The following is a 72089-nucleotide window of genomic DNA, read 5'->3' on the forward strand; positions in this document are numbered from 1 at the left end:
TGCAGGTGGGTGACAGGAAAGGAGGGGGCACAATAGCAATACAAAATTGGAATGAAGTAAAGCCTGTGCCGACGATGGAGATTCTGAAAGAGATTAAATAAAAAGAGGAAGCCTACTGAAAATATAAAGCCAAAAGGATGTGGATAGAAAGGTAGATGTACAGACAATTATGTAAAAAGGAGCTGATCGTGAATAACGCAGCATTAAATGAAGTAAAAGAAAGCCCCATAACAAATAAAGATTGAAATCTTTAAATGCACGCAGCAAGAAATTAATTGAATGGACAGATATGTTCATAAAATTTCAAATTAATTTACTGCCTGAATACTTATGAAACAAGTTTAATTAAAGCAGTTTAGACAGGCACTATGTGCACAGCTTTTCTCCTGCCTAGTTTATAATCAGTTTTAAAGAGCTGAATAATTTTATGACTCATATTAATGTTTGCAGTTCGGCAAGCTACGTGGATGAAGACCTACAGAGAACAGGAAGTAATCTCTCCCAAATATGTATAACTGATTAGTTAACAAGGTGCATTATGGGAGATTTTTACTTTCCTCTTCAAGCGTTAAGGGTTGATTAAATACAGACAGGGAAAGGATAACCAAGTAAAGGGAATTACTTAATTCCTTATCTGCATCCTTATAAGATCTCAGCCCAGATGGCTCAAAACAAAAATGAATTGGAAAAACTACAAACAAATCGTTAAAAGATAAGCAGCTCAATTTCGCTCCCATTGAAGTCAATGGCATAAATCCCATTGCTTTCAATGGACTTGATCTTGTGTCCATTAAAGCTCTCAGTGACTTTAATGGTGCAGGGTCAGTGCGGGCAGGATTGGTTCAAGTGGCAGGACTAAGTTAATCTTCTTAATCTGAATGAAACAAATCAAACCTAAAATAGACAATATCATCATTACAGGTGATTTTGTCTTAATTGTCATCCAGAGTAAATTGAAGTTTCATGCTGTGGCCTTAACTATCATGCACTTGTCAGGATGCACTATACACTTGCCCATTATCCTCATCCACATAGGTATAGTGTTTAGTGATGGTGAACACATACACTACTTGGTGTTAGACACAATGGTACTGAGGATGCCTACTAGTTGCCATTGTTAACAAGCATTTCAAATATTATTTGGATCTTTTCAAGAGCTATAAGGATAGTAACGCACTGGCACGGATTACCAAGGCAGGTGGTGGAATTACCCTCATTGGAAGTTTTTAAGAACAGGTTAGACAAACACCTGCCAGGGATGCTCTTGGTATATTTAGTCCTGCCTCAGCACAGGGGGGCTGAACTAGATGACCTCCTGAGGTCCTTTCTAGCCCTACATTTTCCTAATTCAGATTCTAATATGAATGGAATAAAACACTGACAAATTAATGGGTCTCTGCTGCTAAATCACCACTGTTAATGGGAAATGTCAAAGTGAAGCTGAACTGAAGATCTTAATTTTCAAGAAACCTGGATGCTGTGACAGCATTCTATTACAATGACTTCATTTACATTGTCCCAAGTGAGAGATGTATCAGCTGGAAAATTCATCGCAGTGAACACATGCTCCCTGCACCACTATTGATTAGCGACACCCTAAGTGGATTTTGTCTGTGTTTTAACATTTTTTAAAATAAAAAATGGTTAATTAAAAAAAAATTGACTATTATTCATCTAATAATAAATAATAATTTTACACGTAGGTCTCATTTCATTCACCAGTCTCCAAATATTTTACAATCTCTATGGACTGAACTGTCACAGCTCTTCCTCAGCTGCAGAGGGGAGTAAACTCCCTTACCCAGCCTTGTTCGGACTGCAACACCAGCAGAGGGAGGAGAACAGGGGCTGATACTCCCCCCAGATTGAGTGGGGAAGGCGATAGACAGGCATAGAGAGTGAAAGGAGCAGTGGCTGTGCCCTTCCCCCACTTGCCAGCCAAACACCCAGGGCAGAGTAAGGAGTGAAGTAACTTATTCTTCCTGGAAGCAAAGGCAGGTGAGGGAAGAAACTGTGACTGAACAGGGCAGATGCTAAAGTTAGTCTAGTCCTAAATGATATAGGGACACACAACTTGCAGAGGTGGGCTAGGGTGACCAGACGTCACGATTTTATCGGGACTGTCCCGATATTTGCTTGTTTGTCCCGCGTCCCGACCGATGTTAGGTTGGGACACTGGACAAACAAGCAAATGCTCTGGAGCCCGGAAGTGCTCGCGCCCCCCCCCCGCCCCCTCCTTCTTCCCCCATTGGCTCCCTCCCCAAATCCCCGCCTCTTCCCCCGTTGGGCGGTAGGGAGAGTAGGGGGGCAGCCCGCGGGGCCAGGCGGCGGCTGTTCTCCCCCCCGGGCAGCGGGACTCGGGAGCAGCCGCTGCTGCAACTCCCACTGCCGCGGGGGGAGGAAGCGGCCGATGGCCAAGCTCGGCGGCTGCGGCTCTGGCGCCGGGCCCGAACCCCCCGAGCCCGGCCCTGTTGCGGGGACCCAGCAGCGCGCACGCTGCGCCCAGCCCCTGGCCAGTCGCGTCTGGGCTGGCTGCCCACCTGGTGCAATCCTGCGGCGACCCCGGGGCAGAGGCATCGGCAGCTCAGCCCCGTTTGTTCCCCTGCGGGACCCGAGCGGGACAGGGGGGCTGGGGCCTGCTGCCCCCACTCCAGGTCCACCGCGGGATTGCACCAGCTGGGCAGCAGCCCAGACGCGACTGGCCAGGGGCTGGGCTCGCGCAGCGTGCACGCTGGGTCGCCACAGCAGGGGCTGGGCTCGCGCAGCGTGCACGCTGGGTCGCCACAGCAGGGGCTGGGCTCGCGCAGCGTGCACGCTGGGTTGCCACAGCAGGCCCAGGCTCGGGGGGTTCGGGCCCGGGCGCCAGAGCCGCAGCCGCCGAGTTTGGCCATCGGCCACTTCCTCCCCCTGCGGCAGTGGGAGCTGCAGCAGCGGCTGATCCCGAGTCCCGCTGCCCAGCGGGGGAGAACAGCCACCGCCTGACCCCGCGAGCCGCCCCCCTACTCTCCCTACCGCCCGACTGAGTCCTGCCTGCTCGGGGCCAGGCCGGACTCTCCCTCACGGCACCACGCTCCCCCTGCGTCTCTGGGGCCTCCCTCCAGCACTTGTGGAGGAGGGGTTGTTTTTTGTTTTGTTTTTTGCTCTGCCACCTTTTTTTTTTTGCCTCCCCCCCGCGTCCCGATATTTGACCTGGGTGATCTGGTCACCCTAAGGTGGGCAAATAATAACATCTCCATTTTACACATGAAGAAACTAAGGCATCATAGCACTAGAAGTCTGATCCTACGCAGTGGTAAAAGCCCTCAATTCCCACTAAATATTACAGAGTTACTCATGTGAGTTTGACTGGTAGTAAAGGCACAGAAGGTCCCTTAATATGGATCTTCCCTGCCTATGTGGAGATAAGGGGTCAGCCAGCTAGGTGGCTCTGTCCCCAACTTCCCTGGACCCCACTGCAGCATTCCTTCTGTCATCCTTCTGCACAAAGTCCTGGGGCAGGAGCAGTTTGGGGAAGCCCTGACAGGAGAGTTCTAATGGAGTCACGGCATCAGAGTGCAGGCAGGACAGGGGGAATGGCTGCCGAGACACAATACACACAGAAAGCATCAGCTTCTATACTGAATTCCATATAGAGCAACAGAAAGTAAAATAAGCCTAATATGATCAAATGAATTAAGTGGTAAGTGTCATTATTAGAGTAACATTCCATGGTAACCCCGATACATTATAGAGTGTTGATAGCAGACCCAGGAAGGTTCAGCCACAGGTGTGTATTACGGGATATATTACAGTATATCTAATGAATTATTATCACATGCCAAAGATAAGAAAAAATTGCTCTCCTGGGACCAGAGCCTCAGTGCTGCTTGGCCACAGCTCATGAACGGAACCCTTGTTGGGGATGCAGGTAGATAGTCTTATAATTAAAAAAAAAATAAAGTCATGTCCTAATGTTCTAGCATGTATTCAGTTTTGATCATAATTATATAATGAATCTACCAGAGCCTAGATTCTATAGAAGGTTGAAATATATTGCTGTAACTTTTCTAACAGAATAATAATTGACTAACGGGTGGATGGACCCCTGTGGTGAGGCAAAACAGCTAACAGGCCATTGTTTCCACTATTTTGATTTTTAGAAACTTGTTCTTGATATAATATTGTGATATTAAATAAGTAAAATAAACAGCATTATTGCTTTCTTCTGATATCTCACTGTTAAATCCTACTTAAAAGCCTTATTTTGTGGGCTTATGTAGGTTTTAAGCAGTATATAGGCCTTCTACTAGCCATCTACATTGGGGTAAATTTCACATTATGGCCCTGATCCTGCAGCTGGATCTGTGCAAGTGGATCATAGAATCTTAGAAGATTAGGCTTGGAAGAGACCTCAAGAGGTCATCTATTCCAACCCTCTGCTCAAAGCAGCACCAACACCAACTAAATCATCCCAGCAAGAGCTTTCTCAAGCCGGGACTTAAAAACCTCTAAGGATGGAGATTCCACCACCTCCCTAGGTAACCCATTCCAGTGCTTCACGACACTCCTAGTAAAATAGTTTTTCCTAATATCCAACCTAGACCTCCCCCACTGCAACTTGAGACCATTGCTCCTTGTTCTGTCATCTGCCACCACTTTGAACAGCCTAGCACCATCCTCTTTGGAACCTCCCTTCAGGTAGTTGAAGGCTGCTGTCAAATTCCCCTTCACGCTTCTCTTCTGCAGACTAAATAAGCCCAGTTCCCCCAGCCTCTCCTCGTAAGGAGGCACTCCGCTTGATACCAACTGCCAACTAAACATTGAGCCATTGATCACTATCCCTTGAGCCCGACAATCTAGCCAGCTTTCTATCCACCTTATAGTCAATTCATCCAGCCCATACTTCTTTAACTTGCTGGCAAGAATACTGTGGGAGACCTTATCAAAAGCTTTGCTAAAGTCAAGGTATATCACATCCACGGCTTTCCCCATATCTACAGAGCCAGTTATCTCATCATAGAAGGCAGTCAGGTTGGTCAGGCATGACTTGTCCTTGGTGAATCCATGTTGATTGTTCCTGATCACCTTCCTCTCCACCAAGTGCTTCAAAATGGATTCCTTGAGGACCTGCTCCATGATTTTTCTGGGGACTGAGGTGAGGCTGACTGGTCTGTAGTTCCCCAAATTCTCCTTAAAAATAACAGGAGTACTTGTGGCACCTTAGAGACTAACAAATTTATTAGAGCATAAGCTTTCGTGGGCTACAACCCACTTCTTCGGATGCATCCGAAGAAGTGGGTTGTAGCCCACGAAAGCTTATGCTCTAATAAATTTGTTAGTCTCTAAGGTGCCACAAGTACTCCTGTTATTTTTGCGGATACAGACTAACACGGCTGCTACTCTGAAACCTGTCAAATTCTCCTTATTCACTTTTTAAAAGATGGGTACTACATTTGCCTTTCTCCAATCGTTTGGGACCTCCCCCGATCACTACAAGTTTTCAAAGATAATGGCCAATGACTTTGCAATCACATCAGCCAACTCCCTCAGCACCCTCTGATGCATTGCATCCGGCCCCATGGATTTGTGCATGTCCAGCTTTTCTAAATAGTCCTTAACCTGTTCTTTCACCACTCAGGGCTGCTCAACTCCTCCACATACTGTGTTGCCCAGGCCAGCAGTGTGGGAGCTCACCTTGTCTGTGAAGACTGAAGCAAAAAAAGCATTGAGTACTTCACCTTTTTCCACGTCATCTGTCACTAGGTTACCTCCCCCATTCATAAAGGGTCCAACACTTTCCCTGATCTTTTTCTTGTTGCTAACATACCTGTAGAAACCCTTCTTGTTACCCTTCACATCCCTTGCTAGTTGCAACTCCAGTTGTGATTTGGCCTTCCTGATTACACCCCTGCATGCCCGAGCAATATTTTTATACTCCTCCCTAGTCATCTGTCCAAGTTTCCACTTCTTGTAAGCTTCCTTTTTGTGTTTAAGCTCACCGAAGATTTCTCTGTTAAGCCAAGCTGGTTGCCCACCATATTTGCTATTCTTTCTTCACATTGGGATGGTTTGTTCCTGCGCTCTCAATAAGGCTTCTTTAAACTACAGCCAGCTCTTCTGGACTCCTTTCCCCCTTATATTCACCTCCCAGGGGATCCTGCCCATCAGTTCCCTGAGGGAGTCAAAGTCTGCTTTTCTGAAGTCCTGGGTCCGTATTCTGCTGCTCTTCTTTCTTCCTTTTGTCAGGATCCTGAACTCGACCATCTCATGGTCACTGCTGCCCAGATTGCCACCCACTTCTACATCCCCTACCAATTCTTCCCTGTTTGAGAGCAGCAGGTCAAGAGGAGCACAGCCCCTAGTTGGTTCCTCCAGACTTGCACCAGGAAGTTATCCCCAACACTCTCCAAAAACATCCCGGATTGTCTGTGCACAGCTGTATTGCTCTCCCAGCAGATGTCAGGGTAATTAAAGTCCCCCGTGAGAACTACAGCCTGTGATCTGGAAACTTCTGTTAGTTGTCCAAAGCCCCGTCTACCTCATCCTCCTGGTCTGGTGGTCTATAGCAGATGCCCTCCACTACATCACCCTTGTTCCTCTTGCCCCTAAACTTAACCCAAAGACACTCAACAGGCTTTTCTCCAGTTTCATACTGGAGCTCTGAGCAATCCTACTGCTCTCTTACATACAGTGCAACTCCTCCACCTTTTCTCTCCCGCCTGTCCTTCCTGAACAGTTTATCCATGATAGTGCTCCAGTCATGTGAGTTACCCCACCAAGTCTCTGTTATTCCAATCACATCATAGTTCCTTGACTGTGCCAGGACTTCCAATTCTTCCAGCTTGTTTCCCAGGCTTCATGTACAGGCACCTTGCGTTCGTGTACAGGCACCTAAGATAACTAGCTGATTGCCTTACTGTCTCAGTATGAATCAAGAGGCCTACCCTGTTGCACCCTCCTCATGTTTCCTCCTGGTATCCCACTTCCTCACTTACCTCAGGGCTTAGGTCTCCATCCTCCGGCGAACCTAGTATAAAGCCCTCCTCACTACGTTAGTGAGGATCCCTGCACCTGTGTGGATCCGAAGGCAGGATTGTGGCCTATGTTAGTAACATCAAAATTCTGCTAAATATCATTCTTTACATGATCAGTTCCACAAGGATATTTATATAGATATATACATGCATGCTATGATAAATCTTTACCTTGGTCTGCAACTTCCAGGCCTTTGCATGATCTCCTGCTTCTAGGAATTTCCAAAATTCGTCACTGATAATTCATCAACATTATAATGATGATAATGATTTATTTGTATTGAGGTAGCACCTACGAGCTCGTCATGGATTGGTGCCCCATTGTGCTAGGCCCCGTACAAACACATAAAAAAATTGCCCTGTCCTAATCTAAGTAAATAATGAAGATTAAATTTAAAATGTGGAACTGAACTATTATTTTAAGTGTGTCATTATTTAGGACCATAGTCTACTATCCTTAGTTACCTTGAGTAGCAACATGCTCCATACATAGCCGCCTTCATTTTAGTGCAGTTGGTTACTCACACTTTTACTCAATGGAGTAAAGGTGGCAGAATTTGGTTCTTTGACAGTTTAATTTTAGAACTCTCAAAGAAATAATAGTCTGAAGAATCATTAATTTATTACTGGGCTACACTTAAAAGTGCCCCTCAGACTGTATATTTATTTAGAACTTTTATGACATAGGACAGGCAATTAATTTGGGACTTGTATCTGATAAAACAGAAAATTCAGGTGAGTGCACAAATTTTATAATAGAGCTTTTGGCTTATATGCTGTCTCACCTAGCTTCACTCACCAATAAAGCACAGAGTTTATTTCAAGCAAAAGAGACTTACTAGTCATCTACTGTGCCAATTCAATTTTTTAACTGGTTATAAAAGCTATTAGTTTAACCAAGGCCCAAATTCTAATCTCCCAAGAATTCATTTACAATACAGTAGAGATGCAGTTCAGTAGGCATTTGTAGGCTTGCACAGAGCTCTCAGCATCAATTTTGTGAGATGGGCAAAGAGACAAACACCATGGCTGCATTTTCCATCTGACTCCTAACAACCAGCTAACAATCATTATGTTTTGTAATAGCCTTTGAAATATTACTTTGTATGAAGAGAGAAAATCAAATCTCCAATATCAAAAGATTCAGATGACGTGTCATTGTCTTGATGGCTCCAGAGCAAAAAATATATATATATCTGTGGCATACATCAGTTCAACTTTGGTCTCCTTTCAATACAGTAATTATGAGATGATCAGCAATATAGCCTATTTATTGCATTGCAAGTATGAGGTGTACAGACACATAGCAACAAATTACACTGGTCTACAATTTTTGAGAAGTCGTCTGCTTCAGAGATAAAATGTGCTATTTATTATGTATTTTGATGTGCTGAATTCAAATATGACAATTAAAACAACTGATTGGCTACTGTTTCTAAGATATTTAAGTTTTTACATTTTATGTCTATGTATATTGTGTAGATAGTAGAGTTTTAATCATAAATTGTAAACCTAGGTCTTTTCATGTGTTTATGGTTGCTTTACATGATAATATTTCACCTGTCCTGTTTATGTAACACTTTAAAAATCAGCAAAAGGGTTATATAAATAAAATTTATTATGAAACAAAAGGCAAAAAACTATTATGTACATAGTTTAGTCCTATTCAGTGTCTACTCGGCGCTTCTTGGCTTGTCTCTTGTATTCATTAAATGGAGCATCTCTTGTCACTGTCCAGTAATAGTCTGCAAGCATTGATGGGCTCCATTTGCCCTGATGACGTTTCTCCATTGTTGCAATGTCCCGGTGAAATCGCTCGCCGTGCTCGTCGCTCACTGCTCCGCAGTTCGGTGGAAAAAAAATCTAGATGAGAGTGCAAAAAATGTATCTTTAGTGACATGTTGCAACCAAGGCTTTTGTATGTCTTGAGGAGGGTTTCCACCAACAACCTGTAGTTGTCTGCCTTGTTGTTTCCGAGAAAATTTATTGCCACTAACTGGAAGGCTTTCCATGCCGTCTTTTCCTTGCCACGCAGTGCATGGTCAAATGCATCATCTCGAAGAAGTTCACGAATCTGAGGACCAACAAAGACACTTTCCTTTATCTTAGCTTCACTTAACCTTGGAAATTTTCCACAGAGGTACTTGAAAGCTGCTTGTGTTTTGTCAATGGCCTTGACAAAGTTCTTCATCAGACCCAGCTTGATGTGTAAGGGTGGTAATAAAATCTATCTTGATTCAACAAGTGGTGGATGCTGAACACTTTTCCTCCCAGGCTCCAATGACTGTCAGAGTGGCCAATCTTTCTTGATGTAGTGGGAATCTCTTGCACGACTATCCCATCGCAGAGAAAACAGCAGTACTTTGTGTATCCAGTCTGCAGACCAAGCAAGAGAGCAACAACCTTCAAATTGCCACAAAGCTGCCACTGATGTTGGTCATAGTTTATGCACCTCAAAAGTTGTTTCATGTTGTCATAGGTTTCCTTCAGATGGACTGCATGACCAACTGGAATTGATGGCAAAACATTGCCATTATGCAGTAAAACAGCTTTAAGACTCGTCTTCGATGAATCAATGAAGAGTCTCCACTCATCTGGATCGTGAACGATGTTGAGGGCTGCCATCACACCATCGATGTTGTTGCAGGCTACAAGATCAGCTTCCATGAAGAAGAATGGGACAAGATCCTTTTGACGGTCACGGAACATGGAAACCCTAACATCACCTGCCAGGAGATTCCACTGCTGTAGTCTGGAGCCCAACAGCTCTGCCTTACTCTTGGGTAGTTCCAAATCCCTGACAAGGTCATTCAGTTCACCTTGTGTTATGAGGTGTGGTTCAGAGGAGGAGGATGGGAGAAAATGTGGGTCCTGTGACATTGATGGTTCAGGACCAGAAGTTTCATCCTCTTCCTCGTCTGACTCAAGTGAGAATGATTCTGGTGCATCAGGAACCGGCAGTCCTTCTCCGTGGGGTACTGGGCATATAGCTGATGGAATGTTTGGATAATGCACAGTCCACTTTTTCTTCTTTGACACACCTTTCCCAACTGGAGGCACCATGCAGAAGTAACAATTGCTGGTATGATCTGTTGGCTCTCTCCAAACCATTGGCACTGCAAAAGACATAGATTTCCTTTTCCTGTTCAACCACTGGTGAAGATTTGTTGCACAAGTGTTGCAGCATATGTGTGGGGCCCACCTCTTGTCCTGATCTCCAGTTTTGCAGCCAAAAGAAAGGTGATAGGCTTTCTTAACCATAGTGGTTATACTGCGCTTTTGTGATGCAAAAGTCACTTCACCACAAACATAGCAGAAGTTATCTGCACTGTTCACACAAGTACGAGGCATCTCTGCTCACTTTGGCTAAACAGAAATGTGTCCCTTTGCAAAATCAAACACTGACAAATAAGAGAGCACGATACTGTGTGATTTCTAGAGCTGATATAGGGCAATTTGTTCAGCAGAGTGATGTAAGCTTCGTTATGATTGCATCATCCATGACTTCTAGGAATAACATGATGCAATTCATATCATGTATGACGCAATACCAGCTTCAGATTGCATCATTCATTGTTTTGCCTAAAAAGCAAGTACTGTCCAAACCCAGTCATAGATTGATTCATAGATCCAGTCAAAGATGTATTTTAGTCATTTCTGGTTTAAATTGAGATCCCTTCCCTTTATAACTCACTTATCCTCCGCCATTCCCAAGTCCAGGGTCGTATATACTGACCCAATAGCATATCTTGAAAACTAGGGCCAATCAACAATTTTAAGCATCATTTTCGTTCTCAGTGACCCAGAATTAGTAAAGTTTGACTACATTTATTTCAGAAGCATTTTGGCTGTAGAGCAGTGTTATCAGAATAAAAAGTTGTGGGAGTATTTTCCTTGAAAATTTAAATTTTTAAAGTAAGGAAACTGCTGTTGACAACTGTAATTAGACTTGGAGTCCCAGCTAAATGTTCAGGGAAAACAATTGCTCTTTCTTTCTTTTTCTAGAGCCATATTCACTGACAAACTTATATTGGCTGATATCTGCAACTTGTTCTAATGGCTATTCCAGAACAAAGGGTGGGTCAGTTGTTCCAATCAAGCCAGATTGTGCACCCCATGCTCATGTGAGAATCCCTACACTGGGAAGTAATCTGTTTGACTCCAATGAAGCAACTCACGTGAGGAAGCATTACATGATCAAGTGCTTATATTTTGTGCTAGATTTTTTATTTGGGCCCAGCCCCGAGCAAAAGGTACTGCACAAGCTGCATTGCCCCAAGAGAAGCCCTAGGACTACAGATACACATCTCCGACTCAAATTTCGCATCTTCTTCCTCCTAGCTCCAAGGAGGCAGTCATTTTCTGCTGGCCTTTATCATCAGCAAATCACTACCTACTCACCTGCATTGGCTCAGCTTCTCTAGCTAGTGAGTGGAGGCAAAAGGAGGCTCCCTCCATTCCCCAGCCCCCTTCTTCAGGGAGGAATAAATAGGTGCATGCCCCCACTTACTCGCATGCATGTGTACCTAAGGTCCCTGTATGCTCAATTAGGGCTATAGGGAGTGTTCTTACTCTTTTTTATTCCCCTGCACCGGGGTAGTCTAAGTCACATCTTCTAACTCTTTATTTGTACTAGGATGTTTTCAAAGATGTTGTTTGACAAGTGCTACAAAGCAACAGCATTGGATAACTCAAACCCTGTATCACTGAACATTCAAAAGGAATTCTAGTATAAAAAGTCAAATGGTTTTTAATGCAAACATTAGCCTATCATTTGAGTTATGCTGAGTGGCTACAGAAATCCTAACAAAGTTATGCTAAGGTGCCACAAGTACTCCTGTTCTTTTTGCGGATACAGACTAACACGGCTGCTACTCTGAAACTTAAGGTAATTATCACTCATGAACTTTAACTCATTGCCTCAAAATGCCTGATCCTTGCAAAAAAAAAAAAAAATCTAGTAACGTGCCCTGACATTAAATGATAAAGAGAGTAAAGCAATATAGTACAAGGACACTACAGATCAGACACCACAATAAATAATTCAATGTACAGTAAGAGGTGATAGGCCACCTGAGGTACTCCTCTCTCTCATATACACGGTCTCACAAGCAGTTATAATTTATAAATCAGGTAAGTCATAGAGGTCTGGGTAGCACATATCTAGTAAAGGCTGATGTAGAAAAACCTAGGATTGTAAAATGACTGAGATGCACAGAGGTATAAGATGAAGCACGTTCTTCACAATTATTTTTCTTTAGTTCTGACAGCCCCCATGCCTGTCCGAGTCTTCTTTAGAAAATACATGGCACTGTATCCTTCAATTAGTATTCAGCCTTTGATGCAAAATCCCATCGGGATAAATCCTGCCCTTTTCTCTGTGCGTGCAGTCAACACGGCAGGTCAGTTATCTAGATTTGGTAGATTTCAAGGTCTGCACTTCCTCCATGCCACCAAGCTTATCTCTACAGTCTCCCTGCTTGTCCATAAAAGTTTATTTTGGAGCAAGGTCTGTGGACAGGGCCGGCTCTAGGCACCAGCAAAACAAGCTGGTGCTTGGGGCGGCACATTTTTAGGGGCAGCATGGCCGGCGCCAGAATGCCGCCCCTAAAAATGTGCCCCGGCCGCCCTAGCTCACCTCCGCTGCTGCTGCCACGGCGTGCGAAACAGCTGATTCGCGCGCCGCTACTCGCCCTCCCTCTCGGGCTCTCAAGCCTGGGAGGGAGGGGGAACAGCGGCGCCCGAATCAGCTGTTTCACGGCCGCGGCCACTCGGAGTCTCCCCCTCCCTCCCAGGCTCTCAAACCTGGGAGGGAGGGGGAGATCCCGAGCGGCCGCGGGGCGCGAAACAGCTGTTTCGCGCGCCGCTGCTCCCCCTCCCTCCCAGATTTGAGAGCCTGGGAGGGAGGGAGGGGGAGAAGCGGCCACTCGGAGTCTCCCCCTCCCTCCCTCCTAGGCTTGAGAGCCTGGGGGGAGGAGGCAGGGCTGGGGATTTGGGGAAGGGGCAGAGTTGAGGCGGGGCCAGGGGTGGGGTAATTAAAGAACGGGGGGGGGCGGCCAAAATTGTTTTTGCTTTGGGCCGCAAAAATCCTAGAGCCGGCCCTGTCTGTGGATCTACTGTTGTGTGAATCTCTAAGCTACTTATCCACATGAAATGGATCCTGCTCTAAGGCTGGAGCAGTGGTTACAGAGCAACTCTGCTGTCTTTCCAAACCCAGAGCAAGAGGATTTGTCCCTTGGTCCTGCCGGGAGATCTGCAACACCCAGACCAGTTATTCTCACTTGGCATTGGGAACAGAATTTGCTCTCTAGTAATGAACAGCATTATGCAGGAGGTCTACTATTTGTACTTGTATCTTGAATGTTCATGTGTATTTGGGGTTTTTCACATTGCTTTACAGGGACCTTTTAGTCACTGAAGGTAGAAAAAGTAAATAATATACAGAGAAGAAATGCAGTAAAAGGAATGTAGCTCCTCTCTCTGATACTTGAGTGTATTGCTTGCTTGCAGATGGAAATAAATTAAAAATAATTTTAAATGACAAATTCAATTGTAAAATTTGGCAACTGCTGTCTGTTGTTAAAACTACAGCAAACAAATTGAAAGGGGGGAGCTCAAATATAGCTATACGATGAAGAAATGGCATGCAAAATAAGATCCTCTTATTATTTTGGCTTCAAACTGGACCGTGGGAGCTTCATATGCCCTGCTACACTAAACATACAAGCAGATCCAACACTAGGTGGGTAGGTAGGACAGTACTTGAATACTATAAACATAAGAAAGGCCATACTGGGTCAGACCAAAGGTCCATCTAGCCCAGTATCCTGTCTTCTGACAGTGGCCAATGCCAGATGCTTCAGAGCGAACGAACAGAACAAGTAATCAAGTGATCCATCCCCGTTGATCATTCCCAGCTTCCTGCAAATAGAACGAACATATCTGCTTCTTGCTGTTCCAGCCTCCTGGGAGTTGGTGGAAGCAGTGAATGAAATTTATTGTTTTATAGAGCACTAGTATAAAGACTATGGACAACTTAAATCCTACTTAAATCCATGAAATATAGGATATAGGGCTTGTGCTTCCCCCCCCGTCCCCCCCCCCCCACGGGGAACTCTTTGACAGAGGATTTCTGTGAAGGCCAAGACTATAACAGGGTACAAAAAAGAACTAGATAAGTTCATGGAGGATGGGTCCATCAATGGCTATTAGCCAGGATGGACAGGGATGGTGTCCCTAGCCTCTGCTTGCCAGAATCAGGGATTGGGTGACAGGGAATAGATCACTTGATGATTACCTGTTCTGTTCATTCCCTCTGAAGTATCTGGTATTGGCCACTGTCAAAAGACACGATACTGGGCTAGAAGGACCCATGGTCTGACCCAGTATGGCTGTTCTTATGGGTGAATTTCACCCAGATGGAGCATGTAACTAAAGACAGGATTGTTGAAATGTGATCGCAACAGTAACATTAGGCTGATTCAAGGATTTTGTTTCATCTTGCTCATTAAGTTGTTCACCCTACAAACTGCCATATGAAGGGCTGCAGCATCCATAATCTTCGATGGCCACTGCCAGTCTTTAGTCACACCAACAGCATTCCTCCTTTCACCCTGACTGCATCTTGTATCCTTTGTACTAGCAGAGGTTAAACACTGAAGCAGGTGTTAAAAATCTGTGTCTTTCCTCTGAGAAAACATCCAACACTGGGAGCTGTCATCACCAATTTTTACAGTGATTTTTCAGTCACAAGAGGATAACTACCCCCTCCCCCCCCAAAGTCTTTTGCTTTCCAAAGCCTGAATAAGCCTGTTGTTATGGTTCAACTCTGTGGCTTGGGAATATTAATAACAGAGGTAGAAACAGTGAAGACAGCACTTCTGGCAATAGCAAGTGAGATACTACTGACAGTAATTTTAACAGCAGATTAGAATTGCTCAATTCTCCCATAATCTACCAGTCTCTGTGCAGTTCACTCCCAAGCAAATTTCTTTGATAAGAGCTTTAGTAATGTATGTGCCCTAGGAATACATTTTCTGCATCAATTTACAAATCTAAGGACTGACCAAAGCTCTTTGACATCTTTGGTGGAGAGGTTTTCATGGATTATAACACTGGCTCTTACATGCAAATACTGACTTTTTTTTTTTTTTTTTTTTTTTGGTGACAAATCACACTTTTTACATTGAAAAATTAGTTGCCAGAATATTTGAGACCTACTCAATGCACAAACCAGCCCAAGAATTGGCTTCATGTGTCTGTTCACCAAAGGAGTGATCTAACACATACTAAAGTCAAGGAGAGTACTTCAGTAAGCTTTGGATCAGACCCTAAGGGGCAGATTTTCAAAAAGAGCTCAACACTCACAATCAGAGCCAGATTTTATGAAGAGTTCAACTTCCATAAGTAGCCAGATTCCAAAAGTGCGCACCCCTGTGGATGCTGAGCTCTATACAGAGCTCCTTTGAAAATCTCACCTCAACTATGAATGCTCATCATAACAAAATGGAAAATCACATCAGATCAGATTGCACACCCACAAAGAGTTCAACAAGTCTTTTACTACTGAAGCAAACACATCATTTGCTTTAATGGTGAGGAGAGTTATGCCCAGGTTTAAAAAAATGTACTGCAAGAATACACACATGCAATACTAAGTGATCATTCATTGTTTCAAGTTGCTGAGATCCTTTTCACAGTATTTACTCAATTTTCTTACTTACAATTTGAAATATGTCAAATCTGCTTATTGAAATAGTCAAGGTATTACTTGAGTGTATTTGAAGATTTTCAAGTGACCTTAGAATCTGATAGGCTTTAAGATGTATTGCACTTTGTACAGACAAGAAAACTTCTTGATTAGAGAAACGCCATATGTTTGTTTTTTATGCTCTGATGGCAAGTGGTTTTCAGCTATCCAGCCAAACAGTCCTGAGGACAAAAATTAGAAGCAATTAATTCTGTTCATTTTAATTATATCGTGGCAACGGATTAATAGAAATTATGCACTTTGCCCTTTAAATCAACATACCATAACATTTATTGTAATAGGGATCACTCCGATTATAATGAATTTCAGAGTATATTGATTAAAAGGTGTAAGGGCACAATTTCTAATTTATTACCACAATCTAATTAGGAAAATGATGAACGAACACAGGCTGCTTCAACTCTTTCTTTTCTCCCTCCCCTCCTTCCAGGACACTGTTTACTCTGCTAAAGGGAAACCAAAATACAAGCAGTTCAGACAGAGCTGAAAAATGCAGGAGCCTGTATGCCTCCTTCACATGTGAACACGTGGGGGGCCTCCACATGCACATTTCTTCATCTCCACTAAGAAGGGGACTCATGGGCCTGTGCATAGCATTAGCCACCATCACACCTTTCTGAGTCCCCTCTGGGTTTGTTTTCTGAATGAGATAAAGTCATACATGACAAATACTTGTTTTTATGAAGTATTATCGTTTATTGTTCAATTTTTTGTAACCTCAATAAATTAAATGTATGAGGACAGATAAAACGCAATGATGATTTGTTTGGCAAAATGCATACTATCTTGAAACTACAGTATATCATTGTGTGTCAAAACAAGACATACTGGTTTCTCCAGTGTAGGTCCATGGTTGATGTAACAATTTAACTTCAGACAATTTATAAACAAAATGCTTAATTTCTGAACATACAAACATGCAAGTGATTCCACCACTGTTTCCCAAGTAACATACAGTAGCAACAAACTAAGACGTTTTCCTCAAATAAATATGTTTGCTGATAAAGGAATGTAGTATTCAACTGATAAATCCCTATCATACAGCGCATGGGATTCCCATGATTTGTGATTTTACAACACCTTTCAGTTGAGGGCACTTTATTTAATGTTAAATCCAGTATCAGTGAAAATTTGTAAAAGCTAGTTTGACCAATGAAGCTCAAATGAAGATTTAACAAAAGTACATTTATTTTTCTTTAATTAAAAATTTTCCAGTACCTTATGATTATAGCCAAGTATTTACATTTCTTAGAAGTTCTCTACATACTTCAGTAACAAAAGAGTCTGAAGTTTTCAAGATACCCCTTCTATTTGGACTGAAAATTTTAACTGTGAGGAAAATTGTTTCTTTGAGTTTGACAATGTACATTATACATAATTCAGGGGTTAGACTAATGTTTTTTAGCTTTCAGTAGGAAAGAATTTTCTCCTAATGGTCTCCTTTTCTAAAAATCAAATACAGCTTCTCCTTCCACAAAATGAACTTCTAAATTCAGGATTCTGTTATTAATCTATCAATCACAATTGTATGTTTCTACTGACAAGGTTTGCCCTTTTGTTTTCAATAACATTTCCTAAGAGGTTCTGTTACTAAAAAGAAAGAGGTCCATCCTGCTTTCAAGAATATAGCATTACATCAGACCATCCTTCTGTTAGTAGATGAAGGGCCAGGCTAGCTTATGATTTGCTAAATGCTAACAGGGAAAGAAAATGAAAACTCTGCTTTTAATTAATTTTTAAATCCCAGGTAGTCATTGTAAGTAATTTTAAAACAGACTGATTCATTAGTTGTACTGTAGAAATCCAAATAAATATGACCATTTACTCTTTAGCATGGTGATTTCACTTATTCCAAAACCACTCAGTAGATATTAACAGCTCCCAACACGATCTCTGGGAATAATCCGTAGTTCTGAACCATGCTTTAGGAAAACATTTCCTAAACAAAAAAGAGAAAGTTGGTCACCTATAGGTTAAATACAGCTATGTGTTATCAATAAGAGCTCTTCAAGGAAATCAGTTACCAAAAAGTGTAAGTATGATCTTAGGAACAATAAGATCATCATGTTTCAGTTTTCAATTACATAGTCGAAATTTCTCTCATGCATGAGAAACTGACTGTATGCTTTGTAACATATTTTCCAGTTCCTCTCATGTATGCACAGTCTAATGAACACTTCACAATTTAAACAAAAAAGCCAGGCACAAGGTTACATATTAAGCTCATTAGTTAACAATATAAATTAATAGTTTCACCATGATTTTAAACATGACATCAACAAAAATTCAAGGAAAGAATAAAAAGCAAAGATATTGCAAATACAATATGCTTTCAAGGCCTCCCAGCATTATGTACAGCCTGCTATATGTGTTTTGTTCATCCCATATATTGTGCACGGTAGTGAGTTTTTAACAGTCTGGATCAAGTTGCATAGACTAGCTGGCTGTCAAAAAAATTAAACAAAGTGCTCAAAACCGAACACCCTTGTTCTGCCCCGCTCCAGCTCACTCCATCCCCTCCCTCCCTCCATTGCTCGCTCTCCCCCACCCTCACTCACTCATGCATTTTTCACTGGGCTGGGGCAGAGGGTTAGGGTGCGGGAGTGGAGAGGGGCTCCGTCTGGGGGTGTGGGTTCTGGGGTAGGGGCAGAAATGAGAGGTTCAAGGTGCGGGAGGGGGCACCTGGCTGGGGCAGGGAGTTGGAGTACGGGGTGTGTGTGAGGGCTCCAGGTGGGGGTTGCTATGCGGAAGGGGACTATGGGCTGGGGACTGGAGTGTGGGAGGGGGTAGGGGATCCGGGAGGGAATTTGGGTGCAGGAAGGAGTTCTGAGCTGGGGCAGGGGGGTGGGGCACGGGAGGGAGTGCGGACTCTGTGAGGGAGTTTGGGTGCGGGGGGGGAGGGGGGGAATCAGGGCTGGTGCAGGGATGCGGGATGGGGTTTGGGGTGCAAGATCAAGGAGGGGGCTCAGGGCTGGGGCAGGTTCCCAGCCAATGGGAACTGCAGAGCCGGCGCTCGGGGTGGGGGCAGCATGCGGAGCCCCCATGGCCACCCTTATGCCTAGGAGCTGGAAGGGCATGCCGACTGCTTCCTGGGAGCCACACGGAGCCGAGTAGGGAGCCCGCCAGCCCCACGCCAACCGGATTTTTAAAGGCCTGCTCAGCGGTGCAGATCGGAACCATCAGGATCCCTTTTCGACTGGGTGTTCCAGTCAAAAATTGGACACCTGGCAACCCTAACCATCACTGATACATACTCTCAACCTTAACTATCTCAACATATTTTGTGTCTTTGAATATAAATGTACTATCTTGCTTGAATAAGATTGAAGCAGGAAAAGTCAGCTCCTCACTCATTAGCTTGTGTTTTCAAGAACTTTTTTCACAGGTGTCTAATTAATTGAGTCTTCTTACTGGTTTTTAAAGTTCTCCAAGCCTAAGGTGATCTTACTATGAATTTATATACAGACACACATCTCTTGGTGGAGGTACAGGGGCACAAGGTGCCCTTAAACTCTGTACCAGCTACCCACATCATGGGAAGCAACATGGAGGGAGAAGCAGGTTCAGCAGAGTTGCTACTTCCACCCTTTCCTAGAGGTACACAGAAGGGGGGGGGAAGGCAGAGTGGGTGGAATCTTGGCTCTGCTCTTTCCCACACACCCAAATGAACCTTGGTGGTGCTGTACATCAGGGAGATTCCACAGCACTGGGTATAGACTTGATACAGTTTAGGCTAATCTGGAGCAGCCAGGAGGCTGTAAAGTAGATTTTCAACTCCTCCAGACTCCTGTTTCTTACACTGGGGAGTTTGTAATGTCAAAACATAGCCCTAAATTAACTTAAATGTTACCCATTCTGTGCTCTACAAACCTCAAATCAGCCAAACATCATTAAACTCAGATTTCCTTCAAAATTTGCTACCCGGTTGTCAACATATCTTATATATGTTACTACTGTTCACAGGTATTTGCATATCAGGGAATAAAGCCTCAAATGAATAAAGCTTTCTTGATTGGATGTTTAATCTCAAATGTGAATGTCAACCAAATTGTCTGTTAGAGACGGCGATTAAAATATACATCTAAAAACAAAAATTAAAAAGAAATAAGTCATCTTGATTTCCTGGTTCATAAATAGAGCTATGAAAAATGTTGGGGGGTGGGGGAGTGGAAAAAAGGTGGGCAAAGAGGTCAATATTGAAATGTTGCCCTTTTTCCAAATATTTTGACCAGTTCTATATTTGGTTGGTGGGGGTCGGGGGAGGAGAATGTGAAAATTTAGTCAAAACTTTTTCCATTTTTTTTATTTTAAAAAATTATGACCAGCTCAAACTGTAAATGAAACGAAGAAAGAAATCTAGTGGATCCTTAAGAAATATATATTACAGTGGTTATAAGTTTATAAGAATCATCTCTCTACATCTCTGCAGCAATACTTTTTAATCTCTTTCCTGAGCAGGACATTGAAGAGAAAACACAGTTGCGCTCCTCTACTTTTATGTATTATACTAAAAATGTATCTTCTAGCCCTGTCAGTGGTTCCTCATCTCTGCCTCTGAAAACAGAAAATTCTATACTATTTTTGCTTGTCTCTTTTCCTCCTCCTTAATTCCTTCCTTCTCCTTCTCTCTTTCAGTTGTATTGTGCGGGCAGCAAAATGAAGACCACTTTCCAATATCTTAAGATCCTGCAGACAGTACACTTCAGAGATAAGGAATTTAGTAAATTTCACTTTAATACTCACACATACACCAGGACAGGTTGGAACAAAGCATCAGGAAAACCAAAGTAGGGCAAGAGAATAAAACAGAGAGAATAATGGTTGGACAGGGAATGACACAGAACACCACCACAAGGTTGGAGGTGGAAAGGAGATGAGATAACATGAGAGAGAAAGTAAAATGAGAGTGGAGGGGGAGTAACTGATAAAGGGACATAAAGGGTGGCGGTAGTGAAGAGATGAGACCACACAGGAAATGAAAGGAAGACAGAGAACACTGAAAAACAAGGGGTGAGAGTAAGCCCATCTTTTTGGAAGCACTGTCCAATCCTTAGGTAGCTGTTCCAATCCAATGATAATACAAAAAACACAAGTACACTGAGGGCTTGTCTACACTACCTGCAGGATCGCCGGGCAGCGATTGATCCAGTGGGGGTCGATTTATCGCGTCTAGTAGACGCGATAAATCAACCACTGAGCGCTCTCCCGTCGACTCTGGTACTCCACCAGAACGAGAAGCGCAAGCGGAGTCGACGGGAGAGCGCCAGCTGTCAGCTTACCGCAGTGAAGACACAGCACTAAGTAGATCTAAGTACGTCGACTTCAGCTACGCTATTCTTAAATCAACCCCGCACGGTAGAGTAGACAAGCCCTGAGAAGTACTAGTATGACTGAGCAAACAAAACCTAGCTTCTGTATAACCTTAACCACTATTTAAATGGATCGCAGGCCTATACTGCTGGTAGTGACAGGCTTTTAAGGAAGAGAAAGCAGTTTTAAGTAAAAATATCTAATATTTAGGGAATATTTCCTGTAGAAATTTCAACTCTATCCCCCCAAAAATCTACCTACATGTGACAAATATCTAAGGCACTTATCCCTTGGTACTTATGTGTGAAAATATGCCTGTTACAAGTTCTCTCCCAGAAGCCTCAACATCACTTCTGCTAAGTACTTGCTTTTATGACAGATCAAAGTCTCTAACACTTGTCCAAGTTATCACTACAGTGGAGCAAAATTTACCATTTTCCCTTGAAGCTAAAACTAAGGGACACTTTAGGCACAGTGGCTGTGATTTAAAATATTCTATTTGTCCAGCCTAACGAGGGCTGGCAGATCCACGCACTTGGAGTGTCCTGCCACAAGCATATACTTTTAAGAGGTTTGCCAGGAGTATATATTGCTGAAGCACAAAAAAGCCGAAAGATTTTATATGGCTATTGTATTATTTTCTGCTACTCACAAAGCCAAGGAGACATGAAGATAAAGCAGATTATATACAAAACACATTAGGGCTTGAACAATGAATCTGATACCCTGAGGACTACACCTGCTAATCTGGATGAAATGTACTTGGTGCCACTATGCACCCGACAAAAAATGTACAAATGTTATTTAAACAGGCCCACATTTGCCCCCAGGCACACATCACTCACACCTGCCCCTCCCTTCCTGCCTCTACCATTAATGCAACAGTGTTTTCTTCAAAAAGGTACGGCATGCTTGCCCCCAAACCAGAGTCTTCCAAATGGAAATCTGTATGGGAGTTAATGCTGGTTGGATCGCTTTAACTCCTGCTCTGCACCTTTTACCTCCCCCTCCCAAAATGGAGGTAGCAGAGTCAATGTGTGGGATGGAGGAGAGATTATATTTTGGCAGTATAACATTACTGTTGTTGGGGTTGGGAGATAAGGGAACAGCATGGAAGGACTGTGTCTTCTCATGGAATGCCTGAGATCCACAGGGATAACATTACATTTTTTCCAATAGATCCTCACGTTCTGAGGTTTTTGTAGACTGAAACAATTGCTCTATCAAATGAGATTTTAAAGCACTAAAAGCATTTTAAATGAAAATATCAAAAACACTAGTTCTTGCATATCGGTAAATAGGTATGTACATGATTACTCCTGAGGGCATTCTGAGCCAAAACATTTAAAATCCTGCACTAAAAAATTAAAAAATTCAGTGCAAAATATTTTAAAATTCTGCAATTTTTTGTGTCAAATAAATGTAGAGGCTTGGGCATGGCACTGGGGAGCACAGGCCACGGGATGCACAGAGGTGGGAGATCACCCTGCAGCCCCCCCACCCCGGACTCAGCGGTGAGGCTGCACCCAACCGTGACACAGCACAAGGACTGGGCCTGCCCCAGAAACATACCGCCTCCGTGCAGGTGCACCAGGTGTGGGCAGGCAGGCTCAGCAACGCAGGATCCAAGTGTGGAGGGGCTTAGTGTGAGGGGTTCCAGGTATGGGTTGAGAGGGTTCTGTGTGGGGTAATCTGGGTGCGGGCGGCTTAGTGGGGGATCCAGGTGCGGGAGGAATCTGGATGTACAGGGGCTTGTTGGGGGTTCTGGGTGCAATGGTAATGGAACTCTGCAGGGTGGCTCCAGGTGAAGTGATTGGGGCTCGGGTGTGTGTGTGTGTCTGGATGTGGGGGTATAGAGCTCGGGGGGGGGTTCGGGGGGGGTCCAGATGCTGGAGGAATGTGGCTCAGTGTGGTGGGAATCCAGGTGCAGCTGATTGGGGCTCGGTGGGGTGGGGATCAGGGTGCGGGTGTCTCATTGGGGTGGTCCAGATGCAGGGAGAGTGGGGCTCATCGGGGGGGTTCTGAGTGCAGGGGAGTGAGGATCGGTAGGAGGGTCTGGGTACGAGAGGGTCTGGATGCATGGGGATTGGATGGATGGGGGAGCTGCTCCCTGTACAGGGATCCCTCCCTCTGCAGCTGAGGAGCGATGAGTGCAGGAAGCAGGAGGAGGGGGAGAGTTTGCAGAGCTTCCTGTGGTTGGGGGAGAAATCTGGGGGTGGGTCTGACCCAGTCCCAGATGCCGTGCAAAGCAAGAGGAAGTCCCGTCCTCCCGAGCCCAGCCAGGACTAATAGCTGAGTCAGGCACAGGGTAGGGAGCCGGGTCTTCCCCAGTCCTGCCTCCTGCACCACAGTGATTTATCTCCCTGCCGGCTGCCCTTGGCACCAGAAACATACTGCTGGGGAGGGTCACATAACTGCTCTTGTGGCTTCCCTTTGCTTCCCCATCAGAAAGTCATTTTTCTGTGGGGAAGCAAAGAAATCTGCGTGGGAAATACATTCTGTGCATGCACAGTGGCATAGAATTCCCCCAGGTGTAGTACATGATGCCATGTCTATTGATAACCAGCTTTGTCATAAGTCATCTAGGTTAACGTATGACCCATCACAACTGAAGCATGGGGGACTAACTATGAGTGAATGTGCCGAGCCTAGTGCTGGTGAAGAGTTTCAACAATTTCAGAAGGGCAATGTGCCAGCATTGCTTAGCAGCATCGATGCATATTTAAGAAACCATCACCTGACGCTGACAATCTGGCTTCCAATCACCCTGTGTCTAATCTTCCTTTTGCAGCTAAGAATCATGAGAAGATTATGGTGAGAACTCTCGGTACCTAAATGCCTCTGATTTATTTGACCCTTATCAATTATGTTATTGCTCTTGTAACATTGCGAGATGACTTTCTAGTGGTGATGGATGAAGTTTGAGTATCCATACTGCATTATTAGATTTATCATCTGCCTTAGATTCTGTAAGATGCTATCTTGTTCTCATAAGAACAGCCATACTGGGTCAGACCAAAGGTCCATCTAGCTCAGTATCCTGTTTTCCGACAATGGCCAATGCCAGGTGCCCCAGAGGGAATGAACAGAACAGGTAATCAACTGATCCATGCTGTCGCCCATTCCCAGCTTCTGGCAAACAGAGGCTAGGGACACTCAGAGCATAGGGCTGCATCCCTGCTCATCTCGGCTAATAGCCACTGATGGACCTATCCTCCATGAATTGATCTAGGTTTTTTTTTTTTTTAAACTCTGCTATAGTCTGGGCCTTCACAACATCCTCTGGCAAAGAGTTCCACTAGGTGACAGTGTGTTGTGTGAAGAAATGCTACCTTTTGTTTTAAACCTGCTGCCTATTAATTTCATTTGGTGTAGTAAGGAGTAAATAACATTTCCTTATTTACTTTCTCCACACCAGTCATGACTTTATAGACCTTTATCATATTCCACCTTAGTTGTTGATTTTCCAAGCTGAAAAGTCCCAGTCTTATTAATCTCTCCTCCCTCTCATTCAGTGTGTATATGAGGATGTTAGTGGATTAGACCCTGATTCAGCAAGGTGCTTAAATCTTTTGTGGGACTGGGCCTTAGTGGGAAAGAAAGAGTTGCTGTATCTCCAATGTGTTGAAAACACCCAGCTTCATTTTTCTCTCTCTTTTGATCCCAACAGAGTGGTTGTGTGTCTGCCACAATGTTTGGTGGAGAATGGGGCACAGATGAGTTAGATCTGTCTGAGGCTCAATCCAGATAAGAAGGAGATGATATTGGTAGGCTGGGGAAAGCAATCAGAAGATATGGCAAAAGTCACATACATTCCACCTACTGAAGGTGTGTGTCCACCAATTGTTGCTCATATCTGCAACATAGGAGTCTTGTTAGATTCCTAATTATCATTGGATGATCACTGTTCAGCAGTAGCTAAGACCACTTTTATCATTTGTGTCTGGCTATAAGGTTGTGACCATTTCTTTTCAAAGTGGACCTTGACAACATATTTTGTGCCTTTGTCACTTGAAGACTAGACTACTGCAATGTTCTCTTAAGGTTACACTTTAAATTTATTTGGAAGGTAAGCTAGGGCAGAATGCAACAGCCTACTTTGTAAACAGAGTCTTTCCATGAGCATACTCAATCAGGGCTCCAACATCTGCACTGGCTGCCTGTGTATTTCTGGGTGCAGTTTAAGATACTGATTTTAAGATGACTTCAAACTTTCCTATTTGAGAGACCACCTCTCTCTGTGGCACATTGCCACAGTTGAGATCAGAAGAGGTTCTTGAACTGGGTCCCCCTCGATCTGAGTGAGAGGGGACTGCTGGCAGGGCAATCTGTGAGAGATCCCTTTCCTTTGGAATGTTTCTCTCACCCAGTCCAAAGTAGCTTTAATCAGTTGACCTTCAGGGCACACTGCTAAATCTTTTTAGAAAGGCTGCAGTAGTAGTAAATATTGCTGGGTGATGTACAGAGGAAGTTAAGGTTTTTTCCCTGCATGGTTATTTAGTATTATATATTATGGGGTTGCTATTTCTTTTTCTTTATCATATTAAGTATTTATGAGAGGGCCCTGGAATATTAGCTAGGCGCTTACTGTTGTTTCACAGATCTAAATAAACAAAATATTGAGCAATAATTATGTCATCTTAATGATGTTTGACATGAGGCTTTGGATACAGTTTTCAGCCTTGTTTAGTACTTCTGGGTCCCTTGAAAAGCTGTTAAAACTTGGATAAACTAGATGAGAACATAAGTCATTCACTGTGGTGCATCGTAACTGAATAAAAAATAATTCAGTTTTTTCTTAATTGGACTTTACAAATAAGTACTTACCCGCTGTCTGTGCAGGGTTTATTCCTATTCCATCTAAGTTAAAAAAAAAAGTTATTAATGTTGGGGGCTAAAACAAAAACAGATCCAAGTATTTAGTAGTGTAAACTTACAACATTAAAATGAATGCAAAATATTCAAGGTTCTAAACAATATACTGTAATAATTATTAAACATCAATCTTTATTAATTTCCTATTGCCAAAAAGTATTGCTAGTCAGCTTTATTACTTATAGCTGATGATAAAAATTTCAGCATAGTAAACCACAAGATATGCTGTAGACTAAAACCTCTCAAATAGCAATAAAATATTCATGGCAAAACCCCATGCACCAGCATTATGTATAACAGTGAGGTATTACTTTTGATGCTCATCAGTTTGTATGCTGGTTAGATTATAGAGAAAACCTGTTTATGCTTTTCTGGAATTCAGCTTAACTGAATCAACAATATAAAAACTATTTTCTTACCATTTGTTATAATAGCACTTGTTGCTGCAGGAACTTTGAACTAAATGAAACAAAAGTATGACAAATTAATTTTAAAGACAGACAACAAAGTGGAAAATACTACAGTGAACATTTAAACTCTGTTGTAATTTCAGCTGCTTAGGCCTGTATGAAGAATAATTATGGAAAAAAAATCTCTTCAGATTTTATAGAACTATCAAAATAATTGTTTATAATCAAAGCTTATTATTCACTAAGAGGTTATATGGAACATAAAGTACACAGTGTTAAAACAGTTGATTAGATCTAATCATCTGGAAAAAATATCTGGAAATAATGTCAAAATTATGCTAATTGAAGAGTTCAGAAAAAAATAATTCTGATAATACGGTAAGGAGCAGCACCAAAAACGTTGATGAAAATGAGTAACTACTCAATTGCATACATTTCTGGAATAAATATGCAATTTTGTTTTATAATTTGCTTTCATTTAAATTGATCAAATACAGATGCCAGAACCTTCTGGAATAAAAATGGCCAAATAAAGTCTTCAAACACTTATGTACATAAACAATCTCATGGAATTTACTCAAATAGCATTCATGGGCACAAAGTTAAGCGTGTGCATAAGCATTTGGAGGACTGGAGCCTTGGTCTTTGCGTAAGGGTGATTTTTTTTTTTTTTTTAAAGACATGGCTATAGCAAAAACGGCTGAAGTCTGAAATCTGACACATACACAGTCCTGGTGTTGAGAGCTATGGTGTTTTTCAGTGCATGAGCAACTGTAAAATCACTTGTGTGCATATTTAGTAACATTTACTAAGATCACAATGAGCAGAATCACAATGCAGAGTTCCTGCTTGGCTTGACTTGGGGCTGGGCAGGGATGGTCTGTTACAGGGACAATTTATGTGGGGGAATTTACAACCGTTTCATAAACTGCTAACTCCTTTAAAAAAAAAAAAAAAAAAAAAAAAGTCACAGCTGGCCAGATAGAAAATAGTCTCTACTCTGCACTTCTGACCATATTTTCAGTAAGTCTTTCAAAAAGTCTTTCTCTTGGATTGAAACACTCACTTCAGGTTACTTGATTTTGCTATATTAAGGTAATACAGTGAAAATAGTTATGAATTTTGATGGACTACGATATTATTTTTATGTGACAGTCTGTCCATAGGTCCCAGCCAGAGCTGGACCTCATTGTGCTAGGTGCTGTACAAAGATATAGTAAAATATAGTTCTTGCCTCAAAGAGCTTCCAATCTAACATCCCGATCTTATAAACACACAGGTCCATAAAGTTACTCACAAGCTTAAATCTTTGAAAGATCTGACCCAGTATGCTCTGTTTCTGGACTCAAATGGTCTTCCGCATATCATGCTTAACATCAGGTACAGGAGAAAATAGTAGGTGTGGACAAAGGGTTACTGTTACCAGAGAAAGTCACATTGATTCAAGCCCCCTTTTCTTTTTTTAATCTGAGTCCTGGTCAACATTTAAAATTTAGGTAAACATAGACAACAATATTTGCAAATGCATCAATGACTGGAGAGGTCCCAGAAAACTGGAGAAGGAAACTTTTGACACAGTCCCACATGACAGCCTAATAAGTAAGCTGGAGAAATGTGGGCTCAGAGGAACTGCCATTAAGTGGATATATAACTAGTTAAACAACCACAAACAAAGAGAAGCTATGAATGGAATGATGTCAGATTGGAAGGAGGTCTCAAGAGGGATTCCACAGGGATCTGTTCTGGGTCCAGAGTTATTTAACATCTTTATTAATGACCTAGATGTAGGAATAGAGAGCATCCTGTTCAAATTGGCAGATGACACAAAGCTGGGGGGGGGGGGGGGTGGAGGAAGGGCTGCGAACACTTTGCAGGATAGAGCTCAAATTCAAAGGGATTTTGATAAATGGGGGAACTGGGCTATAGACAACAAAATGAAATTCAACAAAGACAAATGTAAGGTGCCTCAATTAGAAAAGAAAAATCAAATGCACAAATACAGAATAGGGGATAACCGGTTTGGTAGCAGCACTGCTGTGAAGGATCTGGAAGTTGTGGTGGATCACAACCACAACATGAGCCAATAATGCGATGCTGTTACAGAGGCATTGCATGTAAGTCACGGGAAGTGACAGTACTGCTCTACTTGGCGCTGGTTAGGCCTCAGCTGGAGTACTGTGTCCAATTTTGGTCACCTATGTATAGAAAGGATATGGAGAAACTGGAAAGGATCCAGAGGCAAGTGATAAAGATGATCAAAAGGATGGAATGCAAGCCATATGAGCAAAGGCTGGAGGAACTGGGTATGTTTAGTTTGGAAAAGAGGAGATTAAGAGGGGGACATGACAGCGGTCTTGAAATAGTTGAAAGGCTGCCATAATAAAAGTTGTTCTCTCTTGCCACAGAAGGCAGGACAAGTGACAATGAGTTCAAGCTACAGCAGAGCAGATTTAGATTAAATTTCAGAAAAAACTTCCAAACTGTAAGAACAGCAGGACAATGGAACAGACTGTTTAGGGAGGTCATGGAAGCTCCTTCACTGAATGTTTTCAAAAGTAGGCTGGATAACCATCATTCTTGGATGGTTTAGACACAACAAATCTAACCCCTTGCCAAGATGCAGAACTACATGACCCTTGCGGTCCCTTCTAACCCTATGATTCTATAGCTCTCCCGTCAACATAATAAAACCACCTCAATGAGCAATGGTAGCTATGTTGGCGGGAGAAGCTCTCCCACCAACATAGCGCTGTGCACACTATCACTTATGCCACAAAACTTATGTCGCTAAGGGAGGTGTTTTCTTCACACCCCTGAGCGACATAAGTTTTGCCGACATAAGTGGTAGTGTAGACATGGCCTAAGTCTATAATATATGGGATGAAAGGGGAAAGCAGCAGTAATCAGTGCTTATAGGGCTCCCAATGTTACTCATTATTTGCTAATGTTCCAAGGAACCCCTGAATTCATGCACCAACTGTATGTAACGGAAAGGATACTGTTGACTATCCCCAAAGAGCAACTGAGCATCCATCTTCTCACATCTCCTATAAGACTGGTCGGTATATGCACCATCTCCAGTGAATGACTGAACATGCTTCCTTCCAGCCCAAGGCTACAGAGGAGAAGCCGGACTTTCCCTGTAATGGCTGCTAGAGGCTGCAGTGTGGTTTGGCACTGGAATTGAGAGCAAGAAGCCAGTCTGTCCTGTGCTCTCAGCGACACCTCTGTTGGAACTCAGCCAGTAAGAAGGTGGAAACTGCCAAATTCAAAAGCAGAGCAGACACAAGGCAGACTTGGGGAGAGAAAAGAGGAGATTCGGACAAGGGTGCGAAGACACTGAGATAACACGAGATGAGGAAGTGGGGGGAGGAGGGAAGCTGAACAAGGAGGCTGGATCTAGGAACCAGAGTGTGTGTGTTGGGGGAAGGGGAGACACATCTGACAAGGAGATGGGTTATGAGGAAAGAACTTGGATTTTCTGGGCAAAGAGACTGGGATAAGACAGCGGGGGATACTGGGAAAGGAACTAGGGAGAAGGTGAGAGACTGGGATTGGATGAAGAATGCAAGGACGGAGACTAGAACTGGGAGCCAGTGGAAGGAGAGAGGAGACAGACAGATCGGATGGGGAGGTTGGGGCTGGACTGGGACTGACTTGGCAAGGAGAATGGGACTGGATGTTGGGAGGGGAAATTTGGAACTGGGATAGCAAGACCCGAGGGGTAGATTAGAACCAACTGGACAAGGAAGCTGGAACTTGAATGAGAAGCCTGAGGAGTAGAGACGGACTGGACAAGCAAGAGAAGAGGGACTGGGACAATGAGCCAGGGATGGGGAAAAGACAGGATAGGGACAGGTTGGAGCGGGAGGGGCAGGGGTATAAGGGATCACGTTGGGGAAACAAGAAGAGTCTGTTCCCACTAGAGCACACTCCCCTCCAGAGCTTGAAATGGAACCCAAGGTTCCTATCCCAACAGTCCTCTGCTGTCTGAAAGTATGTGTGAAACCTATTGGCAAAGTGTCTCATCCCCATTTACTGCTGGCCCACACAGAGGATGACAATTGACTACTACTATCTGTTACTTTGTTAGCTCAGGTGGCAGAGATTTGCATGGTGGATCTATAGGATTCAATCCGGTTGATGAATCATTGAGTGTCCATATGATGCCACATGCTGGAATTTATGTTTGTTCAGTTTGCTTGTTTAAAAAGATAGGAAGTTACACACACCCACAAAAACTATACTAAAAAAACATTCAGATTGCAAAGTCACACACTTAACAGTTAGGAAATGCCTCAATTAAAGTTTCCAGTGTAACCTTAATTGAGCCCCCGTGTGCATATGCATTACTACACAGCCTTTAATTACATGATCACATACTCTTTTTACCATCAGATCCCTGTCTCATTCAATGCACTGGATGAACAGCTATACAATACTATGTATTAATCTTTTTTTATGTAAGGTGTGGCCATAGACCTCATTAAACACACAATATTCAAACCCTGCTCTGAAGATATCTGCATGAATTTTTCTATGTTCCTCATCACTCTCATATACGAGTGCTTCATAAAATTAATTTATCTTCACAAACACCCCTGTGAGGCGACAGAGTGGAATTATCTCCATTTTACAGATGGGGAGCTGAGGCACAGAGACAGTAAGGTAAAAAGTACCCACCAATTTTGGGTGCCCAAGCTGAGATGCCTAGGACTTGATTTTTGAAAGTATTTAACTTTTTATATCACTTTATATATTCAAGTACAGCTCTCCTGGACTTCCAACTGCAGTTGTGAGCGATCAGCATTTTTGTAAAACAGGCGCAAGATCTCAAGTTGGGCATGCAGAAAATAAGGCCTGGTCTACACTAACCCCCAAATTCGAACTAAGGTACGCAACTTCAGCTACGTGAATAACGTAGCTGAAGTCGACATACCTTAGTTCGAACTTACCGCGGTTCAGACACGGTCCACACGCGGCAGGCAGGCTCCCCGTCGACTCCGCGGTACTCCTCTCGCCGAGCTGGAGTACCGCAGTTGACGGCGAGCGCTTCCGGGATCGATATATCGCGTCCAGACCAGACGCGATAAATCAAACCCGGAAGTTCGAATGCCAGCTGTCGAACTACCGCGGTAGTGTAGACCTGGCCTAAGAAACACATAATTAGTGACCACCTCTGAAAGGTTTGGTCTCAAGTGTCTTGCATGGTAGCATCACACAGGAACTCTGTCGCAGAAGCAGGGATAGAATCCAGCTGCCTTAACCATGAAACCATCCTTTCTCTTCATCCAGCTCCCTGTGTTGTTCATTACTTTTCAACTTCTGCAACAAATGAGGCAGGGATCCTACAGACAGCAGCCTCCTTTACTACACTGCCCAGGTTCATCTCCAGAACAGGAGATGTGCATTGAATGAGGGAGGGGTCCTGTGGAAAAAATAGTATGTGATCATGTAATGAAAAACTGTATCATAATGCACAGGGGGGCTAAATTAAGGTTGCACAAGCAGTTTCTAACGTTTGAGTGCTTGACTATGTAACTTGTTTTTAACAGAGTTTTTATGTCCGTAATACGGATTTGGGGATTGATCCTACTCCGTGAAAAGAAGCGGGAGCCAGATCAAGACCTTTTTGCGGGAATGCCTATATTTCAAACTGATGTGGGTAAATAATGTGAAGATCATATCTGATATTATAGAAAAAGCCATCCAATTTTGCTGGACTTATGCTTTTTGCAAGCAAATACCATGTCTATTGTAGAAATGTCCACATTTGTATTCTTTGCAATATTTGTGGCAAAATAATGCTTAGGTATAAAAAGAATGGTTAAATCATGGTTTAAATACTTGCTTCACAGAGTTATACCAAAAAAAAAAATCATATTGCTATAGGCTGAGTTAAACATTGTTGTTATGGGTCAGGCATAATCATCTGCTGTATATTCAGGATAAATACGAAGAAGATATTGTAATCAGGTGGCTGAATGAAGCTGACTCCACCCTAAACACAGGCCCATGTCTCCAGCCAAAACAAAGGCACATCCAAGCTACTAAGGAACATGAACTATGTGGACCGGGGCTCAGCTGGGCATTGTTTAAGGGCATGTGTGTGTGTATGTGCACATGCGAGAGTGAGAAGTAGGACAGAGACCGAAGCAGCAAGAAAGCCAAAAGTAACAGAAGTGCTGGTAATGTGGCCCTGATAGAAAGCTAAGAAAGAAAACTATCAGGGCACAGAGTGCTGGTGGCAAGGCAGGTATGGAAGTGCAAGTAAAGAAACTGTCTCCTGCTGTTTGATTCCTATTGTATTCAGGAAAACAGGACTTTATGTATACTTTTTGTAAACAAACAAGCTTGCATCAAAGAAAATACCTGTCTCTGCCATCAATTTCTCCTCCTACCTGCAACACCCCAAATTCGGCTAACAGCTCAGTCAAAAGGGGTAATAATATTAAAAGGTATAGTATTAAAAACATTACTCATATGAAACCTATTCATACCATATTTAATAATTTATAACATCTTAATAAACTGAACAAAATATCTACATATTTCAGATGGCATGCCCAAGTAAAAACATAATTTAGAAATCATTTACTTCTCTACCTCTAGAAACACGTAAACAATGCTTTTTTTACATTCTAAAAGAGCACTAGCATGTTTATTCTGAGGGGCTACGAGATATTCTGTATGTTATCTTTAAAAATTCCCTCCACAGTAAATGAATGATTCATCTATTCAAATGACTGAGTTAACATTAAACTAAGTGGTTCAAGGAGTATAGTCCATTTATAAAGCCAGAAACCAGGTCTTGTTCTTTTCAATGCCAAATACATGCAGTACCTGTGGTCTGAATTAAAAATTAAATTACACCTCTCCCCTTCCCCAAAGAATGTAGCTAATAAGCAAGGAAGCAAAGTCTTTTTATTCTATGTTTGTATAGCACTTAGCACACTGGGGTCTTGTGTTCATGACTAGAGCTCGTTGGCCCTACTGTAGTACAAATAAATATTATAAATAATAACAACCAAAGACAATGCAGTATTTTGAAAAGTGATCATTTCACTATTTCCTCCTCCCCATAACAGATCCTTGTACCAGCGTGTGAAAGAGCTAAATATTGTCATATTGTATTATAGGTGGCCTCCAAAAAAACCCTATAAAAATATCATAACCTATCTTTTAAAAATAAAATGTTTTTTTGTGCGCGCGCTAAGTGGATTTATATAACTGAACACTAATGATATGTGGGGTACAAGAGCCCACTACAACAATTGTTCTTCATTTTCCCACTAAGCCTCCTGAAAACAGCTATAATTATCCCTTTAGGTTGTAAACCTACACAAAGGGGATGATTCAAAGCCCACTGATGTCAACAGAAAGACTCCCATTGATTTCAAAAGGCATGATCCAAAGTACATAAATACACACTAGTTGAAACTGTATCTTGTTTAATGGGACTGTTTTAATAACTAATCCTTTCCTAACATGGCTGTTTTTAAAGCATGGGCTGCGAGGTACATGAAAGCCTTAGAAATGGAAAAGACCTATAAAAGTCTGGTCTACACTTTTTGGATGCAGTTATACCATCAAAAAAGTCGTATTGCCAGTATAGCTTATTTTGTTTGGGGAATTGGTATAAGCTATACTGGCAAAAGCACTCTTTGCTGGTGCAAACTGCATCTCCAGTAAGAGGATCTGCCTGAACAGCTATACTGGCAAACCCTTTCTAATATGGAACGTCCTATGTCATCAAGTCCATTCCCTCTGCCAATACACTATTATTTCTTCTAGTACATTTTCCAAGGAGTAAAGTGGGATTGTACTTGAGCAGCTAGCCTGAGCCACTGCAGCCATACTGTTATTTTTAGCCATTTAACAGAGAGAGAATAAGGGTTTGACTACACAGGAATGTTTTACCAGTTATACTGGTATAATTATATCAGTATAGTTAAGAGTGTCCACACAGGGAGTTATACTGGTATAACTATATTAGTCTAAGGGTATATTAGGGTAGGTCCACACTACCCGCCCGATTCGGCGGGTAGAGATCGATCTTCTGGGATCAATTTATCGCGTCTCATCTGGACGTGATAAATCGATCCCAGAAGCGCTCCCCCGTCGACTGCGGAACTCCTGCTCGCCGAGAGGAGGAAGTGCTGTCGACGGGGGAGCTTGCCTGCGCCGCGTGGACCCGCAGTAAGTAAACTTAGTTTGATCTAGGAAACGTCGACTTCAGCTACGCTATTCTCGTAGCTGAAGTTGCGTTTCCTAGATCGATCCCCGCCCCAGTGTGGACCAGCCCAAAGTCTAAGGGGGAGAGCTCTCCCAGAAATAAAAAATAACCACCCCGAATGAGGGGTGGTAGCTTTATTGCTGGGAGCGCAACTCCCGGCGATAAAGCACTATCCATACTGGCGTTTTTCAGCCCTAAATCTTTTGTCGCTCAGGGGAGTGTTTTTTCACGCCCCTGAATGACTAAAGTTTTAGCACTGAAAGTGGCAGTGTAGACACAGCCTAAATTCACATCTTACTTTATACTGGTATAAACTTGCCTACAATGGCAAGCCATCAGTAACTTGCTCGAAATCACACAGGAAGTCTCCCAAATCTCAACCTGACACCCTAACCTCTGGACCATCCTTCTTCACTACTCCTTGTAATTTATACCCTTCAAATATTTATAAGCTATGCCTCCACCTTAGTCATCACTTAGCAATTTATACACATTTCTCTTGCTCTTTCTTTTATCCCTCCAGCCCCTTCGTCATTTTTACTTTCTCTGAAATCCCTCCAAACTATCACTTTCCCTTGAACAAGAAAATGTTCAAAATATCATAATATTCCAGGTGTAGATTCACCAAAGCCAAGTAGAGATACACCATTTCCCCACTGAACTGTGATGCGGCACTTCCTCAGATGCAGCCCAAAACAAGTTAAATGTGTTATAGCAAAAAAGCCAACATTTTGTTGTCCACAATCACTACCAGAATTTCAGCATTACTGCTTTCCAGGTTTCTCTCTTTCATTAACTTAATGTTTACTTCCTATTTTCTATCTCTATATATTTTTAAATCACACACACACACATTTTACACCCATGCTATAAGTATGGATCAGATATTTTTTATTACTTTAAAAAAGAATAACTATGTAACTGCCTTGATGAAATTCCAATTAGCTTTTTCAATAAAAGCAAACTTCCAACATGACTCATTCTTGCCCCAGCCATCTATAATTTCACACAAAAATGTACATGAGTCTTGTAATTTAACTCTTTGGTTAATGATGTAAACATTGTCACAATTCAAAACTTACTTCTTCTGCAGCAAACTTCAAGACGGCTGTGAAAGGTGTATTTTCAGGTACACTTAACCTGAAACAAAGAAAAGTTAATAGAAAACATGATTTCTAGACCAAATTAGAGACCAGTTCCAATGGTCCTAAAGTTATTGATTATAATTTCACTGAAATCAATGGGAGTACTCCTGCAGTTTAAGTTAAGCATGTACTTATATGCTCTGCTAGAGCAGGGCCTAAAACACTGAAAGAAGACTGGTACATTGCAAAAAAATAACTGAAGTTTTTATTTTTAAATACATTATTACAGGCATTCCAGAAGAAGTGATGTCAACATGTCTACCACATAAGAATTGTGGAAGACTTCCCAGTATCTAGTCTCCATACCTTTTTGAGTGTGTGAGATTACATATTCAACTTTCCCCTACCAACAGTCTGATCTTGCAAACACTTACTATGGAGGATGGTGTTTAACACCATGAGTAGTACCACTGATTTAATGATAAGACCTCAAAAACCATATTGTGGTACCAACACGATGAGCAATATGGCCACAGTTACGAACTCAGGGCTTTAGTGAAGATGCTACTACACTGACGGAAGAGCTTCTCCTGTTGGCATAGTTAATCCACCTCCTCAAGAGGCAGTAGCTATGTCGACGGAAGGGCACTGTCTACACTGGGGTTTAGGTCGGTATAACTATATTGCTGAGAGGTGTGCATTTTTCACATCCCTGAATGATGTGATTATACCCATGTAAGTTTGTAGTGTAGACCTGGCCTCAGTGCTACATCATACAGATTAATGAGAAGTCCTGTGTGTCATTCCAGCCCACAGTGATGATACCTAGATAAATAGATCAGGAACAGTATAAAGCTGTATACCATCTATAAAAAACACATCAGCATGATGTGGAAGATAAGAGCTCCCCTTTTGTGCATCGGTAAAGTACTGTCCAGGTGACAGTAATAAAACAATTTAAATTCAGCCAGATCAGAACCAAGTATCATTGAACCACACCCTCATTCTGCACATTTTAAAACTTTACCTAGTTATAAGGAATACCACTCATTTTAGACCATATATGAATTATTATTACTTAGGCTATGTCTACACTACAAGGTTAAGTCAATGTACAGCCACTGCTGTAATTAAATCGCTGTTGCATGTCCACACTATGCTCCTTGTGTCAGCGGAGCACATTCATAGTAGCAGCTCTTACATTGACGCAGAAAGCAGTACATCGAGGGTAGCTATCTCACTGTGCTGTTGGCCACAGGGTGTTTTGGGAAGAGTTTGCAATGCCTCATGGAGGCAAGTTCAGCATCACGTGACGCAGGTTTCACAAACCCATCATTCCATGGGCATCCTATTAGATTTCCAGCTGCTGTTCAACTGCCCTGGTAACCTATGAGCCAGCCATCTGTGTCAGAAAGCATGGAACCTGCACTGCTCTTCAGTATTGCACTGTGCGTTATGAACACAAGGCTATAAGAGGAGCTCAACGGGAGAGGAGGAGTGCTATTCACCACCACCCTGACTCCAGCCACCTCCTTATAGAAGCAACATGTCTGCGGCTCTGCACCAGAGGTGACTATTTGCCTCCCAGGTCTTCTGCTATGTCCGCCTCAGCTCTTTGAGTATTACACAGCACTGCTGTGTCCCCCCTATCATAGCCCTTCCCCATTCCCCTCCATGCCCCAAGCAAGTTCCTGCAGCTGGATTGGAGCTGTGCCTGCACAGCCTCCTCTCCCCACAGACCCAGGAGATCCACCACCTCCAGGCAGGAGTGTGTTTGCTGCGTGGAGCTGGCATGCTAGCATGCTAATCGGGGCAATTGCTATGAGAGCTCTCCACACTGAGCAAACAGGAAGAGCAAGTTCAAAACTTCCCAGGGCTTTAACAGGGGAGGAATGTTCACCTGTGTACCTGGCTGAAGGGAAGCGGATTTCAAAACGATGACTAGAGCGGTCACGGTGGGATGCCTCCTGGAGGCCATTTATGGTGACGTAAGCAACACAGTGTTTACACTGACACTGTGTTAATCTAAGCTTTACGTCTCTCCTCGAGGTGGTTTTATTATGTAGGCGTAGCAGGCAAGTTAAAGTGGCAGGAGCACTGCAGTGTGTACACCTCCGTAGTTAGTTTAGCATCATCTGCCTTATGTCGACAAAACTGTGTCGTGTGAACATGGCCGTAGTAAACTACACAAAAACATCAATTAAAATAACTATGTAACAAACAAGCTCCACAAGAATACCATTTCTATCCGTGCTACACTTGAAACTAATGTTCTTGAAACCAAAATTACAGAAAAATGTATGTTAAAAAAATGAATTCCACACAATGCCAAGAGGCTCTTTGGGAATAGTTTATGTGGAAGAGGTTCATCAATCTCCCACTGTGTCACCAAATTTTGCCCAAATACGAGCTGTAAATTTCCAGATTATATTGTACTTCCTATAAATTGCTGTAAATCACTGCATTTGCCCCTATCTTTAGTATAGAGTACAGGACTAGGAGTAATAGACTGCATCATTTATTTTAGACTTTTCTATAGAGTAATACATTAACTAATTTTAATCTCATCCTGTCACCTTCATCTTGCCATGCTAGGTGAGCAGTGTTCACAAGAAGAAGAGTCAGTGTGGGGCAGTAACCACAGAAGAAGCAGCAGATGAGGAGCAGTGCCCACGTGGAATGAAAATGAAGCTAAAAGCATGGGGCAATACCCACATGGAAAGAAAAGGAAGCTGAAGCGGCATGAGCACTCACTTTCATGTGCTTTGCTCACTTGTTCTTGTTCACATGCTCAGGGTCGAACTGACTACCATATATGGGGTTGGGAAAATATTTTCGCCCCAGATCAGTGAACCTAGGGAGTTTTCACATTCCTGTGCAGCATGGGGTTCGGGTCACTTACCGAGATTACCTGGGTATATCTCAATCAATTTTCTGCCTTTGCAGGGCCCTTTGGCATCAGTGCAGTTCAGTCCCTCCTGTTCTCTGCCTGTGGCATATACCAGTCTAGTCTCCTGTGGGCTGCAATACTTTGATCTAATTTCAGTTGCTGGGTTTAGTGTGTGGTATTGGTGACCTATGAGGAGGAGATCAGACTACATGATCTGATTGTCTCTTCTATCCTTAAACTCTGTGACTATGGGCATGAGGCAGTGTCTGCGTGGACAGAGAAGTCTGTGGGAGGGAGCAGCGCTCATGGGTTCAGGGGCAGTGTCTGTAGGCAAGACAGGTGGGTTTGGGGCACAGCTCAGGGAGGGTTACACACAGTATCAGTGGGCAGGGGCAGATCAGTGTCTGTGGGCAGGGCGGTGAAAGGGGGCATAGCGTCCATGGGCAGAGCAGCAGGAGTTGGGGGGGGGGGGGGTGAGGGGCAATACCCATGAGCGGGGAGGGTCAATGGCAAGGGGGCTCGTGTGAGGGAGCAGTGGCCTTTGGTGTGGGAGGGGCTGGTGTGGGGAGGCAGTACCTGTCATCGTCAGGGTGATTGCAGGACTGGTGTGGGGTAGTGCCCATGGACAAGGCACAGGGGTTGGTAGCAGGGAGGTTGGTGGCAGGGGGCTGGTGAGGGGGGGCAATGCCCATGGGCAGGGTAGGGGGGCTGGCATGCAGGGGTCAGTGCCTAGGGGTGGGGAAGTTGGGGGATTAATGGGGGGTTGGTAGCAGGAGGAGACTGGTGTAGAGGACAGTGCCCAGGGGCGGGGCGGCTGGGGCACAGGGTGTGTGGGGTGGGGGGGCAGTGCCCGTGCAGTCAGTGGTGCCCCTGGGAGGGCGCGCAGTGGGTGCGGGAGAGGATGGATGTGGCAGCGCATGCGCACAAGGCATGAGGCGGCGGAGGGGAGTTGTCACTCACACTTTGTAAGGCAGCCGCGGGTCCGACGTCAGCGTGATTTTAAAGGTGACTTTCGACCTGGGGAGACAGAGGACAGAGCGTTAGAGCCGGCGGGGCAGGGCGAGGCCGCGGGTGGGTAGGGGAGGGGGGAGAGTGTCCGTGTCACTCACATGATCCGGTCCGGGCCCAGGAACCGCCGCCGCCCCTAGGCACACGTCAGCCGCCGCTGCGCTGGCCGGCCGAGGGGTCCTTCGCCTCCGCTTCCGCCCCGCCCGAGCTGCCCGGCCGCCGCCGGAACAAAACCGCCACGGAGCAAGCGAGACCCTGCGCCGGCGGGGGCGGGGCCAAGGGGCGGGTCCTCGTCAGGCAGCGGCGGGGCAGCTACCCTGGGTCCTGCCGCTGGGAGGCGAGGCGGGGCCTGGCTCCTCTCCGGCTCCCGTGGTGGCTCAGGGGGCCTGTGCTGCTGGGCCCGCGCAAATACCGAGACTGGGGACAAGGCCACGGGGGGCGGGGAACCGGCAGGAGCCGCCCGGAGGGGTCGGGAAGGACTTTCCCAGGCTGGCGGGGACCTTGGGGCGGGGTTTCGCCTCCCTGTGGGTGTGAGTCACTTGCCCGGGACAGCTGTGGGCGCGTCTCAGTCTTTCTCCGCCATGGCGGGGCCCGGGGCCACTCGGGGCCTGTTCTCGGCCTGTGGCGCACAAGGGTCTGTCTCCTGTGGGCGGTGACGCCTGGGTGTAATTGGCCGTGGGGTTGAGTGGGCAGGTGCTGGTGCGGGAGGTCGGTCTGGTTCTTCCAGGAACGGGGTGGGCCTGCCCCTGCCAGCGTGACCCCATTGGGCACCACAGATCATGCCGCTACCATGGTGTCTGTGAGGTGGTGGTGGGGCAGCGCGCCCCTCTTTATGGAGGGCCCCATCTGATACCAGACAAACCTACATCTGATTTTATCTCGGTACCGCATGGGGGACAAACCACCCCAAAAGGAGGACTGGACTGTCTGGTTTATAACTGGACGAATGGCCTCTGTACTGGTGGTTCCTTCTGGCCTTAAACTCTATGATTATGACTGTCTGTGAGGCCACAGGGAGGGGGAATGGTGGAGCAGAGAAGCAGGTGAGAGCTGGAGCCACCAATGGGCCAAGTAGTGTAGAGTCGGGAAGGCTAGATCAAAGGATGACTGAAGCCCAATAGTTCATCTAGCAGCCTGGCAAAGGAAGAGAGGAGTCTGGAAGGATCCAACCCAGAGAGAGGTGGGGCCCAGGCAGTGTTTGCCCACAATAGAGGCTAATTTCCAGAAAGAAGGGATAGCAGGAATATTGCAAGATTGGAGATAGCTTTTTGTGAGTTTTTTTTAAATTTAAGAATGTTATAACTTGTTATCCTACTTGTTACTCTTCTCACTTCCACAACATTAATAATTCATAAATTCCAAGGCCAGAAAGGACCATTATGCTTATCTAGTCTGACCTACTGTATAACATAGGCCACAGAACTTCCCCAAAATAGTTCATAGAACATATCTTTTAGAAAAACATCCAAACTTGATTTTAAAATTGTACTGAGGGAGAATCTACGTGTTTTTATTATTCTTATCATTAAAAATTTGTGGCTTATTTCCAGTCTGAATTTGTCTAGCTTCAAGCTAATGGATCATGCTATATCTTCTTTTGCTAAGCTCATAATTAAATATTTGTTCCCTATGTAGGTAGTTTTAGACTGTAATCAAGTCACCCCTTAACCTTCTCTTTGTTAAGCTAAATAGACTCAAGAAGCTCAATCTATTACTCTGTAGCATGTTTTCTAATCCTTTAATCATTCTCATAGCTCTTCTCTGAACCCGTTGAAGTTTATCAACATCTTTCTTGAATTGTGGACTTCAGAACTGGACACAGTATTCCAGCAGCGGTCGCACCTGTACCAAATAGAGCTGCAAAATAACTTAGGGAGGGGGAGGGATAGCTCAGTGGTTTGAGCATTGGCCTGCTAAACCCAGGGTTGTGAGTTCAATCCTTGAGGGGGCCATTTAGGGATCTGGGGGAAAAATCTGTCTGGGGATTGGTCTAGATGACCTCCTGAGGTCCCTTCCAACCCTGATATTCTATCTATTAGAATCATAGAATTGGAAGGGACCTTGAGAGGTCATCTAGTCCAGCCCCCTGCACTCAAGGCCAGACTAAGTATTATCTAGACCATCCCTGATAGGTGTTTGTCCAACCTGCTCTTAAAAATCCCAAGTGATGGAGATTCCCTACTTCTACTTGAGATTCCCTTGTTTCATCATCCCAGGATCACATTAGCTCTTGGTCACAGTGTCATGCTGGTAGCTGATGTTCAACTTATTATCCACCATGACCCCCAAATCTTTTTCAGAGTCACTACACATGGAAGATTAGTCAGGATGGACAGGGATGGTGTCCCTAGTCTCTGTTTGAGAGAAGCTAGGAATGGGCGGATCACTTGATTCCTTATTCTGTTCATTCCCTCTGTGGCACCTGGCATTGGCCACTGTCGGAAAACAGGATACTGGGCTAGATGGACCTTTGGTCTGACCCAGTATGGCTGTTCTCTTGTTCTTATGCTTCCCAGCATAGAGTTCCCCATCCTGTAAGTATGACCTCCATTCTTTGTTCTCAGATGTATACATTTGCATTTAGCTGTATTAAAAGATGTATTGTTTGCTTGTGTCCAGTTTACCAAGCAATCTAGATTGCTCTGAATCAGTGACCTTTCCTCTTCATTATTTACTTTATGGGGAGATGTCAGCAAACCAATAAAGTGCCTGAACCCACTATTGCTTATTGCTAAAAGCAGCCAAGTCAGCAGGCTTAGCTTATCCAAGGAAGGAGAGGAGGGGGTTTTGGGTGCCACAGAAAGGGCAGCTTGACCCCACATCCTTCCTGATAAGAATTGTGTTGAAGTTGCTGATTCATGCATTTTAGAAGAGCAGGATGTACCCTCAGGAATGTGTCTTAACAGGGTCTGAAGGCTACAAACTCTGGAAAAAACCACACCTGGTTAATCAATAATCAGAAGAAAACCTCCTGGTTGACCATTGAAATGGCTTGCTTAACAAGTTTTCTTTAAGGGACATGGCATTCTATTACTAAATAAGGGGGGAAAGTTTGAAGTAGTGGGACTCTTCAGGACTGGACTCCCTCTGGATGCATCTTGTGTTCCCCACTGGCAGACAGGCTGCTGCTGTGCCACTCGAGAGCCACGCTCAGCTTCGATAATTATCGAGGGTTGGGGGTGTTTTACTAACCTGTTGCAGACGTGTGTAAGTGCTTGAGACTAAAGGTATGTCTACACCCAGCCGCTAGTTCGGCGGCTGGGAATCGAAGTTCTGGGTTCGACTTATCGCGTCTTGTCTGGACGCGATAAGTCGAACCAGGAAGTGCTCGCCGTCGACTGCGGTACTCCAGCTGGACGAGAGGAGTACCGCGGAGTCGACGGGGGAGCCTGCCTGCCGCGTGTGGACCGAGGTAAGTTCGAACTAAGGTACTTCGAACTTCAGCTACGTTATTCACGTAGCTGAAGTTGCGTACCTTAGTTCGATTTGGGGGTTTAGTGTAGACCAAGCCTAAGTAAAGTTTAGCTTTAAGTGAAACCACTCTTGTGTTGTCCTGTTTGTGCCAGCCATCTATCGGTTGGCCAGCCGTGTCTCCCCTGATTTATTTCCTGACACCACCTTGCACAGAGTAAAAGTTACCAAGAGCTTTGGGTTGAAAGAACCCCAGGTAACATTAAAATTTTTGTGCCATTTGCAAACTTTATCAGTAATTTGGGTTTGGTTGCTTTGGTCTTGGTTTTGATTGTTCACCAAACAAAAAATAAATTTTCAACATTCATTAAATGAACCCAAAAGAAGAGAAGAAAATAAACAGAACCTACTAAAAACATTTAAAATTCAAAATTAAGTCTTCATTTTAACAATTCCCATGTTCTCTCTATAGAATCTCTTAAAAGTAAACTCCTCGCCTGACATTCTTGGATGGTCTCAAATGCTCTTGCTTAGAAGAAGAGAATAAATTTTAGGTAGTAGCTCTCAGGTTTTTTTGTTTGTAAAAATTCAATCCATTTTGTTCTTGGGACAAAACAGACTGACACAATAATTGTGAAAGAATAGGAAAACATAAGAAAATGCAGCTTTTTTGTCTCTGGTGTTTGTTGTTCAGTTGTTAGAAGATCATAGGCTACAGCTTGTGACCCAATTGGCCATTTCTGCATTTTGGCTTTTCTCCTGTGGCAAATTTTTGGCTAAATTGCTTTTATTTTCCTCTCACTGGTTTATGGGAGGTACATTTTTCATTGCAGATTAGGCTGCTTGTTATCGCTTATTGCTTTCCAAACTGGTCACAGCAAAAGTGTTGCAAAATTAAATCTGTCATAGCTTGCTGAATTGTAGTCTTATTAGATAGAAGGCAAAAAGAAAGAAGAGATGTAGCAGAAATAAGGTGAAAGAGGAAACTGACATGTTGAGGAGGTGGAAAAAATGGACCCTAGCTTCACATCTCAGGAGTGGCTCAGGACACAGCCATGAAATGGCTTCTGATTCCTTCTCTTTGTCTGGATGGTAAGAAAAAAATCTTTCAGGATCAGAAATGTGATGATGGCTAATGCTTCCTGCCAGGTGTAAACAAGTTACTAGGTGCTCCCCAGAAAAGCCTGTCCCAAAACGTTGGCAACTTTATCCTGTCAAAATTAACCCATCCAAAGAATAGTTTGTGGTTCATATCTATATATACACTTCCTCTTGTCCTCAAAAAAATCTGTCTTTTAGTAAAACCATTTTGTAGCGTCACTAGAAGCCTAGAAAACCCTTAAACATCAGTTTTTAGTTGAGACAACTGTTTAGATATGTGGTTACTACATCCCAGGGGGGTTTTTCAACAGTAATTTTACATGCCTGTTTATAGACTAAAATGATCTTTTTCTGCCACTTTTCATTCACTCTGGTCATTTCAAGTTTTCAGCCAAGGGTAGGGTTCAACAAGATAAGAGAGGAGTTGAGAGACTGTGGATGGAGAATGAACTTCCAGAGGAGGAATTTAGATGATTCTAAAATCTGACCACCTTTAGGAAACACTGTGCAAGCTTTCTGGTTTATAAATCTTTTCTACCATAACCAGAACATTCATAGCATCAAGTTGTCCCTTTCTGCGCCCTCTACATCAACAAAACAAAACAAAAACACCCCTATCTCAAGTAGAGTTTCTATAAACTGGAAATTTAAGAACCAGAGATTCCATGAACTTGCTATTGCTAATATATTTTGCTCAGAAGGCAACTGGGTATGGTCATAGGCAGTAATACACAGTTTTAAGGTAGATGGCTTTCACAATGCATCCCACTAAAGAGAAAGGGTATTTCAGGAGCGTTGGCACAAACTGGGATGAATTGTTTGAGAGGTGGTTAACCATGACTGAGATGTATAAGGAAAGATTAAAAGAGTTAAATATGTACAAGTTGGCTAAGCAGTGACACAACAGAGGGACATGATAACAGATGACAAAGATGTAAACACCAAGGGGGTAATAATTTACTGTGGTACACAAAGGTATAAGAACCGGGGCTCATGGGGTGAAACTGAGAAAGGGAACATTGAGATAATGTCAAAAGAACTTCATAGTGAAATCTATTATATTGTGGCATAATCTTCTCATTTGTGGCAAGCCCCAGAGTTGGGATATTTAAAATTAGATTCAGGACCTAAAGTGTTCTCAGAGAAGTGCTTGCTCTGTCGTTGCCAGACACTGGAATTTTATTAGTCATTGCATTCTAGGTCTTGTACACTTGTTTAAATTCATTTATACTGCTATTGTTTACTTTGAGTGGCTCAGCGAGGGTTTTTTTAATATTAAATAGCAGGAGAGTGGATATGATCTGAATTTGCCAACCAGGGAGTATTGAGTTATTCCATATACAGATCCAGCAAGGGATGGACTAGAGCTGAATGCTACATGTGTAATTTAATTATGCACAGCAAATTCCTTCTCGTTTCCAGAGATAATGTAAACAAAACTTCCTAAAATCTACCCCTAACTAAGTCTTCTTTCTTTCCCCAAATGAGTGAGACTTGGGGCAGCAATTCTAGACTTGGGGGTTCATTATTGTATTTGTTTTGTGCATTTCTTATTTACACACCCTTGAGGTATTGACTGTGTTGTGTGATAGCTAATTATCTGCCTCATTTCTATCTTTTTTAGCAGTGTGTAATTATAACACAGAAACTGGAAGGCAATATTAGAGATTCAAACAAATAAATAGAAATAAACCAGCAGACTGGAAAGTGTTAGGCAGAAGAGTTTAAAAACTGTAATATAAAGATATCCACCCAAATAGGCCTGTTTTTGCTGTGTTGAAAAGGAAATTAAACAGGACAATAAGGAAGTAGAATAAAAATAGGATAGGTACAAAGTTTTTACATTATTGAAATCTACTTACTAATGTTAAACTTACACTGAGCTGTATTATTTTCAGCCCCGCCCTCCCTTTCCTCAAAAAGAAACTCTTCTTCCTGAAATTTTACATGCGGCATCTTATCCCAGGGTGAAATTTTTTTCTGGAAAGTTTGGTTAAATAAATCAGACACCAGGGACTTCTCCTACATTAAGGCAATTCCATGCTGGCCATTAAGGCCAGAAGCCAATCCCATAATTTATAACAATCCTTTGTTTGCAATCCTCCACTAATTATTTACCCATGTGCCAGGTGGGTGTAAGAGGTTACTATTCTGATTTGGTAGCATTTTAAACTTGCTGCCCAGAAATAAGTCTACACAAGGTAGAAAGCAGTGGAGAATTGCACCTAAAGGGTTTTTTTTAATTATGGATCTAGATTTGAGCTGTAAGTGGCCAGCAGAGAATTTCCCTGGTGTAGAACTCCATGCTCCCACAAAACTGACAGGCTGTTCCTGCACCAGCTACACTATCTCCTTTCACAACCTGGGTGTATTAGTCTTATCACACATAAGTAGCAGAGTAGCAGAGTTTTGCAACACCTATCATCCATTAGTGTGTTGTCCATTTAAAATGCTACACAAGTGGCATAAATTAGAGAAGATCTAATTCAGGTCAGGACTGGTGCAGACCAGTCTTCAGAACCAGGAAGTCATAATCAGCTCCCTAATTCCTCCCCATTAATCTAGCACTAACCAGAGCTTGACCACAGGAAAGAATCTGGCCCATAGTGTGGAGTTTTGAAAATGCAGCTGTAGCTTTCTTTTTGAAAAGTTTTCCAACAGTTTTTTAGCTCATGATATGTCTAAAATGTATTGGCCTAGAAACTTCATATTTTGTTGCTGTTGCTGATGAGAAATGCCATTTTTAAGAGTGTAATTTTAATTTTATTCATTGTTATACAGTAGACCCTCAGTTTTACAAACACTAATCTTATGAATGACCAGTTATATGAACTGTTTTTCCTGATGGAAAAATAAATAAATCATATAATGAAAGTGATGTTGGTTAAAGAACAACTCGACATCCCCTCATATTTCGATGCCTTAAATCACTTTGGAGTGGTTTGAAGGATGAGAAGAAAGTGATGCACCACATTTACTGTAATTCTGAGATGTTCAATTAACTGTTTGATTTTATTCCCCAGTTATTTTATAAAATTGGGCATTCTTCTGTACTAGAAGATGACGCAGTTGACAAAAAGTTACCCTCATCTTCCAGAGAAAGATCAAAGCAAATACAATATAACAGTGTGTGTGTGTATATGTTTAAATATGCACATTAAAGAAAAATTGCCATGCACAAAGTGTTTGTGTCTCTTCAAAATAAGACATAATCAAAAGAAGATAAAACACAATGGTTTCATTTGCGTATTTTGGAAAATTATATGAATGAATACATCTCAGTAATCTTTATTTAGCAAAACATGATTAAAATTATCCTTACAGTTCTCTCATTTAGAAATAATGTACAAAAATAGTTTGTCAAATCAAACAAAATAGACAGTCATAATGATCATATCAGTCATAATTAGGGTTGGTAGAATTCAATTTTTAAAATTATTTTGATGAATAATAATTATTTTTGAACATTTACTTGAATTTTTATCAATGTAAATGTACAGAATTGTGCAAAATATGGGTTATAAGAATTTTTATTGTCATTGATTTACATTTTCATAGGTGTGGGAAATTATGGTAGGGGCAGACGGTAAGAGGGGCCAGACAATTATTTAATGAAAGTAGACATTGAGATTCAAAAATTAAAGCTTTATAACCATTAAAACACAAAATGTCAACATCACATGACAAAATATATAAAGCAGGTAGGCAACCTTTCAGAAGTGGTGTGCCGAGTCTTCATTTATTCACTCTAATTTAAGGTTTCGCGTGCCAGTAATACATTTTAACATTTTTAGAAAGTCTCTTTCTACAAGTCTATAATATATACCTAAACCATTGTTGTATGTAAAGTAAATAAGGGTTTTAAAATGTTTAAGAAGCTTCATTTAAAATTAAATTAAAATGCAGAGCCCCCCACATCGGTGGCCAGGATCCAGGCAGTGAGAGTGCCACTGAAAATCAGCTCGCGTGCCGCCTTCTGCACACGTGCCATAGGTTGCCTACCCCTGATATAAAGTAAATATCCTTAAATCAAACTTTAACAAGTTATCAAGCAGCATTTTTCTTACTTTGCTTATCTGTAAATGTCAATTATTGATGAAAATGTTTTTTCATTGGTTTGTGCACGTACAGTGAAATCAAGGTTAACCGACATTTACCAATAAAAATCTAATCCTTCCAAGATCATATAATGGAGAATCTTAGGGTGTGTCTACACTGCAATTAGACACCTGTGGTGGCTCATGCCATCTGATTTAGACTCTCTGGATTCAGGCCAAGGGGCTGTTCAGTTGTGGTGTAGACTTTTAGGCTCGGGATGCAGCCTGAGCTCTGGGACCCTTGCGGGCCCTAGAGCCCAGGCTGCAGCCCAAGGTGGAATGTCTACATTGCAGTTAAACAGCCCCCAAGTCAGTTGCCACAGGCCAGCTGTGCGTTAGACACACCCATAGACTAGGTCTCATACATTGCAAAATTTCTTTTCTATGTATTGATACAAGGGCGGTCCACATACATATATAGTTCTGATACTTGGCTGCCAAGCAAGCAGTTACATTCTTCCAAAGCAAGAATACTGAATGCATTCATCAGTTGTAGATGATGGTCCTCTTTTCCGCATGTGGCCAGTAACATTTTTTAGCTAAGAGAAGTTGATTACTGAGATTTTAAAAAATGAATCAGAAGGATATTTAGCATCCTACAAGGAAAATGGCTGGACCAAGTGGAACTTGTAGTCCTGTGATCTCATTTGTGATGTCTTTGACCTGGGACCAGAAATTTAACTCTAATGAAAGGACAAAGCCACCATAAGAGTATAAAGGGACCAGGGCATTTTTTCCTGCATTTTTATGAAGTGTCACTTATTTTGTGTAATTTTTCAGGTGTCCCAGATTGATTCATGTTTCTTTCATCATGTATGATGAGCACTATGACATTTTTGACAGTGATACTTAGTGTACATAATATTTTCTTTTGATATATATATATATGAATGCTTGTTTTTAAAACAGATGAACATATGAATGGTATACAAAACTCTTGCCAAATGTGGTCAGCACCTAAAGTCACTTGGTGCCTGAGTTTCTGAGACAATTCTCGGGGTGCCCAGGACTGCCAGTGACCTTGTTACTCCCCACTTCCAGGGAGAAGGAGCCTTTCTTGTCACATCTGTGTGTCGGCTCCCTGGCATTGCCAGCCCTTCAGCCGCTCAAGCACTCTCCTCTGGCAGGCATGTTAACAGTAGGTACACTCAAGTCCCTTTGAATCTTTCCCCTATGATATCAAGCTCCTGACACTGGCTACTCACAGAAATTCCAGATGCGTTGCACTCAGAGATGCAGTGTATACCTGCTTACTAGTTTATTATTAAACCATGGCTCCTGTAAACTAAACAGCACTTGTGAGTACTTATAATTAGGGCTCCATGTCATGGAGGTTGCGGAAGTCATGGATTCCATGGCTTTCCGCAAACTCCATGGCTTCTGCAGTTGCCAGCGTGGCTGATCCCAGGGCCACCCAAGCAGCAGGCCCCAGGGACAGCCACACCAGCCGCTCAGGCAGCCCCACAGCCAGCCATATTGGCTGCTGCTGGAGCTGCCCCAGGGCCAGATGGATCAGCCGCTGCTCAGGTGGCCCCAGGTAATTAGCCCTGGGGACCGCTTGAGCAACGGCTGGTGTGGCTGGCCCTGGGGACCTCGGGGGCAGCGGGAGCAGTCATAGCTCGACGGCCCAGGGGCAACCCCTCCCCCCCCCCAGCAGTGGCTTCCGGGGACTGTCCAAAGCATCAGCTCCCACCCCCCGAGCAGCGTCCCTCTGAGGCCCCGCAGAGCAGCCGCTCCCCCCAGGGGCCCCTCCCAGCAGCGCCTCCCCAGAACCTTCAGACAGTGGCCCCCCAGCTAAGATTTAGTCAGGCGTATTTATATTACAAGTCATGGACAGGTCATGGGCCGTGAATTTTTGTTTATTGCCCATGACTTTTATTAAAAATACCCATGACTAAATTGTAGCCTTACTTATAATAAAACAAGTGGTTTTTTTTAAGAATAAAGATTTACCTAGAAGTGAGAGAAAGTGATGGGAACAACTGATGACAAAACAAAACAAAATCATAAAATGTAAATCTGGTTCTACAGTTATCAATACCTACCTTTCCTATATAATAAAGTAGGCTTTTTTTCCCTCAAAATTCAGGCTATTGCAGATCTGGTTGGTTTCACAAAAACCAGGATCCAAACGTTCCTGAAAGCATCCCCCTCCATGAGGGGTTTTCCTGAGTGAATGAATACAGAGTGCTTCTCCCTCCTCTATGTTATACTGAAAACAATCTTTTGTTTCTATTCACAGACAGGGCAAGCTCCTGTCTTGTTGTAATGTTCCTCTTTTACCTCCTAGAGGTTTCGATCATTTATAGTTGTTTCTGGTGGTTTTCAATTGATAATCTTGGGAGCAAGCAAGGCTAGACACTTCACTGGCTAACCCCAAGGTGCAGTGACAACTCTCCTTTGCTCAAATGGGCATCAGTGAAACACATTATCCCTGGTGAATATTTTTCACTCTAAGTCCGTAAAGCATACCTTCAATATAAATACACAATTCCTTAAATATTGCCCGTACTTCCACCTCACAATGATTATGAATCTTGACAAGTTACAAGATTTCTGTAGATACCTTACATGATACTCTTTATGGATAAATATCCTGTAAGACATGTTTGGTGTGGTGAGTTTGCCAGGTCTGAGCTGAGAGGAGTTTGCAAAGAACAGGAGACTCTTTGCCAAGGGGTTTCAGTGTCGCAGTTTCTGTCTCTGGGCATACTCATTGCTGCCTCATTCGGCATCTGGATGCCTGTCTCCCACCTAAGCCCCAGAGCAATTCATGAACTAGGGAAAGACAGGCATTTGGTCACCTAAGTCACATGCAGGGCCCGAACTGGTAGGTGACCTCTGGCATGCCAACCAGATTGGGTGCCATTCAAAATCAGGCCAGAGGAGGAGGTGGTGCTGCTGCCCACTATACAACTTTTAGTCCCGTGGTTAGAGCACTCACCTGGTATGTGGGAGACACAGGTTCAATTTCTGCTTCTACCTAAGGTAGAGAAAGGGGGATCTCCCACCTCTCAGGAGAGTGCTCTAATCACTGAGCTATGGGATATGCTGATGTGAAGGCTCCCTCAATCCTATTGAAACTGTTCCACTGTGTATACATAATGAAAGAGCAATGGTGTGCCATCCGTCTAAACAATGCATGCCTCGCATATCCCAGGGCTGGCTGTGCCCATGGGGTGATTCTGTCCAGCTCCTGAATGTACATGAAGGATGCCACTTTGTATGCAAGTGTAGAATTGCATGCCTAATTAAAAATGTCACAGCACATTGAAAGAATGATTGGAGCAGGGGGACTGCATCCTAGATCTCCCACCTCTCAGTCATTTTCTCTCTGGCACCAGTGATTGTTTCATAATGGGTAAATACTTAAGTAGTCAAGAATGGGGGAAGGGAGAATATGAATGAATGATTCTGTAGTCAGGGTACCCACCTGACATGTGGGAGACCCCTGTTCAAATCCTTTTTCCTCCTCTGACAGAGAGAGGGAAATTGAACCTAGGTCTCTCAAATTCTAGGGGAATGTGTTAACCACTGACTGCTAGCTCCTTAATTAGTCTCACAAGAAACCCCTTAGTGACCTAAACTGCCTGACTCCAGGCATCAGGTTCCTATTCCTGGATTGCTAAGCAGAGATAGGCATCTTCCTGCTGCCTAGACTTAGGTGCCTATCTCCAAGAGAGGGTCAGGGCTTAGCACACCCACCTCTTGTCAGCATCCCCCATTGGCTGGCTTAGGTGGCTTCCTGCCTAGCATGCTGGGTTTTGTGGATCACATTTTTAGGCACCTATCTCACCTCATTCATTATATGAAGAGCCTAGTTGCCTAACTCGGCTTTGTGGATTGCAGTGCTGTTCTTGTAATTTTCTAGGTTCCATGACAGTCAGCATTGCAACACCTTAGTCCTTTCATGAATCCTACCCTTTGTGCCCATGCTTTGTTGAATTGTGATATGATTGTAGCTCTGTTGGTACAATTTAATCGCAGGGGTGCTTATTTCTTTACTGCTGGGGTCATTTAGTGTTACCAGCAAATGCAAAAGATCATCCTTATATGATCACACTCCATAGTTCAAGGAAGTAGTTTCATCCAGTTATACAGAATGCCTTACCCATTAAGCTTGCCTCTGGGTTGATTCCCCTACTTCCATAATCAGGCCATGTAATGCTATAATTGACTTTATTTATACACTGTAATACTGTAGATTGGCTTGTTAATGGAGATGAAATGACCTTGTTTACAAGATGACTCAGAGAATCAGGCAATGTGCACAGACATTACAGGCTCATACAGTAAAACAAAACAGGGTAGAAAGATTTAAATTCAGTCTGAGTACATTTTTATTGCAGTCTGAGTATCTTTCTGTTTTTGGAAAACATTAACATTATTCCAGACCAAGTTGCTTCCTGATTTCTAACACTAACTAATGGGACCCTCTCACAGTTTTTCTACTTCAGGTTCTTGGTAGAGCATTGCTGTATATTCAGGGTGAAATCCTGGCCCTACCACACAGTCCATGAGAATTTTGCCATTGACTTCAGTGGCACCAAGATTTCACTCTCAATCTAGGGCAATGATAGAGAAACTAGTACGGGCCCTATTTCTACTGTTGCTGTAATTCAGCTATTCATGAAGTGCTTATGCTGTTAGGACTACATTTCTACTGCAGTTAATTTAGTTTATTGTAATGACTTCATAGTTAATATTGATTTAGTTTTATTTTCTTACTTCAAGAAATAGCAGGAATTGGACTATATAATAAGAATTTAATGTCAGCTTCTGGAAGGTTGATTAGGACAGACTGAGTACAAGATGTCAGTTAAAATAACCATCACAGTACTCTAAAAAAGGTCAGTGGGTGTACATTTCCTTTATTCTGTCATTCATTACTCTCCTATTCCTCTTTTTATGTTCTTTGATGGCAAGCCCAGAAAAGGGTTTGTAAAGTCTGCAAGTGGTGCTGCAGGAGGACTGTTTTCACTGACAGGGAAGTGAAGTTATGCAGATCAGTAATCTAGTGTTTCTGAAGAGTGTAAAAGAGAGATTTACTGAGACAGCATAGGATAGAGTATCTGTCTGCAATTTACAGAGAAAACCTGCATTGTGTTTGTGAAATCTGAGGTTTTCAATTGCTGAAGCCCTTGTTTGGCAGCAAAATAAATATGACCTTTTATTTTCTTCATCCAGGACAGGTCTTTCTAACCTGTTGCAGCAGAAGACATCAGAAAAACTCTTAAGACTGTGTATTTATCAGACTTCAGCTTCTAATTTCTTTGAGTACAATGCCAAGACCCACTCCTCATATCTCTCTTTTCTGTGGATTAGGAGTTAGAAGCTTAGTGGAAAAGTTCTGAATTGGGAAACATGTCTGCAAATGAGTCACCTCCTCTAATGCAATGCTACAGTGCTAAAATGTTTTTGGTAAGTAGAAATTTAATACACTGGCACAGAGAATGTTTTTTAAGTTTTAAAGAGTAACAAACAATTTAAGGTAATAAATAATATCTAAAAAACAGTAGAAAGTGGCCTTTTAATGTCCGAGAAGAACCTGAGATATGCATTTTTATATTATATTTTAGTTTAAAACTCAGTCCACATGATTCCTTTGATTTTGTACTTGCTTTCAACTGAAATCTTTCTATAACACGTTTACAGGTTAAGACAACTTTCTGCCACTTTCTGCACACTTTGGTTTGGCAAGGCTTTAAAAATGTGTAGACTTCTAAATGTAGTATGTGTTAATCTCAGGTGCACCACTATTAACATTAGGGTTCATGCTCTGGGTGTCCTGCTGTTGACACTACCGAAGTGAGCCCTGTGACCATCTCCAGAGCTCACTGAGCGAACACTGATATTTTGGGAGCTCAGCGATGGACCTGGAGACTCCTCTTCTTTGTGGATCAGGAAAAAAGTGATTGCTGGAAAGAAAGAGACCTTCTCTGCATGTGGTCAGACTAGATGGTCACATTATAAAGCCAGAGGTGACCAATCTATTAATCTAGTGGTCAGGGCTGGGACATGGGCAGGCTGGCCTAGGGGTTAGTGTCAGGCATGGGCTCAAGGGCCAGAAGCCAATTACCAGGAATGAGACTAAGTTGGAATGTCAGGAGATCAGAATCGACAGTCAGGATACCAGGAGGTCAGGATCAGAAGGCAGGAACAGGTAAACACCAGACTAGCAGTCCATGGCAGGATGAGACCCAGTTGTACAGAAAACTTCCTGTTTCTTCCTCTGGCTTAAATAGAGGCTGCAGCCCATTAAGGAGTTTTGGATCTCACCCAATCAGAGTGTAGGGGCAAGTCTTGTGGCCTAGTTGGGCTTCATGGACCCCAGTCCTAGGTGCTGTCTGTGAGCTGCTGGGTGGAGAATTGGAATGTGATGACTCCCAGGACACCTATGCATCCATTGAGACCCGCAGGGCCTGATATCACCCCCTCCCTCCAAGGAGTGCCCTCTGGGTGTTGTGGGTCTGGGATTCTCAGGGTGGTTCTTCTTGAAGGCTTATTGTATTAGAGCAGGTGTATGAATGTATTTCTCTGGCTCCCACATATGCTCCTCAGGACCATAACCTTCCCAGTCAATAAGGTGTAAAAGTTTACCCTGCTGGCATTTAGAATCCAAGATCTCATGTATTACATATTCTTTGTGGCCTTATACACACACTGTCAGGGAATGTGGTTGGGTCCTGTGTGGAAATGAGTTCTTGATATAGGGTTTCAGGCAGGATATGTGGAATACCGGGTGAATATTGAGAGATTGGGGTAGGTGTAGTTCAGTGGTGACCTGATAAACTTGATGATGGATTTCCTAAGGGCAAGGTACTGGAAGTCCAACTTGCGCGAGGGGGTCTATTGATGCAGAGGTGTTCTTTTGAGAGCCACACTTTTTGTACCACTGAATAGGTGGGACCTGGTTGATGATGTTGGTCTGCATGTCACTTGTAGTTAGCTTTCACTTTTTTTTCAAGGTGGCCCCTTACTTCCTGAATTTGATGAATCATCTGCACTAAATCTGAAGTGATGGAGTTAGGAGAGGTCGTAGGTAGTTGTGGGTAGAATCAGGGGTGGAACCCATAGTTGGCTGAGAAGGTTTTTTTTCCCCTGTGGATGCGTGATCTGCGTTATTGTACACACATTCCACGTAGGGTAGTAGTGCGGAGCAATCCTCTTGATGGTGGTTAATATAACATTGTAGGTATTGCTCTAAAATCTGATTGACCCTTTCCATCTGGCCATTAGACTGAGGATGGTAGGTGGAGGAGTAGAGAGGCTGGACCCCCAGAAAATGTAGGGCCTCACGCCAAACTCAAGCTGTAAATTGTGACCTTGGGTGTCTCTTTGGTAGAAGGTAACCTGGTGCAGGGCACACAATAGACCATTGTGGTGAAGTGGTCTACCACTGTCAAGATCGTCATGAACCTGTTGGACTCAGGGAGCTCCACGATAAACTCCAATGCCATAGTGGCCCAGGGTCGGGATGGAGTGTCTAGAGGTCGAACTTATACTGCAGGGTTTGTGGCATGACATCTTGGCTCAAGCCACATCACAGGATGGTATGACGGCCCGTATTTTGGGGCTTATTCGAGGCCACCAGAAAAGACCAGGTATCAATTGCTGAGTTTCAAAGCGACCCACGTGTCCTGCCAGTTGGAGTCATGTCATAACTGTAAGGCTGCCACTCTAGCCTGACCTGGAGGAATGTAAATGCTGTTATTCACAGACGTGATCCCCTCCTGAGTGTCATGTCATTCCCTGTTGATGGCAGCTAGTTCGCTGGACAGAATTTCAGAGTCAGAGGCAGAACAAATCAGTGCAACTAGGTCCTAGCAAGGAGCAGCATTCAGGAAGTTGTGGGGCTCAAGGATGTGGGCCGGTTCCCAGCTAGGTCCATGTGGTTCAGTATCAAAGCTCTTGGACAAAGCGTCGGCTTTGCTGTTTCTAGTTCTGGGGCAACATATGATAGTGAAGCTGAACTATGAAAAGAATAGAGCCCACCAGAGCTGCTGTTGATTTAATGTCTTTGCCTTTAGCACATATTCCAGGTTTCTGTGGTCAGTGAACAGTTGGACTGGATGGTGAGCCCCTTCCTAATAATGTCACCACCCCTCAAAGGATGTCTTAATGGCTAGGAACTCCTTACCCAGGATCTCATAGTTCTATTTGGTGGGGGTAAGCTTCCGCAAATAATAGGCACATGGGTGTAGTATTTGTTCAGGTCAGTGTTGCTGAGAGTATGGCCCCCGTTTGCCACACTAGAGGCAACGGCTTTTATTAGAAAGGCTCATGTGGCAGCAGTCAGAAAACAATAATTAGGCTAATCAATTTCCAAAAAGTTAGAAAAGAAGTTTGGGGGTTAGGCCCTGGACTGGGATTCAGGAGTTCTGGATTAAATTCCTGCCTCTGCCACAGACTTTCCATATGATCCTGGGCAAATCATTTAATCTCACCGTGCCTCTGTTCTCCATCAGCATAGTGGGAATGACACTTCCTTTCTCCCACTCTTGTCTAGGTAGGCTGGTAAGTTCTTTGGACCATGTATTAGTGCAGGGCCTAGTACAATGAGGCCCTGGTCTTGGTTGTGACCTCTGGGCATCAACTTAAAAATTTAAAGCTTCTTGACATGAGAATGTATAAAATTTTCTCTGTTGGGCAATGTATCTTCATTTTTACAGGATCACCTCTCCTTTGTTGTCTGTGTCCCCACTGTCTCTTAATTTGAATATGATCCAAGGCATGAGAGCTATAGATTGGCAGACTACCACCACTGTGTAATTTGCAGGGACACTGTTAAGTAGTTACAGTCCAAAACTTGTTTTGTTAAATTTTATAGACAAAACCTTAAGTGTCAATGAAAATTCTTGATTTCATAGTAAATTAGCTTAACCATTTTAGCCATGAACTAGAAGGTTGAATTATACTAATGCATTTAAGGAACATTTTCATCCTGAGTAAATTGGGGAATATAATGGTCATGTAATTTACAGTTAAAATGATGTGCTGTGTATTGTAGTAGACATAATGTTTACTCCTGGGGGAATTCTGCGCCACTGCGTGTGCCCAGAATTCACTTTCCCCACAGATTTCTTTGCTTCCCCACAGAAAAATGGGGAAGCAAAGAAATCAGCGGAGGACATGCGCCCCTTCCCCAGCAGCCCAGGCGTGTCTGTTCGAGTGCTCGCAGTAGCTGGTGGAGATGTGCGTGGGGAGATGTCAATTACCATCGGGGGGTGGAGCTGCATGTGTAAGCGAGAGAGACTGTCCCTCTTGCTCGCTATTGTGGCGCACCCAACGTGGAGCAGTAGGGCTTCAGTGTTTGGAGGTAAGCACGAGGCAGGCTCTGTCCCCGCAAGCAAAGCAGAAAATGTAGCAGCCTGCCTGCATAATTGTTCCTATTGTTGTTAGTTGATTGTTCCCATTCTTAGTGAATTCCCCCAGGAGCATAAAACAGGTCTAAAAGTTTTAGGGTTCCTTTACATTGCCAGAGTGGTGTAAAGGAGCCTTACTGTAAATGACAGTAAGGGAATCCTCAGCTAGGATGATCTATGTGCTTTCTTGCATTTTTCCTGTGCCAGAGAGGCACAATGGGGTTAGATTACAGTTCAGGATCTATTTTACTTACCCATTAGAAAAAAGACTTTGAGGGCAAATAAAATGTTTATCAATCAATTGATAAAATGTCAGGACAGTCAGAACCAAGCACTTCCAAAAGTAGCCAGCCAGGATTATAACTGGAATGCAGGGTATTGGTTAGCAAGTATCTGTAACTTAACTTCCATGTGTTTAGGAAATGCTGAATTGTTATTGTGCCTTTTTTTCCTGTATTGTTTTTAAATAAATTACCAAAATAATTGAAACTGGCGTGATTATATTGCTTTATTTGACAACATATGCAGATGTGACATTCCCCTCTGGTGTTATCTGGATCGGTGATCTGTTAGGTCACTCCAATCCTTGACTCTGGGAGCCAGCCTTACCCTGCTCTGCTGTGAGAACCCCCACTCCTGGGCCTCTGGCATGTAAGCTGCTCCCAGCTACGTGAGTGAGCACTTTTGGCCAGCTGCTGCTTGGATTGTGCAACCGAATGACACTAGCCAATATCTCCAGTTCCAGGCACAACCCTAGGAACCTCCATCTTGCAGTGTCCAGTTATGCCCGCTGGATGCTGCAAGCTTATATGAGTTCGTCAATTTAACAAAGAAATTGATATGTACCAGGCTTGTTATCCCAAGAGAAGTCTCTGACACGCTTCAAACCAAATGCACTGCTTCAGGTAGAATAAACAAACAAATTTATTAACGCATTCTAAGCTGATCTTAACACTTTCAGTGCCCTTACAAACTTAGATGCTTCTCACCACAGGCTGGCTGGTTGCCCTTCAGCCAGGCTCTCCCCTTTGATCAGCATTTCAGTCGCTTGGTGGTGGTGTCTGTAGATGTACGTAGAAGAGAGAGGAAGAGCATGGCAAAGGTCTCTCCCTTTTATCATGTTCTTTCTTCCCCCTTGGTTTTACTCCCCCCCCCCCCCCCCAAGGGTCAGGTGAGCATTACCTCATCGTAGTCCTAAACTAACCAAAGGAAGGGGGGGTGACTCACTCGAGAGTCCAACAGATCCTTTGTTACTGCCTAGGCCAATGTCCTTTGTTCTTGTGAGGCTGGGCTGGGTTTGTCCCATACATGTCCTGATGAGGTGTGAACTGCCCCTCTGTTCCTGGTGAGTTTTGCCTGGGCTTGTTTTAAGCTGTGAGGAGACATTTTCAGCCTCATAACTATATACATGAAATTACAACCTATAACATAACATTACTATAACAACAATGCTCAGTGCATCATGAGCCTTCCAAAGACTTCCAACATGACAAACCTTGCATTGGATACCACACAATTGTATTATGAGGATGAACATGGGGGTGCAGGGTATTCCCCGAGATACAGAGTGACACAGCAGAATTTTGCAATATTTTTAATTTTTTGGCACAGATTTTTTTTTGGGGTGCAGAATTCCCCGTGGAGTAAATGTTATATTGATCTTACTTGTGCACTGTTCATTTTTCTTTATAGATTTCTAGAATTAATTGCTGCTGTTCTTTATGCTCTGAGTTATTGTGATACAAAGGAACAACACTGAGTATGTGCAACACTTCTATTCATATCCATAAATCATGTCATTTGTAGGAGAAGGAGTAATAAGACATATCTTTGAATTTTACACACTAATGTATACTATAGCTCATTTGAAGCATTTATAAAACAAAAATTATGACCTAGAGGATATATTTTTAGCTGAGTGAAGAGATTTCTTAAATTTTCTTAATCATACAGGTAGTTTATGTACACTCCAATATGCGCATATATGTTGTTAAAATATCTGCTTGTCTCAATAGAACGTTTGCTGTAACTAAGGAAAGCAAAAAGATTCACAGAAGATTCTTGAACTCATTAATAAAATTGGGATGGTTAACCAGAGGGCAGTAGGAAGGTGAAGAGAAGATGCAAACTGAAGAGCTAGATAGAAATTGTGAATGGTAGGGCAGTTTTCTACTTTTGTTAAATGGTTCTCTAATCTATCAGGGCTTAGACACTCATGATTTTTATAACAGAATAGATATTGCCCAGAGGTTACTTAGGAAAATTCTTCTTAATCTCATAAATCATATGTTAGCATTACATATATAAACAGAATCTTCAAGACAGTGCTACTGCATGAGACTAGAGGAAGGAATCCTGGCCCCAATGAAGTCAATGGAAGTTTTGCCATTGACCTCAGTAGAGCCAGGATTTCACCCTTGATATTTAGGAGGCTGTAAAAATGGTTAAAAAGCCAGAATTGTCTAACCAAAGAGATATCGTTCATCCTCAATTTTCTCATTGAACTGTAGATCTGATTAAAAAATGGGATGTAATTTTCATTTTTTGACAAAGAGGACAAGGAATAAGTCCTGAAAAAGCAAGGTATCAGATAATTGAGAGAATTTGCGACCTTGGGCTACATTAGCTTGTTTTGGATAACTACAATAATTCAGGTGAAACTGCAAGTCTGATTCAACAAAGTCTGTGTACAAACTTTGCCATACACACTTTAAAATTTAGATTAGAAATTCTAGCGGGCTTCTTGGAGTAACACCCATCTGAAGCATAAACATAGTGAGTCCCAGGATACAGGCAGCTGCCTTTCTTGTTCACCATGCCTATTTTTTTCAAGCTACATCACATTTTATCCTTTATCTCTGTCTACTCTTTCAGGAGTTCTCATAACAAATATTTTGGTGGCCTCAGACAATTTTTCCAGCACGTTCATGTCTTTTTTCTTATTGTTTCTTTTGCTTTTTTGGTTGCTTTTTTTAAAGACTTGCTAGCTACTAAGTTTGCTGTGAAAAGTGATATTTGTGTGTTTGTTAATATCACTTTTCACAGCAGACTAACTCAGCCCTGGCAACCCCGGTAGGGTGACCAGACAGCAAGTGTGAAAAATTGGGATTGGGGTGGGGGGTAATAGGAGCCTATATAAGAAAGAGACCCAAAAATCGGGACTGTCCCTATAAAAATCGGGACATCTGGTCACCCTAAACCCCGGGGACAAATTGAGCTGTGAATGGGGAGGTGGGTATGGAGGCAGCAGGAGCCAGGGGCAATGGGGCACTAGGGAAGGCAGCGGGGGCCAGAAGGGATGGGAGGGATGGTGAGCTTGGGGAATGGAGGCCAAAGCCCTGGGGCTGAAGCCTGCCACTTGCCACTCCAGGGCTGAAGGCTGACCACACTGCCTCTGGGAAGGTGCAGAACTCACTGGCTGCCTGCTCCTCCAGCTTTTGTATCCCCAGAGAGGGGCCACTGCTTTGCCACGCCCCCACCAATAACCACCCAAAAGGCTGTGGCTGCAAGAAAAGCCCCTGGTGGTCGCATGTGGCCACCGTGGCTGCATTTAAGGAACTCTGCTCTAGATGCCCCAATTTGTGGATTTACAATACAGTTTTCCTTTTTTTTCTGTCACCTGTTCCATAATCAATCCATGGAAACAAAAACTATCTACATGAGGGAAAGAGTGAAACTGCTATACACAATATTGCCAGATGCACAAAGTAAACAAAATGGTGAAAAATAGAGAATTTCTCTTCTGTGATTATGTTCATTTTATGGTAATCTTTGGCGTTGCTTGTAAAAATAACAGGTAAAAAGAATCAGACAGAGATGTGATCTTTAAGTTAATGTTGTTCCTATCAATGCATTCTCACTGTAGCTACATTGCTAACAGCTACTGCACCCCTAACAAGACTAGAGATGGTGAGGCTCAAGCAAGAGAAGCTGCATTCACAGTTACTGAAATGCATACATGTGTTCTTCAGGGCAACACATTCACCTGTACTTTGCCACAGCCTTAATCTCATTGAAATGACTGCAAAGTAGTTGGGGCAGTGGGGGAGCAGAGTGAGGGCAGTTGGCTTCAGGGCCGGCTCCAGGCAGCAGCAAAGGAAGCAGGTGCTTGGGGCGGCCAATGGAAAGGGGTGGCACGTCTGGGACTTCGGCGGCAATTCGACGGCGGGTCCCTCATTCCCTCTCGGAGCAAAGGACCCGCCAGTGAATTGCCGCCGAAGAATGAAGCGACGCGGCTGAGCTGCCGCCGAAGTGCCGCCGATCACGGCTTTATCTTTTTTTTTTTCCCCCCACTTCGCTGCTTGTGGTGGCAAAAAAGCTGGAGCCGGCCCTGGCTGGCTTCAATGGTGTTACTGAGCATGCTCAGTACAAGCCAAGCAGAAAATCTGTGGAGGCACGTGATCCCGCATGTCTGTCCCATTCATCTCCTCTGCGTTGGGGGATGGAGGAAGGAGGAGAAGAAGCATAAGGAGCTGAAGCATTTCTACCACTGAGTATAGTAGTTTTCCTCAGCATATTTGCACAGATTTGTTAGGCAGATGTCACTTGAATCACTCCCATCCTACCAGGATAATGAATAGGTGAACTGACTAAGGGTTTATGCGATTGGGCCCTTTTATTTTATCTCCAATTAAGAGTATTTCTAATCTGATTTAGTTGTAAATAAAGGAAAAAGAGGGAGCACAATCTCTCCTGAAGCTGCTTGGTATTGGGGAGCGGGGGTGGGATTTGTACACTTTGCAGATTAATCCTCATGGTGTGTTGTCCCCATTCTATGGACCAGACCAGAAGCTCAAAATAAGTTTGCATTTGAAGAGCCCTTATGCAATCAGAAGTGTATGAATGGAACTTTTAGAGGATTAAACAGTATGTGTTAATGTAATGAGAACAGCATTAAGCAGATTTAAAAAAAGATAATAGGCATCTATGTCACCTCTCAAACAGATTACTTCATAATACTCCAGTAGAGACACTGACAGTGAGATCACACACAACACTCCTATACCATGCAGCAGGTGCAGTGAAATCACTCCTAATCTTCAGCATTTCAGTACAGGTGAGAAGTGATGTCTCTACTGCCTCAGTATAATAAAGAGCCTCAAGCCAGACAGTAATACCAGAAGACAAATGTAAGAAAATTGATGGTAACCTAATGAAGAGTATGAGAGAGTTACAATTACTTCTCACTATAGCCTATAATGAGGGTTGATAGAAAGGAGCGAGACAGAGGTGCAGGAGGGGGGAATTCATTTAGTTAATTTTCAAGCTAGCAAACATTTGCTAGAAGGAGGGAAAAATAGGCTAAATATAGACTTCACTAAGCTGGGAAAGATGCTTCCCTAGATAGTTTTTAGTTTTGAGTCACATATAGTAGTAAATTCAGTTTAAAAGAAATTCAAATTACAGTGCTTCATAAGCTGTGCTGTTCAACCAGCCTGTTTAAGTAGAAACTGAAAATACACTGATCCTGTACTCCTCACATTTGCAAATTGGTTTTTTGGGGGGGAAAGAACTATTTTGTGTAGCCTGCTTTTGGCAACAGCTCAGTTTTGCAATGCATATTCAATATCCCTATCCATAACGATTCCTATGCTTGTTCAAACAATGTTTCCCCCCCACACCTTTTAATGCTTGGCTGATCAAAGCAGGAAATAAATTATAAACCTGGTTCCCCGGTGAGATCAAAGCATACAGTAATGGTATAGCTTTGTCCTGTCTTCTTTTGGAACTAATAGGCCTGGGTTCATTGTCTAACAGGGAGGGTGAGATACCTCTATTGGAGTACAGCTTGAAAGGCGGATTTCTTTTTCTGTATGGTATACCCAATTAAAATGGTTGTGAACACATTTGCAAGAACTCCAAGAATTCCTCTAAGTTACAATATAGGCAACCACATATACACACTTCTCAACTAGAGAGAGAGTAAGGAATACACCAAACAAAGGCCCCATGACTTTGTTGCGATGTCTTGATTATAAGAATTACATTCATCCAGTCAGGAAACAGAAAGGGCATCATGTGTCTTATGTGGCCAATTGCAACTAACGCAACTTGAATTTACAGTATAAAATATTAAATACTGGCAACACCCTGTACACACCTGATCCATAAGATTAAATAAGTTTTCAAAATAAATCTGAGTTAATTCAAATAATGAACAAATGAGAGGCCATCACAATCTGCATGTAGACTTTCTGTGAACTGAAAACATTCTAAAATTGTTGAGTAAATTATTTGCTCTCTATTATCTACCATTACATGTACGTTTTCAAGTTGATTCCAAGTATCTCCATCCAGTTATACATTGTTTTGTACTATTTTCTTCAAGAATATTAGCATTGTATTGTACAGTAGGGTAGAACTTGCATATTTCAGTAAAAGAACCTTTCACTATAACAGAAAAGTACTGAAATACAATAGACTGAGAAGGGCTGAAATGTAAGATCTCTAATGTACTTCGCTAAATGTAAGAATCTGATTCTCCACTCCGGTAGAACACCTATGTCAATGTGCAGCAGTGGAGCAGAGAATCAGACTCTAAGGCTTTGTCTACACTAGCACTTTGTCAGTAAAACTTTTGTCAGTTGGGTGTGAAAAAATACACCCCCTGACCCAAGTGCTGGTGTGGACATTGGTGTGTCAGCGGGAGACGCTTTCCCACCAACATAGCTATTGCCGCTCATTGGGGGTGCTTTAATTATGTTGGTGGGAGAATTCTCTCCTGCCAGCATAGAGTGTATGCAGAAAATATCGTAATGCCTCTGTATAAATCCATGATTGATGCCCAAATCTTGAATATTGCTTGCAGAGCTGGTTGTCCTACTTCAAAAAAGATATATTGGAATTGAAAAGGTACAGAGAAGGGCACAAAAATGATTAGGGTTATGGAACAACTTCCATATGAGGAGAGATTAAAAAGACTAGGACTTTTCAGCTTGGAAAAGAGACGACTAATGGGAGATATGATAGAGGCCTATACAGTCATGACTGGTGTGGTGGAAGTGAATAAGGAAGTGTTATTTACTCCTTCATATAACACAAGAACCAGGGATTACCTAATGAAATTAATAGGCAGCAGGTTTAAAACAAACAAAAGGAAGTATTTCTTCACACAATGCACAGTCAACTTGTGGAACTCATTGCCAGGGGATGTTGCGAAGGCCAAAACTATAACAGTGTTCAAAAAAGAACTAGATAAGTTCATGGAGGCTAGGTCCATCAATGGCTATTAGACAGGATGGGTAGGGATGCAACCCCATGCTCTGAGCGTCCCTAGCCTCTGTTTGCCAGAAGCTGGGAGTGGACAACAGGGGATGGATCACTTGATGATTGCATGTTTGTTCATTCCCTCTGAGCACCTGGAATTGGCCATTGTCAGAAGACAGGTACATTGCTCTGACCCAGTATAGCCATTCTTATGTTCTTAATTATTTAATACATTTTAATAATTTAGTACATTATCTTGCCATTCAGAAGTCCCAATAAGGATCAGGGCCTCATTCTGCTAGACACTGTATAAAAACACACAAAGACCTGGGGCCAAGTTTGTAAATATATTTGGGCACCTGAGATGGTGTTTCCTCTCCATTCATAGCACCTCCTGCTGGTCACTTTGGGGATTAGCTCAGTCTCTCAACCCATCTTCTCTATGTATGTGGCCTCTCCTGCTCTTGCCACTTCTGGTCCATGGCTTGGCTCTCCAGTCAGGTCTCTAAGTCCCTCACCTTCTGGGGAAATCAGTCTTTTCATACCAGCTGTCACCTCCAGCATCCTGACCCACTGGCCGGTAAGGGAACCCAGGCCCACTCTCTACACTAGATTCCAGCCCAGGGACCCTATAACACACAGCCAAGGCCTATACTGCCATTGACCTTGCTGCTGTTTCCCTGGGCTTTTTTCCTTACCTAACTGACTCCCCCTGTCTCTGGGTTCACCAGCTTCTCCCCTCAGGGAGTCTGTGCAACCTGCCTTCCTGCAGCCTCAAACACTCCTCCTACTTTCCAGGAATTGCCTGTTCTTCCCTAGCATCCACCCCTTACCCTGTAGCCAAATATCTGGCTTTCTACAGACCACACCTGTTCTGGCCCAGGTGAGCCCATTCCTCTAGCTTCCTGGCTTGCAGCCTAATTAGTAGCTTGGGCCCATCTGGCCCCACCCAGCTCTTGCTGGGCCAGTATGGGGTGCACACCCCATCACAGTCCCTAAGGATGTGAATGGGTGCCTAGGCACTTTTAAAAATCCCAGTAGGCACCTATCTTCATCTTTTAGGCACCTAAATACCTTTTAAAATCTGGTCCTTCATCCCTGCTTCAAAACATTTGTTATTTAATTTTGAATACTGGTATATATTTTAAAGGGAAGGGTAGGGACTGTGCTTATTTTGGAAAATGTGCAACATTTTAGAAGAGAGATTGAACATCCTGTGCAGCAATTTACTATGTTCCTGTGTTTATGGACTATGTTCATTTGTTTTGATCTCACCACATGCCTCTGCTTACCAATATAACAGCTTGCTCATGAAATGCATTACTGTGTAAATGCTTATGTTCTGAAGGAGAAATGATTTAGATGAAAAACTTCACACTATTGTATGTTACTCTAAATTATTTCATTTCCTCTACAGAGGGGCCAAATTCTGTTTCTAATTTGAATTTACCCTTTCATGTTTGTGTCCGATTAGGTGAATGATCAGAAAAAAATATTTTTTTCCTTCCATTCTCATTCTGTTTTCTGTGCAGTTGAAATATCATTAAGCAGCTAGAGAGATTTGGTAACTGCACTCATAATCGTGACCTGAAGTAAATCTAGAGCCAAACACGGCATAGCTAATTTCCTGTTCACTAAGGAGTAGATTGTGTATCCCTTACTTAAGATGGCAGTGGGGTTTCCAATGTGAGTAAGTGCTCACGGAGGAGAGTAAGGGCTGTACAATCTAGCCCCAAACTAAGTGGCAGTTTATAGTATTGTTATTCAAAAAGTTCCTTGGCCGTTGACATTGGAAAGGAGTATATAAAGTGGATATAGCCTAGTTAAACATTTGTAAGTGTTATGTATTGTTAGGCATTTAAATTACTCCCTCTTGTGCTTGTGCCTAATCTTATTCCATTCATTGTGACTTTCCCCTTGAGACAACACCCTGGCGTATAATTAATGGACACTAAATCCTTGGGCCAGTTTTCACATCTCATTCAGAGTAATTCAATTAATAACCTACCTGCCAACTTTCTTTTCCTTCCATATTAGGGGCCAAGATTAAATGTCCAGAGAGAATGAAATTCCCCAGTTCTACTTGGGATTCCCAAACATGCCTACATATAAGTGGACAGTAGTGTGTGTTTAACTACTATAAAATTTATCCAATGATACTACTCCAACTACTGGGCAAAAACATGTCTTTCTTCTTGTAAGCAAGGACCTTTAGCTGGGAATTTTGAGAAAGGGATTAATTTTATGTGGACATGATTTTAATTCTAACCTTTTTGGATTAAACCAAAACATATTAATCACCCTGAGGATATTTTTAACACATGGAAAGGTAATCAAACATAGTATGTGCCTTTTGATATGAATTTTAATGAAACGTTGTATTATGGATTCTTCACATTACTACAAACTGTGTTTTCTGCATGGTAACTTCTCTGATAGCCGGAAGAGCTGACCATCTACATAAACCATACCACTAGGAAAGGAAAACATTGGGTCAGGGGATATAACAAAAAAATATTTACCTACTAGATTAAGTGTAGACGACACATAACAAAGGGGGTGGGGGAGGGAAGCAGATTTGTTCTAATTGGACCTAATTCCTTCCGACCACTCATTTCCCAAAGCAAGCCTCATCTACAATGCAGTACCACCGTCCATTGTAGTGAATATTCATTTAAATATACTGACTAGTTAAATCAACTATCTGCATAACAATTTTGTGGCTTTATTCTGACTGAATTTTATGTTCGGTTTACAGATAGTTAAATTGGAAAAGCAGTAGATTACATGCATCTTGTCTGATAAAATGAGACTATGGCAACCTGAACTTTGGGTCTTGCATAGCTGTATATATGTTATGAACAGACACAATGAAAACAAAGTGCAGGACAATGGATCAAGGGTGGGGAAAAGGATATAGCACAATTATGCAAAAATTTAAAAAGTTGAATGCCTTGAGAGTGCAATTTGGCTTTTTTTTTTTTTTTTTTTTTTTTATTGGGCTTGAGTAAAAGATTTTTACAAGAGGAACTGGATTTCCATTCTGTCATCTCAGACATCCAGTTGTATCCTCCCCCTCATCTACAGGCCGGCTTCACTGGCAGATATTTTAAGGACTCACTGACCTTGGCAGGATTGCAAAGCAATTTTTGAACTGTTAGAGAACAATACCATCAATGGGTTAGGCACACATATGGTTTACTTCAACATCATGCATTTCTCACAGATAGAAGATTGGTGTCTAAAAGTACCCAGGACTCACACTGTAAAGGGATTTATAGACTGAAACTAACATCTTAATTTACAAATAGAAATTGGAAGTCAGTGCAGACTATGGAGCACAAATGTTATATGCTCCCAGTTTGAAAATGGGGAGCCATGTCCTGTGCTGCCTAAAACTTCAAAATGGTCTTTGGATGTAGCCTAAAGTAGAACCCATCGTGGTAAGCCAAGCTGGAGGTGAGAAAGGCATAGCTAAGGTGACCATGTATCCCAAAGAAAAAATGGGACACCGCGTGGGGCTGGCCCGAGCATTCACCCGAGCCCCTCACCCTCCCTCCCCCCGCACAGGACTAGCGTTGCTGCTCGCCTGAGCCCTGCCTGCCCCCCACTCAAGCCGTCCCCCCCATGCGGGGCTGGCATTGCTGCTCGCCACACACACGTTCCTCCACACCCCACTTTTTAGACAAAGGTGGGCATATGTCCCATTTGTTCTTGCCAACTGATCATGCCTGTATTATACATTACACAGCAATGAGATAAGAGGACATTTTGGCTATCCAAAAGAGACCCCAGAGGGCAGACATGCACTTTCCGAACACTACCCTCTGGGTCCTTAGACATACACAAATGTGTTGTTGGAATAAGTGATCAGCCAAACCGGAGCCAGTGCCAATTTGCAGTTATATATATTTTTATGTCCCTTCTGTTGGAAAGCACTGTTGAGGTGCCAGGAAAAAAAAAAAAGAAGACAAATGTGTACTCCACTGCCCAGCAAATTCCTAGTAAAAGTTTGATGCACCCAGCCTTAAGCTTATTAGATCCACCTTCTCACCAAGACTATTCACAATTCTGACACATTTCCTTTTTGTCCCACTGCTCGGCTTCTGAGACAGCCTATCATTTTAGAGTCCTCCTTAATGCACCTGAAATAAACATGAAGATAGTAATTTATTTTGGTGATGTCATTGTATTGCTCAATAAAATGTCAAAATAAAGAGCAAGTGACGGCATTTCAATGTAAAGAGGAACAAGTAATCCTTTTTGTGATTATTTTACTGAGCTGCAGGATGGGGGACATCAAATAATGTTGGAAGGGGCATTCTAAAATTTGAGAAGTTGAAGGGGGTATAACAAGACTGAGGGGAAGCTGTTCGCCTCGCTGAGATTTATTTATTATTGCGATGGTTCTAAGCTACTTACTGAACTTTGGCGGGCATAGCATATCACCGGCTAAAACTGCACACAGCATTCTCCATCTGTCTTCACATCACATCACACCAAAAGGGCTTTATAGCACTGCTTCATATTTGGCTATGTTATGAGATGATGCGTTTTCATACTAAACTGTGTCAAAATGCTCAGATACAATATCAGCAGTTTTTCAAACTAATATATCAGATGCCTGAAATGTAAAATAATTGAGGCCAAACAACCCTTTTCTCTCAACATAGCCAATTCCAGTCTCCCATCCTAGTCTGTGGCACTTGAATCTGGTTGCAGTGATCTTCTGAATCATAATCAGCAGCTGTGGCTTTTACTGTCACTTTAGTTTTTTTAAAATGTCACTCTGTAGTCTCAAGGTCCAAGTTTACTGACTATACAGATTACTTTCATATAGTTAATTATGTCCCTAGTTGAGCTTTTTAAACTTGGGAGTTGTCCAGTTTATTAATTCTTATGTAAAGTGGTAGGGGAAATAGCTTTAAAATTATTTGCTTTATTTTAGTGTTTTATTGTTTAAATTTAGTTTGTATAGGCCAGTGTTGCCAGCCTTTACCGCCTATTGACTCATTTCTCTTATACACATCTCTGCGCTTTCTCCCATGCTGCCCCTTATGTGAGGCACAGCCTCCCCCATAAAGCCATGCCCTTATCTTCCATCAGATCCCTCCTTTAGACTCATGTCTGCTTTGATACCTATAGAACACTGCCAGTTGATAATTAGATAGGTGGTAGACTATTGTGTGTGCACAGCTAGTCTACCTAAAAATGTGGTCATATGATGGTTACTTTGTCATACTTATCCCCTCCATATCCCCACCCCTACCTCTTGGTTTCATCAATAACCTAGACTGTAAGCTCTAGGGCAGGCACTGTTATTTCACTACCTGTTTCTAGACGCCTAGAATGAGGATGATCTAGACCCTGCATGTAGTCTCTAAGCCTTACTGTAATATATTAAAAAATAAGGTAGGAATTGCAGGTTTTTTCCTCCATTGCTTTATTTTAAACTAAAGACTATAAAAAGTTAGTTCGCTCTAAGGCCTGGCCTACACTAGGAGGTTATGTCGAATTTAGCAGCATTAAATTGAATTAACCCTGCACCCGTCCACACAACAAAGCTATTTAGTTCGACATAGAGGTCTCTTAAATTCGATTTCTGTACTCCTCCCCAACGAGGGGAGTAGCACTAAATTCAACATGGCCATGTCGAATTAGGGTAGGTGTGGATGGAAATCGACGCTAATAGCTCCGGGAGCTATCCCACAGTGCACCACTCTGTTGACGCTCTGGACAGCAGTCCGAGCTTGGATGCTCTGACCAGCCACACAGGAAAAGCCCCGGGAAAATTTGAATTCCTTTTCCTGTCTGGGCAGTTTGAATCTCATTTCCTGTTTGGACATCGTGGCGAGCTCAGCAGCACTGGCAACGATGCAGAGCTCTCCAGCAGAGGTGACCATGCAATCTCAGAATAGAAAAAGGGCCCCAGCATGGACTGATCGGGAAGTCTTGGATCTGATCGCTGTGTGGGGCGATGAGTCCGTGCTTTACGAGCTGCGCTCGAAAAGACGGAACGCAAAGATCTACGAGAAGATCTCAAAAGCCATGACAGAGAGAGGATACAGCCGGGATGCAACGCAGTGCCGCGTGAAAATCAAGGAGCTGAGACAAGGCTACCATAAGACCAAAGAGGCAAATGGATGCTCTGGATCCCAGCCCCAGACATGCCGTTTCTTCGAGGCACTGCATTCCATTCTAGGTGCGGCCGCCACCACTACCCCACCACTGACAGTGGACTCTGAGGATGGGATATTGTCAACGGCCGGTTCCTCGGAGATGTTAGCGGATGGGGAAGATGAGGAAGGAGATGAGGAGGACGAGGCAGTCGACAGCGCTTACAACGCTGATTTCCCCGACAGCCAGGATCTCTTCATCACCCTCACAGAGATCCCCTACCAACCGTCCCCAGGCGTTAACCCGGAGCCAGAATCAGGGGAAGGATCAGTCAGTAAGTGTTTAAAACATGTAAACATTTACTTTGAACAGAACAGGAATATTAACAATATTAACAATGGGTTTTTCATGATTAGTTTGCCCTAGGCGCTTAACGTTTTAGTCCTTGGCAGTGCAACTACTGCAAAAGAATCTAACAATGTCCCGTTTATCATGATTAGTTTGCCCTAGGCGCTCTACTTTTTAGTCCTTGCCAGTGCAGCTACTGGAAAAGAAGGTCTATATGTCCGGGGATAGAGCTAAAATCCTCATGGGACATCTCCACGAAGCTCTCCTGGAGGTAATTGGAAAGCCTTTGCATGAGGTTCCTGGGGAGAGCGGCCTTATTGGCTCCTCCATGGTAGGAAACTTTTCCACGCCAGGCTATCCTCAAGTACTCTGGGATCATTGCCTTGCAGAGCATGGCGGCATACGGCCCTAGTTTTTGCTGGCTTTCACGCAGCATGCGGTCTTTCTCTGTCCCAGAAATCCTCAGCAGAGTGATGTCGCTCATGGTGACCTGCTTTGAATTAGGGGAATGTTACTGTTGGGACTGCTTGCCTGTTCCTTTACAGAACTGTAACCGGCGGTTTACAGCCACGCGGTGGAGGCGGGAGAGGGGCAGCATACAGGGATCTTTCCCGGGGACAGCCGCGAGGGGGTGGGACAGGGGCAGAGTTCATGCTTGCCGGATTGCCGGCAGCAGGAACTGGCCAATGCTAGGAGCATTGCTTTGAATGTGAAAGGAGGGCACTGCTATAATTTAAGTTTTAAGCAGCCAAAAGTCTACGGCTTACCATGTCAGCCTGCTACCCGAATTCCGCTGTCCTGCCCCGCTTCTCTGATCTCCAGTGCAAGACCCCAGGCACTGAATGCG

General features: G+C 43.1%; 1 protein-coding gene across 1 annotated transcript; it reads right to left on the reverse strand.

Annotated features, from left to right (window-relative positions):
• Positions 1-16457: 16457 nt before the first annotated feature.
• On the reverse strand, positions 16458-39766 carry UFM1 (ubiquitin fold modifier 1). Its single transcript, XM_065406167.1, has 6 exons — positions 39699-39766; positions 39550-39606; positions 35697-35754; positions 26388-26427; positions 25921-25953; positions 16458-17722 (listed from the first exon to the last, which is right to left on the reverse strand). Coding segments are annotated over exons 1-6 (258 nt in total). The 5' UTR covers positions 39701-39766; the 3' UTR covers positions 16458-17654.
• Between the last annotated feature and the right edge of the window lie 32323 nt (positions 39767-72089).

This window comes from Emys orbicularis, chromosome 1 (assembly GCF_028017835.1).
Source record: "Emys orbicularis isolate rEmyOrb1 chromosome 1, rEmyOrb1.hap1, whole genome shotgun sequence".
In the NCBI taxonomy this organism is placed as follows: Eukaryota; Metazoa; Chordata; order Testudines; family Emydidae; genus Emys; species Emys orbicularis.

Excerpts from the sequence above, each read along its gene's own strand:
- UFM1 (XM_065406167.1), bottom strand. Across the intron at positions 26,428-35,696 it reads TGAAGTTTGCTGCAGAAGAA|TTCAAAGTTCCTGCAGCAAC; the intron begins GTAAGTTTTGAA and ends TGTTTCATTTAG. Across the intron at positions 17,723-25,920 it reads AAACCCTGCACAGACAGCGG|GAAATGTTTTCCTAAAGCAT; the intron begins GTAAGTACTTAT and ends TTTTTTGTTTAG.